At 34.3% G+C, this 72,089-nt stretch overlaps 4 protein-coding genes and 1 non-coding gene across 5 annotated transcripts; 2 read left to right on the top strand and 3 right to left on the bottom strand.

Annotated features, from left to right (window-relative positions):
- Positions 1–8,236: 8,236 nt before the first annotated feature.
- On the bottom strand, positions 8,237–11,770 carry LOC132630181 (protein SODIUM POTASSIUM ROOT DEFECTIVE 3). The gene is made up of 3 exons (XM_060345756.1): positions 10,916–11,770; positions 10,219–10,294; positions 8,237–8,904 (listed from the first exon to the last, which is right to left on the bottom strand). Exons 1-3 carry the CDS (start codon positions 11,486–11,488, stop codon positions 8,774–8,776), a joined length of 780 nt encoding a protein of 259 aa, XP_060201739.1. The 5' UTR covers positions 11,489–11,770; the 3' UTR covers positions 8,237–8,773.
- Positions 11,771–18,729: 6,959 nt separating this feature from the next.
- On the bottom strand, positions 18,730–26,345 carry LOC132630179 (UDP-glucuronic acid decarboxylase 1). The gene is made up of 7 exons (XM_060345754.1): positions 25,564–26,345; positions 25,078–25,225; positions 24,900–24,979; positions 23,379–23,462; positions 23,208–23,282; positions 20,035–20,127; positions 18,730–19,215 (listed from the first exon to the last, which is right to left on the bottom strand). Exons 1-7 carry the CDS (start codon positions 26,170–26,172, stop codon positions 19,009–19,011), a joined length of 1,296 nt encoding a protein of 431 aa, XP_060201737.1. The 5' UTR covers positions 26,173–26,345; the 3' UTR covers positions 18,730–19,008.
- A 1,731-nt stretch (positions 26,346–28,076) lies between these two features.
- Positions 28,077–31,279, top strand: LOC132630248 (uncharacterized). Its single transcript, XM_060345836.1, has 4 exons — positions 28,077–29,336; positions 29,454–29,625; positions 29,751–29,884; positions 30,173–31,279. Exons 1-4 carry the CDS (start codon positions 28,077–28,079, stop codon positions 31,277–31,279), a joined length of 2,673 nt encoding a protein of 890 aa, XP_060201819.1.
- Positions 31,280–33,929: 2,650 nt separating this feature from the next.
- On the bottom strand, positions 33,930–34,003 carry TRNAR-UCG (transfer RNA arginine (anticodon UCG)). Its single transcript has one exon. It is a non-coding gene; the product is annotated as a tRNA-Arg (tRNA).
- Positions 34,004–63,762: 29,759 nt separating this feature from the next.
- Positions 63,763–66,061, top strand: LOC132630173 (exocyst complex component EXO70H1-like). Its single transcript, XM_060345751.1, has one exon. It carries the CDS (start codon positions 63,941–63,943, stop codon positions 65,867–65,869), a length of 1,929 nt encoding a protein of 642 aa, XP_060201734.1. The 5' UTR covers positions 63,763–63,940; the 3' UTR covers positions 65,870–66,061.
- Positions 66,062–72,089: the final 6,028 nt, after the last annotated feature.

Genomic DNA, 72,089 nt, shown 5'->3' with positions numbered 1-72,089 from the left:
GCTAGAATGCCTAATATATGTTCTTTTCCAATTATTTATCTTGTTTTCTACTATCTCAAAAAAGTAACGAACAGTTACTTATACTTGTAAGTACGTATAATAGATTGTTCTAATTAGTTTTTTTGTGGGGGTGGAGTATGTATATGTGTGTGTGTATATATCACTTATTTATTGTTTTCTTCAATTTTTTACGTTATTTAACCAATTTAAAAGTATTTATTATAATTATATCATTTTATAAAATACTAAAAATTAAAGTCCCATGAGGCTTACGCCTCGTGCCTCGGGGCTTACGCCTCGCTGAGGCAGACATAAAACGCCTCGCCTTACGCCCCCGCCTTTTAAAACACTGCTCTGTATATAGAAAAATTCTTGGTAGGGAGTGCTCTACCCCGAATGGGACCCTACACGGCGCGAATCCAAATATAGTCGGACTCCAATGTGGATACCGGATACCGGGTGAAAAAAAAAAACATATGTCAGAATCACCAACAGTAAACTTGCAATCCAACAGTGAATCTATTTCACCCCAATAGTTTCAAACATAGTAAACAAAATCAAATACTCACTTCCAACAATATAATATTGCAACGATTTAGATGCACATACAAAGGAGTAACACTAACGTCCACTACACATATAATTCCAACAGACATCCAATCGCCGGTGGTGCATTAGGCGGCAATGAGGCTGCAACCACCAGCTTAGCCGGCGGACACGACGGAGGTGTACCGGGACTTGATCTACAAGATGGACCAGATGGAGGTATTGGTACACCTTTTGGTAACATGTGACCAAAATCACTTGTAGACTCAATTTGAGACTACAAATCCATTAGCTTTCTATGAGTAGTTGCATGGCTTGAAGAATAGCAAGAGTTGTCAAAAACAAAAAAAGAAGACACTTAAAAAGACTACTTTAATTTGTTTCTTCATCATATCATATATAAGAGTAATATTTAGGACTTAAAAATGGGTAGAAGAATGGTTTTTAATGGTGAAGGAACTATGTTGTTTATATAGTTCAAGAAAATGTATTTAACATTATATACTGACCTCCTTTTTTATTGGAAGATATATATCATTAAAGAATATTCATCTGGACTTGATTTCGTTCAGAGGACTTGGAAGGCGTGATTGGGGAGTTAAATTATTCCTTTTTTGACTCACAGTTGAATGATTAATTAGCTTTCTAATAAGGACGAAACGAAATAATCTTAAATTTACGACAATTTTGATGTGATGGTTGTTTTTTACTGACCACAAGTATATAGGGATGATTCTTTATTCGAGGGCGGTTGAATAGAATTGATAAGAGGATCCTTTAGGTTATTTAATAATATATATATTTTTTTAAATTTTGAAGTTCATTATGTTAGCCTTTTGAGATGTGTAAAGTTGTTAAAAAAATTATAATCAATTTCTTATAATATTTCTCTGTCATTTGACAATGTAACCAATTTATTTAATTTTTATTAGAATATATCTTAGATAAGATTTTATTAATCTATATTTTGAAAAACTTCTTTGAGATATCCTTCAACTTTCTAATGTATCCTTACCTTTCAAAGTAAAATCAACATATAATTTCAATATATAATATTCACGATCTGATTAATTAGCTTGCAGCGGGTCTACGACGATCTTGAAAGAAAAAAAATCGTGAAAACCTATAACTGTAAAAACAATTGATTCAATTAATTGGAATGAAAAGAAGTACTCCATAGCAATTAGCAACTACAAATTTAATTATCTATTTCTTTCATCATAATCACATCGACCAAGTTTACAAAAGATAACATAAAATATTGAACTATGTGATTAATAATGGGAATAATTTTTGGGACCTCTAATTTTTTGGGGCCTAAAACACATTTTTTTGTAGTTTGGGGTTAGGTCGACACTGTCTTTGTTTCATATTCGATGCCATTATATTGTTGGAGTGATGCGTTCATGCGTCTATTAATTCGTATCTTAGCACGACCCGATAATTAAATTCTTGCTGAGAATCATCAATTTTACTATATTTTAATAATTTCTCACGTTTCTAATGATCTTTTTTTGTGGTTGAGTTTGTTAAATTTGCTTATAGTATTGTCGTTTTGTATAAATCACGGAGTAGTTTATACCCACACGACCACACCCTTATTTCTTCTTTGTCGGATTAGTGTAATTAAGAGTTTATTGTAACCAAAATTTTGATGGTCAATCTTTTTGTACTTTGACCACAAAAATGTATTTTTTTAATTAATACGTATGAATGGCCTTTTGCAAGGAAAATAGTAACAATAAATAATAATTGGCTCCTATACTATTTTTTTTTTACTTGTTCATTTTAGTAAATCAAGAGAGTTTTATTACTATTTCTCTATACGGGTGGTCTTTAATATTTGCCCCTCAAATTGGAGGTCTTTTGAGGTTTGGGGTTCGAACACCGACTCAGTAAAAAAAAAAATCGCAAGGCAGAGTTTTATAGCAAACTTAGGCCTATTCGGGCCAAAGTTAAGCCTGCAGGCAAAATTCTGCCTTAAGGCAGAGTTTGAAGGCAAAATTCTGCCTTGCGAATCCAAGTTCTACCTGACGTAAATTTTTGACTGAGTTGGGGTTCGAACCCAGAACTTAGGAGTTTTAGGCGAAGGACAATAATCAGCAATTTGAGGGGCAAAAATTAAAGACCAGTGCATTTGAAGGGCACTCCGCACAAAAAAATGTCTCTATGCTAAACTTAGTATTAAATAGCTATATAAAATACTACTCCCTCCGATCCACTTTACTTGTCGTCCTTACTAAAAATTGATGGTCCAAAACAATTGTCATTTTAGAAAATCAAGAGATAATTAACTATCAGTTACCACCTTTACCCTTACTCAATAAAATGTGGAGAGAGAATAATATGGTGAAAAAGAGAGTAGTATTAAATAGAGATCAAACAATAAATAAGGATAATTTAGTCAAATTACCTTTTTACTTAATAATTTAAGTAAAAAGAAAGTATCAAATGGACCGGAGGGAGTAGTAGTCAAATTTAAAGTTCCAAAACATCATTAATAAAGTTAATTTAGTAAAATACACCCCTATTACAAAATTTCTTTAAGGGATGTGCCAAATCAAACGTGTGACCATCAAAATGAAACAGAGGGACTAATTGGATGTTAGATATGTTATGAGAGGAACTTAGAGTTTGTTAAACAAAAAAACAAAAAATAAAAATTCAAGTGTCTGTAGATTAACTTGATGTTAGGGGTGTACAAAGTAAACCGCACCAAACCGATAAATCGAGTTAAACTGAGAAAAAAATCGATGAGTGGTTTGGTTTGACTTGCTTTGGTGTTGAAAAAAAAACCCGACCATAATTGATTTGGTTTGGTTTTAGCTAAAAGAAGTCAAACTGAACCAAATCAACCCAACATTATATGTATTCAATTTTTAAAATATTTATATATAAAAATATTTATTTGTAATGTAATTTATAAATATTTTCTAAATTTATTTGTAGTTTTTTTTTTAAATCTATTATCATGTTATTCAAGCTTGAACTTAGAATCTTGAATGTTAATAAGTTTTATATCCTATGGATGTCAGTAACTCAAATAAAGTCCAAACCAAAACCAACTCAACACTAATGCTAACAAAAAAAAATTCAATTTACCACTAGGAATGACAATAATGTTGGATATCTATTTTTTAGTTTTGCGTAATTGGTTTAGAGAGTGAAAATTCATCACTTAAGTTTTTTTTCTTTGTCATGGAACTAATACTTATTAGCCGTACTTATTTTAGCATGACTTAGTATTTTTTAGATTATGGTCATTTTATTTATGGCTTATTAATTAGCAATATTTATTTTAACCGATTTTATTATCTTTTGTTGAATATTTTAATACAATGTCATCACTCTCCTCACATTTTGTGTTATTTTTTTAAGAAACACCTTAATTATATAGTTATATCTTACTAGGACTAAAAAAATATTTGAAGTAAAAGTTATATATTTTGTATCAAGACTATTCCGAAAAAAAATCCGAGAAAACCGAATAACCTGAGAAAACTCGAGGTTGAAAAACCCGAATTTTATTGGTTTGGTTTGGTGTATAAATTAAAAAACCCGATGCAATTGGTTTGATTTGGTGTTTAAAAAATCCGAATCAAATCGGTCCATGTGCACCCCTACTGGATGTTGTATATTTTCACAAGACTAACAATATCCAAATGCAAAAAAAAATAATTCATGTTTGTCATTATTCCTCAAAGATCTTGTTGCATATGAACAACGTCGGAAACGATAGGCTACATTCTAAAATATATAGAAATTCGCAACTAAAATTAAGACTAATAAAAAAAAACCTTTAAATTATCTATCAAAGGGTCCTTGAGGATCCAATTGCTTACATAACTCCATATATGTAAGATAAACAAGTCTATCTTTAGCACCCGTTCTATGATTCTTCGTATGCCTGCAAAAATATTTCAATTCATGTATCTTGCAACATCCAATTGTTTGCCCTAACAGCAAAAATAGCCAATTAATTGATCTTTTTTGTGAGATAACAGGCTTAACACAATTGCTTTGGTTGCAATATTTGCAATTAGGCAAATTAGGGTTCATCCAGATAAATGGTGCCCTATCATGCATGACACTCTTAGTTTTCGCGATGTATGTAGCGATCTCTTTGAACTTCTCTTGCAAATCGTATTGATTTTGATATTGTTGCTCGCATTTTTTGCAATGAACTTCACCCGATATAACAGTAATTTCATTCGATACGAGATAATTGAGAGTGTGCACGATGGCACGTCTCGAGGTTGCCCAAGGATATGGGGGAGTGATTGTTTCGCTCTTTCCTTTATTAAGAGATTGTGTAGACGTCCTACGAGTTCTTGCATGAGTCAAACCAACTCTCCTATGAGTACGTGGTGGTTCATTCATGTAACTGTAAATTGGGGTCACATTTGATTCTGCAATATTTTCTTCGCTGTTGACCTTACTAATTGAAGGAGGGGGTGGTGGTAGTGGTGGTACGCCTAAGTTTAAAGGCAAAGAGTTAATTGAAAGTGAAAGAGTAAGAAGTTCATCTTCATAGACATTCATTTTCTTGATTTTTGAAGAAGAAAAGCAAGAAAATTATGAGTATTAATTCTTGGGTGAAGATGATATTTAAATTATTTTCTTTCAACACATAATAACAACTTCGTAGTAAAAATAGGATCTTTAACTCTACCCAATTACTACAAAAGTCAAAAACCCTAACAGTTGGTGGGAAAAAACCCTAGTAATATTGGGTCAATTTTTTTTACAATCCCACAACGTGCGCAACTATATTCCCGCAAAATGTGCATTTATTTGCAACACGCGGTTTTTCATCTTATAATAACTAACTTGGTTTTTAATTGGTGTTCTCTTTTTGTCTAATTATTGGAATTTATAGGCAAAATATTATTGACAATTTTCTTTTTTAAAAGTGGATATTATATAGTATCATATTATTAATACGCAAAACATATAAAAAATGTACTGGTTATAATATAAATCATTTACGTTTTGGGGCAGGACTGTTGTGGCATTTATGCCCGAAAATTCATAATTCCAATTTCCAAAGTTCATAAATCCACTCTTGGTAGTTTTTTTAATTTCATGCACAACATGACTTCAAAAATTGAATAAGATTGGATATATCAAAAGAAAGCAACTCACTAATTCCTTTATTCTGAATATATGAGTATGTAATTCGCCTCTGAAGATTAATGATGCGCGATATAATAGAATGTAATATTGAACACTGTTAGAATGGGACATAGGTCATAGCTAACCTCAACGATCAGGATTGGATGTCGGCAATTATATATGCAAAGGTCCATATTAGTGCAACAATAACTATATATGTGTCAGTTCCAAATAAATTGAAGTCGACTATATGGTGTTAGTGATATTAAATAATAAAGAAAGATAATAAAATTTTGATCAACTTTGAAAAGACTTTTACGATTAATAAGGGTGAGATTTTTATGTGTAAACAATAATTGGCCATGAGAGTGTTTAATCAAAATTTTATCATCCTTCTTTTTCATTTGATGTTACTAACATCAGTCTCATGTACTTTTGCATTTTCTTGCCAGGGCAAAATCATGGAAAATGTTAACTAGGACGAGACTGGTTCAAGTTTTAGCCGGTCAAAGCTTGCTCTACTCACTCCTCTGTTGGGCTAAAACGGCCCAAAGGTGCTTTTGACATGATGTGATATCTTCTTTTTTTTTTTTTGCGTGGATTGCCCTTCATTTGGGGTGATCTTTAATTTTTGCCCTTCAAATTGGTAGTCTTTAAGTTTTGCCCTTCACCTAAAACCCCGAGGTTATCGGTTCGAACTCCAGCTCAGTAAAAAAATTAAAAAATTTGCAAGGCAGAATTTTGCAAATCTACCCATGCAAATTCTGCCTTAACGCAGAATTTCTGCCTGAAGGGCAAAATTTAAAGACCACCATTTTGAGGGGTAAAAATTAAAGACCACCCCCAACGAAAGGCAATCCTGCAAATTGTCCATGTGATATTGTTCGCTTTGGGCCCAAACCTGCATGGTTTTCCCCAAAAGGCCTCACATCATTAATTAAGAATATTCAACTCCTTATAAGTAATTCCTTTTTTTTTTTAGCTATCAATGTGGTACTTTGTTCGCACACCCAACAATCACCCCCTCGAACTAAGTTCCATGTGGCTCATTATCATACCATAGGTCAGACTGGCAAAGGCACTAAACCGGGCCCCACGCCACACTCTGCCATCTTCATACTCGTCCCGCCAAACCATTGGCTCTGATACCAGTTGTTGGGCTAAAACGGCCCAAATATACTCTTAACATGATGTGATATTGTCCGCTTTGGGCCAAGCCCGCACGGTTTTCCCCAAAAGGCCTCACATCATTAAGAGTATCCAACTTCTTATAAGTATCTCCTTTTTCTTTTCAGCTACCAATGTAGTGCTTTATTCGCATACCCAACAACAAAAAAACCCCAAATTTACATCTCTAGATGGGAAAAGAGAGTTCATAATGTTTAACATGAGTGATTTGTGTGCTAAATGTGTATATGTGATGTGGAGTCAGATTATATTTTAGATATTTCCCCCTTTTTTCTTGCATCTTTAAGGGCACGCCACTAGATAAAGTAACGCACTCTCCTCAACCTCACGTTAAAAAAACAAAGACTATTTGTCGTTACATGTCATTTCTTTGAATATCCATGAGGAGAAGTAGTGTTTTCAGTCGTGAAACTTAGATTGTGTATTTTGCCTCGCTTAATTGCGCCTTAGTGTAGGGGTCAATAAGGCGTGCACATCTCAATCTTTAAGAGAACAATACTAGACAAAATTTCACACTATCCTCATACTCAGGAAAAAAATAGAGGTGAATATTTGTCGTTACATGTCATTTCTTTGAATGATACTTTGTGTAATACATGGCGAAAAATAAGGGCGGAGGCCTCGTCAAAAAATTATACAATTCAAATAGGTTAAAAATGGTTTTTTTTTTGCATAGATATACGTTATTGAATCTCGTTGGCGTAAAGATATTTTATCTTGATCTCTTTATTTAAATTTCTAGCTCTGCTACTGACGAGAAGAACCGATCAAAAGACATTATGAAATGGCGAGATTCGGTTAAAAAGAAAAAGGGAAGCAACGACTATTCATTGTTGTAACTAACTTGGTTTAATGTTCTCTTTTTATCTAATTGTTGGAATGTATAGGTAGAGAAATTTCATCTTCAATTCATTAGTGAATTTGTTCTTGAACCGGTGAGGTCATTGTTCGAGAAATGAATTTTTTGTATAGTAAATTAGAGCTTCTCCCTATGATGATTGGCTTTACTAAATATTCAAGAACCAAATAACATCTTGAGAATACTGCATTTTATATATTGAAATGGTGAATGAATTAGATTGGTTTTTTTGCCAATTTAGAAATGGTGAACCACAAAGTATAACAATAATTATGTCTTAATCCCAAACATGTCAGAGTCTCTTATATGAATACTCACCGATCATGTTTTTTTTTTTCCCCATTTAAATTCGTCTCAAGCCAACACTATATAAAATAAAAATGACATAAATCTGTTCTTGGCAAAGATATATTCCCAAGATTGAGGGCTATTATTGAAGATCGCAAATATTTGTCGAAAGCCAAAATGCCATCATTAAACATATTTGGACTGAGGTCAACCAATGCGCCGACTTGCTAACAAACGAAGGGCAGAAACATGAAAAATATTTGCTCACCTAGGAAGCTGCAATTTAGGACATGCGTTTTCTTCTGTGGGCAGATTTAAGTCATGTTGCTTGAGAAAGACTTCAAATTTTTCGAGATTTTTCACTGTACCAAATACAGTGTCTTTTCCCAAACAACAGATGTGAGAGCACACACTGTTCAAGAATTGCATTTTTCTTCTTTGAACTTATTTTGCTATATAAAGAAACTACTAGGTATACAAGAGTTCATTACTCAAGACCAGAAGCTTACAAATACCACCTATTAAACCCCCAGATAAGAAAACAAATTGATCTCCAAGGCATACTTGAAGAGTCCGAGGAAGGGTCCACTCCAACGAAGTGTGATATAAGTAGTGTATCCTTGCACAAGCATCAATGTTGATTTCACAACTCGAACCTGTTACCCATAAGTTACACAGAGATAATTTTACAGTTGATCCAAGATTCTCCCGGTAAATTTTGAGAAGTTAGATTTTCTAAATTTCCATCAGACACTACAGGCTTCTTTGTAAAATTCGTCAACTCAGAGTGGGTGGCCAAAGTTGTGCATTTTTCACCTTAGAAATACTAGCAAGAACCTCAAGTGGTGTCACATCCCCAATAACTTCTACCTTCTTTGCAGCAAAGTCTATGTTGAAAGATGTCACCCCTGTTTATGATAATCAAAAAAATAATTTAAGTTTCATTAAGCAACAAGGAAAAAGAGCCAAATTCACCCTTCTACTTGCAAATATTGTCTACATCTAATCCCTTTGTCCTACTACCGGGACAAAATTACTGCCGTTAGCAAAGTAAATAAAAATACTCCAATTTCTAATGGTGCTCCACCGAGGCTATTAAAATCCCACATGGCTTGACATGTGATTAAGCGAGGTAGATTTTACGTGGCACGCCACCTCACTACTTTCTTCCACCTTACCCATATGTCACGCCATGTGGGATTTTGATAGCTAAGGTGGATTATTGCTAGAGAGGTTAGATGTAAACAATGTTTGAAAGTAGAAGGAAATTTGACCCTTTTCCCAATCAACAATATACTTCAAAAGATTTCCGTGTAATTTGATTGACTTTAAATTATAGGTGTTACCCATATGTCACGCCATGTGGGATTTTGATAGCTAAGGTGGATTATTGCTAGAGAGGTTAGATGTAAACAATGTTTGAAAGTAGAAGGAAATTTGACCCTTTTCCCAAGCAACAATATACTTCAAAAGATTTCCGTGTAATTTGATTGACTTTAAATTATAGGTGAGTTTAACATACATTGACCGTGTTAAGTTTTTTTTAATACTATCAAGTCACTTAAAAAAATAATTATAAGTGAACAAGTGGTACTAGTTAGTTGGAAAATGCCGCAGAGAATATGCTGCTACAACAGATTATACATTCAAACGTCTCTATAACAACTATCATCTATAACAATATTTCATTATAATAATCAATTATATTTGGAACTGACCTTAATATTATGTTAGATATAATATGTTCTCTATAACAGCATTTCACTATAAGCCTACAACAACTAAAATATATTCAGATAAACGATGTTGTTATAGAGAGGTTTGATTGTATTAGGGACAATCAATAGGAAATGTTATTTACCGCATAAAAATAAGAATTCACTATTATAAAATGAAAGAGTTTCAGAATATATCGTCTTGGTCGTCAAATTTCATCATTTCTAACAATCAAATGAACGTGAATAACCCGTCCTTCTCTTTGATAGAAGGGGCCCTCCGATTCTATCAGTTGCTTAGAAGTAGCTGTCTATTCTATATTACTATATCTCCAGAGTGAACTTATCTCGGTTCTTTAGCAAATGGTTAGTTAAATAGTATTAAGTGCAATTTACGTTAGAAAGAGACATCAAGAAATGTCAAAGGGGCATGTAAGATGGTCACGAAAAAAAAAACTACAAAGAGAAAAAGATTTATCACAAAATTAAGTGCAGAGCCATATATACCTTGCATTCTAGAGAGATGTTTCCTCATCTTCTTCTCACATCCTCTGCAGTGCAGTGAAACTCTTAGAACAACCACCTGCAACAAATTAAATTCATTAGTTTGTCAATATTATATGATCACATGTTCCCTTGGACCACTCTCTACAATTATATAATTATGTTTTATGTATCAATGGTGTAAAAATACTTATATAACCAGGTTACTTAAAATGCTATGGCATACAATTCTCTATAATAATCGATTGGAAAAGGTAACTGTCCTACTATAATATGTTGAATTGCATTAGAAGTGTATAAACTCTTTTTACAATCAGCTTACATAACTTAATTCCAAAATTATTTTCCAAAATTCAAATAAGAAAATTGCTTCACCAATTTTGCACTGCACCACTTATTTGTTCTGTTTTTTCTAACTTCTTTTGTCTTGTGTATCTAACAGTTCACTTTAACAAGCAAAGCAAAAAATTTAAAGGGTTTAACTTATATAAACTAATAATGTAGTATTAATTCCATTACCACTGTATTTAACCTGTTATATAATTGATACTCTTATCTTACTTTTCAGATTAATTGCTAATTCTACAACAATTACCTGTACGCATGTACTTATTCTTTAATTAACTTATATACTGTAAAAATTACTGAATCAATGTATAGAATCTGAATTAAATTTTAAATTAATCAATGTAAAACAAACCTGGTCCTTTGAGGGAGAAGAACTTAAAGAAGATGGTGGCTTTGGAGTAGAAGATTCATCTGCTGCTACTTTCACATCTTTACAAGACTTGGAATTAACTAACTTCAAAACTGGATCATCATAATCAGATAAAGCATCAAATAAATCTTTCTCACTTAAAAGGTACCTTGAAGAACTAGGTGGAGTAATAAATTCACCAGGCTTTGTACAACTCCAACTACTTCTCTTAATAAAATGACCTTTATGATCATTATTATTAGCCTTTTTCTTGTTGGTTTCTATTGATGCTTTTGAAGATGTAGTACTACTCTTTTTGTTATTATTCTTCTTCTTTGGTTTTGGAGAAACTGGCTGCTGAGAAGAACAAGGTGGCAGTGGCCGTTCAACACGGTCACTGCCACCGATTCTTCTAGAATCTCTAATGATAGGGTTGTGACGGTCGATTAGGCGGCTGGCAGAAATACTGCCGCCGCCTATATGGATTACAGAAGAAGAAGATGATGAGGCTTCTTCCATACTAAGACATATGGAAGTTGAAGCTTGGGATGCACAGAATATATCGATTCCTTTCATGTATATATATATATATTTTTTTTTTTAAGTAAAATGATTATTTGAAAGAATAAGGTTTTTGAACTTTGAAAGGGTATAAAGGTTTAGAGAATCTGCATTAAAACTTTTGGTGAAAGGAGTGAAGGAACTATTGTGCTAAGATGCTGTCTTTTTAAGAGTGTTATGAGATTGGGGTTGGGCAGGTGGTGATCAGATTCAGAATTTATAAGTATATACCAATTTGAGTTGAGTGTGAGTTTCAAAATATATAAATATTCAAAATTTGTGTTTTCTTGTACAGTCAGGCCTTTATATAATCATTTCTTAGTTGTTATAGTGAGTGTTTTTAGCACACTTATAATAGCGTTTGACTTTTAGATTTTTATTTTTATTTTATTTTTACTGTTATAAATGCTAAAAGTCATTTCTCTCAAAAAATTTATGTTATAAAAGAAAGATAAAATATTGAAATTTTACAAAATGTATAACAGAACATCTTACTATTACAAAATATCTTAGATATTTTAGTTTTATATTTGGTTTTATGGACCGCAATTCTAGCTAGTGCTTTAAATATGAAAATAAAGTACTAAAAACGGAGATGGAAAACTTAGTATAATCAATCAGAATTAGCATCATTATACTGAAAGGAAAAATCAACTAAATAGAGAGCTAATTTTACAAAAAGAATATCGGTAAAGAACATTGTTATAGAGAGTTAAATATAACATAAAAATTTGATTCATAATAAAAACTCTTACTGTTATTTAATGTTATATGGATATATCTAACCGTATACATAAAGAATGTTATATAGAGATATCTAACTGTATACATAAAGTGCAATCTCAAAGCATTGATTCTGTTGAACACACGAACCCATGATTGAATTTGCCACTGGTTGGTTGGTGGAGTGGGGTTTGGGGTAGAGCTAAGTATTTATTTATGGATTCTTGTAGATTGGAAATAATCAAGAAGGATGGCTGATAGCCTGATACTGTTACACACATTTAAATTCATATGCTAATTTTATATTGGATGATCCAGCCTGGAGATAGATTCTTTTCATCTTCAGAATTTAATGCTAACGACTATATTCTAATATCTCCAGCTCATTACTACCTCAATAGTTTGCTGATAGTCACAGTAAAAATTACATTAAAAAGTAGTATTAGTAAATAAATTACGATTAAAGTAGTAAAATTTTCAAATGGTCACTCAAGTCAGTGGAATAATGTAATTAAAATCACGCATCTTATTTTTACATCAATAAAATCAACAGTAAATATGTTGCAAATAAGTTTGGGTCCCAATGTACGCTATCTCTTTGTAATTTGACTAGCCAACATTCGACAAAGTTATGTGGGAGAGGCAGGGCGTCAGTTTCCTCTTCTCATCTTATCCTTATTTACTATTTATCATTCAATTTAAACCTTGTCTTGTACAACGTAACTCCAACCGAAATATTAGGTATCAGATTTTAGTCTCATATAGTATATTACTTATGCTTGTATATGTCTAAAACTATGGCTTATTATTATTATTTTATTAAAAAGAGCCAGTTTTGACACAGTTAATCACTCTGTCCAATATGCAAGTTCAGGAGGACGAATATTCTGCACAAATCAAGAATCCAAATTGAAGAATGAGTTAATGGAAGCAACACTCGTGGTCTGTGGAGTGCAAACACATCATTTTTCACTGACAGCTCCATAAGTGTGTTTGGCCTCATTTTCTACATTACTTATATAATATTTTACAGTTTTGTACTCTTAATTTAAAAGAAAAAACGATATACTACTACACCCCTAGCTCTAGTCCCAATTTATATGATGGTGTTCGAGTGCATAGAATTTTAAGAAAGAAGAGAAACTTTTAAAGTTGGTGTGTTAAAATAAGTCATACTTTTATGGCTATAAATCATCTCATTAAGGGTAAATTAGGTGTTTTAAGGATAAATTATTACTAAATATAGAAATGTATCATTCTTTTTTGACTTACTAAAAAAAAAGCGTGTCACATAAATTGCAAGGGAGGAAATATATTTTACGAGTGAAATTTTGTTCGGTATGATTTTAAAAAAAATTAACTACGTATAAAAGGTTGTTATATGTAGTACTTCTTTTTAGGGTTGTTCAAAACCGAACCATTACCGATAACCCAACCGCAAAATTGGCTTATTGGCTTATTGGTATTGGGTTATGGAGTTAACGGTTGGTGAACGGATTAAAATTTTATAGTTAACGGCTTATTGGTGTGGGGGACAGACTACTCAATTTCTTTATCGGATAAACCGTTAATCCGTTAATAATTATCATATCTACATTTTTACCCATAGATATACAAAATATGTATTGTAATTTGTGACTGGAAGTTGCGATTATCGTAACTTATTCCAAGAATGTGATGCTCTACTGAGAATATGAGGTCTTGCAGAACTAGAAGTTGTGATTTTGTTAGTTGTTCCAGTGTCTAAGTAGTCCACCTCTCAGCCTGATTTGGATGAAATTGTTTCCACGTCTTAGCCATCTGTTTCATTTGTCCTTATTAATTAATTGTTGTGTTCCCTTAATATAGTTTAGAATTTTAGATAAATATGCTAATTGGTTAGTTGATAATTGCTACACCCTGGAATTTGAATCTGTTACATAAGGAATTTGAAGAACTCAAAATCACTGTGGAAGTTCGATTACATGTGAGTTTAATTTACTTTCTCTTAGATTTAGTCGATACATCGCCCGATAACCGTCCGATAATTGCTAACCCGATATCGAACCAATCAATATCTTATCGGTTGACTACCGGATTAGTACAATTAAAAGTCAATAACCGATAAGCCGAATCGTTAAGCGTAATTATCTGTCCGATCCGCCCAATAAGCAACCCTACTTCTTTTAATAGTAGTTTTATATACATAAAACTTTAAGGTAATCAATGCATGTTTGAATTGATATGCATGTTTGAATTGATAGTTACTATCAGTTATACTAGGTCTCGGGTTCAAGCTTTAAGAGTGAAAATCGTAATATTAACAACTTTTCTATGATGAAAATCCAAAGCATTTCTTTTTTATTAGCATGTTCAGAATCATAAATGAGGTGAAGAATTTATTCTAAAAAGTATAGAAAAAAAAATCTGCTTTCTGAAGACCAGAAGGACGGTTCTAGACTAGTTCGAGGATTGATCGTTAATTTAAATAGGGGAGAATGTAACAACCGTATCCTTCATTTTGAGCAAATGTGTTCTAATTCATGTTTGAACTGCCAGAATTTTTTCCTAATATGTGGTCATCTGTCGCGATCGAGACCCATTAAACATGGATTAGTAACCTGAAAAATATAGCATTTAACATGTTGGAACCAGTCAAATTGTGCTACTCCTACATGTAAAGAATTTTTTACATAATTAATTAATAAACTTAAATATTAAAAATAATTACTACTATTATATATCCCTGTAGTATTGGACACGAATATGACGATTTCCAAAACAAGAAAGCTACAACATCGGGAGATCAGAGCAAAATGTAGTCAATCAAAATTGTTGTCTTAATATTTTTTCGGTAAAATAACATCAAAACACCCCTAAACTATACCCAAAATGTCGATATCACACCTAAACTATACGAGCGACCTATTACACACTTTATGTATCTAAAACTGATATTTTTTACTCCCTGAGAACTAAAAACCAGTTTCAGGTGTGGGAGTGTTCCACACGCGCGCGACACGTCAGCGACACGTGATTGCTAATCTTAGAAATACAATAAATTTATATCTTATTTATTCTTTCACAATTTTTCTTTTTTTATTTATATACAGGTTTTTTTTTCTTTTTGTTATTGTCTAACCACCGTCAGCCACCACCTAATGCCACCACCATCACTGTAATTTCACATATCAAAAACCCAGTATCATTAGAAATAGTTTGACGGAAAATCACAAATCGACAGAAAATACAAGCTCATCTATGTGAAATAATAAGCATAATAGCAACATGAAATAAAGTGACCCAGTTTGCCGGAGAAGATGAGACGGAGCATTGGTGATGCTACGTTGCTTCAATGGTGCCCACAAAAAAATTAATTCTTTTGAACTAAAACCTAGATTAGTACTAAATCTCATCAAACTCCATTGGATTGATGGATCTATGAGTTAAAATAGGCTCTTCAATAGCAAAAACAGATTTTAGCCATCAAAGCTTCGACCACGTCACCCCTGCCCCGACGCCCCACACCATTCTTCTTCTTCAACAATAATTTCCAACAGACCATCTTATTTCAATTTTGCTTCTAGTTCTCATTCAAATCACCAATTTAAGGAAACCCACAAATACCCGTTTGCTTCATCTTTTTCTTCTAGACAATCCAGACTTGACAAATTTATCCAAAATTCCACCAAAAGGTTTTCATGGAGTAATAATGGTGGAGGTGCTCAGAGAATTAAAAGGTGTCCTAAAATTTTGATTTATGTCTTTGCTATGGAGGAGGGAAGGAAGATGGAGATGGAAGAAAAAATGAAGATGAATTTGGTGGGTGGGGAAAATGAGGGGTGTGGTGGGGGTTTAAAAAAATGAATTTTACAATTAAAAAAAAGGAAAAAAAATAATATATAATTAAAACGCGCCTCTTTTTTTTAAAAATATTGTGCCACATCAGCTCTCAGGGAGTAAAAAATATCAGTTTTAGATACATAAGGTGTGTAATAGGTCGCTCGTATAGTTTAGGTGTGATATCGACATTTTGGGTATAGTTTAGGGATGTTTTGATGTATTTTGCCAACTGAATAAATAAACTAATGTGGAATGTAAGATTATTTTAGCCTGTCTTGCTTTTCAAACGAAAATAAGTTTAAGATTTTTTTATTTTTATTTTAATTTTAATTTTAATCTTTGATGAGATAAGCAAGGAGGTTAACCTCTTCCAATATACAATTCGGATTCTGGTAATGTAATTGGATTATCATGTGGATCTAAATGAGTCATCCTTTTCATGGATGTGAGTCCCATTCAATCGATTCCTAATTTAATTTAATAGGGGACTCAAACTTGAACCTCCGAAATATCTAACAAGTCGAGTCTTATGTCGGTCATATAGAACACCGACACATAAAAAACAGGCTGAAGAAACCAGTTCATGACTTGACATTTGTAGAATATTGTGTAACAACCTAACAGCTAATGATTTTGTCAACTTTATGTCTAGCCTCGATAGTTTTAAAACCATTGGCGGATCTAGAATTTTCATTCAGGAGTGCGGAAAAAAAAAAAGTCTTTTGCTTTTATTCAGGGTGTTCAAAAGTTAATATATGCACATAAACACATAAAATTTACCCTATATATAAACTGTAATTTTTTGCCGAGGGTGTTCGCCCTCTTTAAATCTGCCTGTGTAAAACACGTCACTGTAATTTAAGGTTTGCTTCGTCATATATCTAGCATCTCTAGCGTGTTTTGTCACTATCATTCGATCAGAGCATTACACACTTCCTTTAAGAATATATTCAGCATCTTAGCAAATTTGTCCCAATATCACACAGAGTTTTATATCATATGGAAGAGTCTAATCGATTAATGATGCTCTTTCTGTCTCGCAATAAAAATTTAAAATGCATCACTAAGGTCTAAGTTTTATTTATAAAATTCATCTTCTTGCACGACAAAATGCAACATAGTGATTTTTAACCAATAAACGACAGGAATGTTATGTTTGTCCAATTGAGTAATTAATATTCCAGTGGTCCGAATTTGGCCTACATAATAAAAGTGGTAGTCAAATTTATTATTAAGGGACACTTCAAACACCTAAAACGGTCAGAACTTTTTGGGCTCACACACGTTGCAATATTGTTTTTCAAGTAGTTAATTAACTTCTCTATGTTGTGCCTCCATTTACACCACAAATATTTAATTTCGGAAAAATTAGAAAAGGGACGGAAGAAGCTAGTCATGACTTGACATCAGTAGAATGATACCTTTAGTTTCCACAGTGTAAATTATAAGATTAAATGGAGCGGCATGATCCGTAAGAATTCATATAGCCGAGTTGCCGATCCCAATTTACTTTGAATTGAGACCTAGTTATTGTATTCCTTAAACAACTTCTCTAAGCTTGATAAATGTGATGGTAGAAAAATGAATACTTTTTGTTTTTAGAATAAGAATATTATAAGAATCATATTCTTATTCTAAAAGAATAAATGCCAATAGTTATGCAAATAGCGTTTGGAATTTTTCCTTCATGTTTTAATGAATGAGACACAAAGCTACTTACTTTTCTTCAATAATGCTCGCCAGAATCAGATGCCTATAGAAAAATAACCTCTTTTTTCCATTCCTCTTCTGTTGTTTTCTTCTTTTCCTTTACCACACAACCAAACACATTACTCTTCAACGCTTAAATTAAATGAGTCCTCACGTAGCCAGATGAAAAGAGGCAATACATGAAAACATGGTTGTGGGAGAGCTATACAAGTGTCGTGCTACTAGGTGAAGCAGCCAAAATGCTGCACCCTGAATGGTGAAAATCTAGTAGCCTAAAGTATCACTAGTTAACCCAAGTAGCATTGGGCACACGACTATTTGGATTACTCCCGTGTAAATCAACAATGATTAGGACAGATAATTTCTCAGGCTTAAACTGAAATAATAAAAACATAGGCATTATTCAAAAAGGGGCTGCACAGAGTCATGCAGAGAGGAAGCAATTTAAAATTTACATTAAAAAAATTAAAAGAACTTTTCCTGTCACATAATAACCATTAATAAAAAGTAGGACCGGTAACGTAGAAAATAAGGTAAGTTAAAATACACTAACAATGCAAAAGAAAATTTGATATTGTCAGTGCATATCTAAGTTAAATCCTAATTGATAGTATTAACTAAAGATAAAAGTTTGAAAACCTCTCAACGCAAGATCTGCAAATATCGTGGTCTTTTGTTGGAGTTCCAAAGAAAAAGTAGGTTAACGGGTTGAGTTATTATATAAAAGAAAAGTAAGATAAAGGATAAAATAGGATTATTAAATAAAAATAAGGGCAAGATGAGAAGAAAAAAAAAAGATAATGATGCAATCACACCAAATTGGTTATTATAAAAATTAATACTTTTCATCGTTATGTAACAACAAATTTAACAATACGATACAATAAAATCCGCATCAATCAAACTATTGTACTTAAAGTAACATTACATCCAAACAAGTTGTAAGACAACCACATGAGTATTCAGAGAAAAAAATAGGGAGAGTTGGAGAATATCCACTATTGATCATCATAACAAACACTTTCTTTAAAACGTCACAGGGAGTTGCCCAAATTGAAACAACATTGTTGGAATTACAGGAAGTGGAATGGGAAAAAGAAAATCAAATGGAAAAGAAAACATATGAGGCTATAGATGTAGCTTATCGCTCAGCGATCCATCTGCTATTACAATGGAAATACAAAAAATGACGGGAAAAGGAATGCATATCAACTTCGAGTATAATAAACAATAAAATAAGTCTCACGCTATACATACTATTTTTTTGATAGGTATCCTTGTTAGTTCCCTTTGCCTTCATCTTCATTCAAGATGCGATTGCGGAAATCATTAACCATGAGGGGAAGCCCTTCTCGCAATGATACTTTTGGTTCCCAGTTTAGTAGCTCCTTTGCTTTGCTAATATCTGGTTTCCTCTTGTGAGGATCATCCGCGGTGTTGGCTCTGAACTCAATCTTGGCACTAGGATCAATCACTTCTTTGACTACCTGTTTCATAAAGTATGTTAGTACTCAAAACTAGATATATATAAGTAGATTTGATGCTCTGAGATAACTATATGAAATACAACATATTAACAATTTGATTATATTTCTTTAGCAAGTAGAAAACAACTTGAATTTTGACATTAGACATTCCATCAACTATAATTTCATTTGAAGAGTCGTCTATTCGCTCATTTAGTTAATATATGACTTCCAGAAGACATCCTTTTTTTAGTCACTGTGGTGTCTGGGCAAGTTTGTGCACACCTCGACTATTTCACCGAGTACCTTCTATCTCCCACCGGCATGAATACATGGTAACTCGGCCTACGATAGCTTAGGCAAATTGGAAGAAATCGCTTAGTGCTTTTTGACTCTCCTAAGATTTGAAAGTCATCAAGCTTCGCACCCACTTCATTGACCATTATGCCACTCTGCCACTCTTGGGTGCCATAAGCATCCATATGTAGTACACTTCACGAATGTATATATAAATAATTGCAAGAGAAAAGAAAATTACATTAAATAGTGCAAATTTAATACTTCAAAACTTAGAACAAAAAAAGATACAAGATTCACTCATCTAAATAAGATTTTCAGCTTACTGTTGAACAATAACTATGAAAATAAGTATGAGAATTGAACAGGTCAAAACTGTTTATGAATGATGCGAATGACACGGAGATATTCTTCTTAAAACTGCATGTAGGAGAGAGCAAACTTTTTATTTCTCAATGAGCAATATTTACCAAAAATTGACTGGTCTGGACTCTGGAACATATTTGTAGACATGTATACATACATAAAATAACCATGACTTACCCCAGCAAGCTCCAACATAGTGAATTCTCCTGGATTTCCCAAGTTGAAAGGGCCAATATGCTCACCCTCCATGAGGGCCACCAATCCATCAACCTTTCATCAAAACAAAGTTAATTTTCTTAAATATATGCAAAACTCAATACAAAGACGCCCTATCTTATGAGTATCTACACTTTCTATAAGCATTAATCAAGTTTATACTTGTCAACATTTTCAATAATACATCAGCAATCAATTAACCTAGTCGCCCATTCTGCTCTATTTAGGTGAATTTTATTCTACTACTAAATAATTTGTCTTTTAAGAAAATCTATGGGTCTTCTAAACTAGAAGTTCTTTAAGCCTCCATTTACCATATACGCACATACAACTCCCCAATCAGAACAAAAAAGAAAAAGAAAAAAGCTTTTGACAAACATTAGAGCTAATGTAAGTGTAAGAATGAACTGATCAAAACCTAAGTTACTCGGACTCTTTGAAAGTGTTGCCGCACCCGTGTCGGATCCTCCAAAAATACACTACTTTTGAAGGATCCGACACGCACCCGACGACATTGTAGGAAAGTTCAAGTAACATAGATCAAAACTACTTGGAGTCACCTATATGAATGATTTTGTTCCAAATTATTTTTGACTTACGACTTAGCAGATCAACACTAATTTTGATCGATCATAAGCCTTTTTGAGATAAGTTCCTATCGATGTGATTTTTAGGTTTATCTCGTTCCCTTTTTGTTACATCCAGTCATATAGTTGTATCTACTGACCGAGCATATGGAGGTGTACACATGATATTAACCAAATCGTTTCGGGGCGACCTTCTCTCTCATTTTATATCACCATCTTTCGAATGTTATCATCTTTAATCTCATCCAACTTTGCAATTGCATTTCTATCTTAGATATGCTGGGATTTAGATGTCCAAAATTCACTCTCATAGCATTGCTGGCCTTTCACTTTGTTAAGTTTCTTCAGATGGCATAGTACTTCTGTAGCACTCCTCTATATACCAGTCATCTTATTTTAATTATAACAACAACTACGCCTCAGTCCCAAACAAGTTGGGGTCGGCTACATGAATCCTCATCTTTTCATTTAAGCTCATACCATATCATCATCACAATAAATAAAATAAAAGTGATAAGTACGTTATAATAATAATAATAATAATAATAATAATAAAAGTTTCATTCGAGTCTAAAACTTATCCTCAACTAGCTATCACCCTTATGGATCTTACGCGGGAAGCAACGCTGAGAAGGTTCGGGCATGTGAAGAGGAGATGCGCGGATGCCCTAGTGTGGAGGTGTGAGAGGTTGGCTATGAAGGCTTAAGGATAGGTAGAGGTAGGCCGAAGCAGCATTGGGGAGAGGTGATAAGACAGGACAGACAAAGTTGCAGCTTACCGAGGACATGGCCTTACATAGAAGGTTGTGGAGGACACCGATTAGGGTAGAAGGTTAGTAGGTAGCAGAGCGTTGTCTCGTTCATCCTTCCTTACCAGTAATCGTATTATTTCTCATGTAATTTCCTGCCCTTCGATTTCTGTTGTTATTTACCATCTCTTGTTCTTCACTTGACATACTGTTTTGTTGTAGCTACTGCTCTTTTTTCCTATGTGACCTGCTTTGTTATTGCTTTTTCTGAGCCGAGGGTCTATCGAAAACAATCTCTCTACCTCCAAGGTAGGGGTAAGGTCTGCGTACACTCTATCCACCCTAGACCCTACTTGTGGGATTTCACTGGGTATGTTGATGTTTCTTCCAGTGTCCTATCTTTATCTAAGTATGTGTTGATACCAAGCATTTGCAGGTCTTTTGACAACTTCCTTCGTGTAATTTTGGGTCTACCCCGTCCCCTTTTAACACCTTCACTCACCGTAGTTTCCCACCTACGGACGGGTGCATTTATAGGTGGATGCAAAACATGCCCAAACCATCCCAAGCGACCTTCTCGCATTTTAACTATGTGTTACATTTTTCTACTGAATGACTGAGCCTAAATGCTCAAAAGCACCAAAATCTCCTATAGTACCGCTTCACCTTTGTTTTTCTAGGAGACTAAACTTGCATTTATTTTGCCTTACTTAAATAATTTCTAGAGTGCTTCGTTATACTTCTAGCTTTTGGTTGACTCTTTCAACAAGAATACATTTTCCATTTCCTCGAAACCATGAGAAGTGGCAATAAAGGACCACAACCAATGTAAACTATTTATACTCACAAAATCCCACGCTATGCCAGCTCAGCCAGACCAACAAACTTCAGCATACATAGTTAAACAAGTCCAATTGTTAATGGAAGGCCAACAGGGTTCAAAACGTGATGTGTGCCTAATCCACACATCACATGGTGAGCTCTCACCACTAGACCAACCTCTGAGGGCTATAAGGTCAATTATATATTTATCACAAGAAAAAAAATTAGAAGGCCGCCATATAATTCCAGTCAAAGGATACTCTGTCTCATAACAACCCCTTTATATTCAGTAAGCATCATGTCATATCCGAAGCCCCCTTTTTTTTTCTTTTTTTTTTTTTTGGAGGAAGACGAAGAACATCATTAGCATCTTTCCAGACATATTTAGGACTTGGACTAATATTTCCCAAACATATGAATGCAGGCCGTAGATAATATCAGCATAGCATCAATGCCTTCTTCCAGATAAATGGAATCTTTCAGTGAATAGATCATCTCTACAACTCCACAAAGACAATAATCATATGCAATTGACAATTTACCAAAGAAACTTTTAGTTGGGTAACTGTCAAACTTAGTTAGACGAGCAGGAGATAATCCTCTTCATTTTAACTAGCAAAGTGTGTGAACAGAGCATTCAGTAAGACCACATAGCCGCTGTCCAAAAGTGTAGAATTTGTGAAAGAAGAAAAGGCTTCTTTGTATTTCAGTATGTCATTGTAGAAAGCTTTCCCTACAAAGTTCGAAATATAGGCAACATATATTTACATCTCTAAGAAATCAATTCAAGTGTCACCAGCATCCCTATACCATTAATCAAATTCATTTGAAGTGGCAAACACCATCTGCTACCCTTGACCACCTTCAACTAACATCACATCTACTGCAACCTCATGTCCTTATAAACATAAGATAAAGAAAACATGCTGAGGCAGAAACAGGGAATGAGGAAGAGAAGTCATTAAAGATGACTTACCAGATCAGAAACATATTGAAAGCTTCGTGTTTGCTTTCCATCACCATAGACTGTCATTGGTTGATTGCGAATGGCCTGCAAACATAGTTTTAGTATAACAAGAAATACAAACGGACTGTAAAAGGCAAGCTCAGGTTAAACTACATGATATTACAAGCTGAGATAACAAACCTGGGCAACGAAGTTGCTGACAACACGTCCATCATCTAGACACATACGAGGTCCATATGTATTGAAAATCCGAGCAATACGCACCTGCAAACAAAGATTCTGAGCTGTAAAATTCTAGGTAATCCATGTTGTACATGTAGAACAAGCAAGTTTCTAGTATTACCACTTAACTTAGAATCCAATATGACTTTTGCAAGTAGAAAGAGGGACAGCAAAATGTAGAATTTAAATTCAGACTGAATCTTATTGAAAATAAGGAAATGACTTGCTATTTTGTTGCTCATATTCTATGCTCTCTCATCATCATAATATTCTGGAGTTTGTAGTTTTATATTAAAACATGTAAAATGTAGGAGGCAAGACTCAAACCTTCGACTTGCACAGAGTTTGTTCAACTTCTCAAATCAAGAACTAGCAACAGAATAAGTTTCAAGTTGAACTTTCCAATTTTTCCTAGAGAAACAATAAAAGGGTAAAAAAAACAATTCACCAGTTTACATGTCTTTTCAAATAAAAAAGGATAAAAATAACAATTAATTTTGCTGGATGGACACATTGATTTTATATCATAAATGCTCCAGCAAGCAATATCACATGTTAACATACAATTCTGAACGGCGTGTAGGCAGCTTCCTAGTTTTAGAATAAGTCATTTTACCGGTACATATTACTGCCCTCCAACTTAAATTATTCATTTGAGAAGTACCATTCATCATTTACACCGTATATTTATCTTTTTCCACTTGCCATTATCTTCTCTTTTTCAAGAATGTTTCTGCTCCATCTCAAGCAGGGAATAAAATGACTCCCCTTGCTCCCCAAGTTGTAAGTACAACCTTTTCTGACATAATAAACGGGTCACTGAATCTCCTCATTATAGGTATACATAACCTCTAGTATCCAAAACCTGGTCGTCATTATGCTTTGTGGTATAAAAGCATAAAGAATAGAGGTGAAGAGGAGATAAAAACATGCATTCTACTATTCTAGTCTAGACCACCAAAATTTTCACCCTACTCTAGGGCATATTAATCGGCATAAGAAGATGATACATCAGTAACAAGTTCTCCAAAAGACACAAAAGCACTCCATTGATCTTCCCAGATCAAAGACGAAAAGTACAGTAATTCATAGTGCATTTTCTTTGTTCTCTCTCTCTTTTTTTTTTTTTTTTTTGATAACCGAGGTGTCCGGGCCAGCTTGTGCGCACCTCGACTAATTCCACGAAGTACCTGAGACCTCCCACCAGCAACTGGTACCAAGTACCTCTGTCCACTAAGGTTAGGATAGATGGTAGAAATCACGTAGTGTTTTAGTCTCTGCTGGGATTTGAACCTGACACCTCATGGTTCTCCTCCCAGTTCATTGACCACTAGTCCAGGTGCAATTCATAGTGCATTTTCACTCAGCACTCCAGCCAAAAGATGCTGCATTTAGTTTTTAAAGCACCCAAGATAATTTTGCATAGATAAGCTCCATCAGATGTTACATGTATTTTCTAAAAAGGCAAATCTTCAATACCTCGACTCCTGCACCGCGATGGTAATCCATAGTCAAGGTTTCTGCAGTCCGTTTCCCCTCGTCGTAGCAACTCCTAACACCTAGGTGTTTGAAGACGCTCAATAATCATTAAAAATAACTTTTATTATTTCAAAAAAGGAAAAAAGAAAAACAACAGGATTTGTTAGTTGTTGCACACCTATTGGATTCACATGACCCCAATACGTTTCCTTTTGAGGATGCTCAAGTGGATCACCATAAACCTCACTTGTACTGGTAAGCAAGAACCTCGCACCGATTCTCTTAGCGAGGCCCAACAGGTTAAGGGTGCCCATCACATTTGTCTTGTAATCACAGTTAAGGATCTCAAATGTATCAAAAATTCAACAAACTAATCAAAGAACTCTCATTTCCATAACATTGAACTAATTATCAAGTTAGCACAAACAAGCACAAAATAAAGTGGTATTTATTCATAAAACCAATGAATTTAAAAACAATAAGCCAAGACATGATCTACAAATTGATATAACAGTTCTGACAGGATTATACAAATTCAATAACCAAATCAAAGAACACTCATTCCATTAACATTAAACTAAGTATCATATAGACACACACATAAACAAAAACTAAAAGATATGTTTATACATAAATCTGATGAAATAATATATCAAAAGGATATAATAGTTTTGACAGGATTATACTTGTAATGAACAGGAGAAGCAGGACAAGCCAAATGATAAATCATATCCACTTCCAACAAAATAGGTTCAACAACATCATGTCTAATTAACTCAAATCTTGGATTCCCAAAATGATGTTTCACATTTTCTTTCCTTCCAGTAAAAAAATTATCAATAACAATAACATCATCACCTCTTTTAATTAACTTATCAACTAAATGAGACCCCACAAATCCAGCACCACCAGTTACAACAATTCTCATTCTTTTCCTCATAATACCAGCTGGGATCCTCCCAGTATTACCAAAGTTGAAAACTTTATTATCATTATAATTAGATATTGTTGATAAAGATTCATGATTTAGTGAATTATATGATCTTGGTATTGATGAATTGTGTGAAAGAGTTGGTTGGATTATGAAAAAAGTGGAACCAATTAAAATGCCAATGAGAATGAATAAAAGTCTTTGTTCTTTAAGGAGATAATTGATGGATCTTGGTAGAGATCTTGTTGTGTGTTTGAGTGTCTTTGGTGAGTATGGTGTGTTCATTTGGTGAGAATTTGGTGTTTCTTCATCTCTTCTACTTGACTGTTTGTGCAATTTCATTGCTTTTTTTTTTTTTTCAAATCAAGAATGATAAAAAATGGAGATTTGGGATTTGTAACTGAAGTTTTTTTTTTTTTTTTTTTGTGTGTGTGTGTGTGATTTTTTGGGAGAGTTTTTAAGGTGAAAGAATTTTTTGGTTATTTTTATTAATATAAGAAGATGGAAATGATGTTGAAGTAAGAAGTGTACCTGGTGTTCAGTGTACCATTCATGGGAGACTGAGAGAGATGAATGATTAAATGGGCTGGGCTCCAACATGGGTTAAGTGTAGGCCCAATTGGGTAGATTAGTTATGTTGATTTTGACTCAGTACCTTCTTTGGGCCCAACTAACTTGGAGTCTGGATCGAAAAATCCTACTTTGATAAAGCGCTTCCTAACAAAGAGGACTTCATTTTCATGGCTCGAACCTGAAAATTTTGATTAAGAATGGAGGGGGGACTTATCACCCTACCATAATCTAATTAATTTTACGCAAATGTCCCTTTTTTAGGCCACTATAAGAGTTTTTGTTTTTAAAAATAGTGCAAATGTAGCCTAACGAAGAATTGCATGGTTTTCCCTTCAAACTCTAGGCATAACTTGTGTAATATTATGATACCAAAATATAAACTTATGCCCGCAAAAAAATCCTTAGGGCTCAACTAATCCAGAGTCGTGTCAAAACTCTTAATTTTGGAGTAAAGCGCTTCCTACAAAAGGCACATGGTTCTCGCTATAATTTGGTTGATTTATGCAAATGTCCCTCTTTTAGGTCACCATTTAGATTTTGTCACTATTTTTAAAATTAGTGCAAATGTAGCCCTTTAAAAATTACTCTTCTGGACAACTATTTGTTCATATATTCCTCAACTTTAAAGACAAAACATTATATTTTCATCTAACTTTTGTAATAATTCTGAAAATTTTATATTATAATTTAACATTTTTTCTTGAGATTTTTAGTTTAAAAATAAAATAAAATTAGACTACAATCTAAAAAGTTCATAAGCTGCAGCATAAAAGGAAGTATAACCGACGAAAATTTCACCCATAATCTTCGGTGGCAGATGATGTTAGAAATAGAGATGGGCCTCAGAAGCCTCCTTAGGTCATTTGGGTTGTTTTGATTATTTGGACCAGCTGGCACCAGCTGTAACCCGGCCCACTTGTGTTTATTGTTGATATACATATTATATATACTCAATGTATTTGTACAGAGAACACTTTTGTCAATTTCAATACAGAAATAAAATCTCTTTTCTCTCTCTAGAACATTCTTATGAACTAGGGTTTCAATCTCAGTTTATTTCAAATTCTTCCGCATTTCTTTAAGTTTTCATGGTATCAGAGCATAGATCCTAAGTGATCTTTTCATTCTCTATCGAGCGGTGTTACCCTCGATCTGTTCTTTTGGAAATATATTTTTTTTACTCGATTTGTATCGTGTTTTTTTTTTTTTTACGATTCAAGCACAGATCTTGAAAGATCTCGTCATTTCTAGTTGAGCTGTGTTAACCCTGATCTATTTCGTTGAAGTTTGATTTCTGTCCTGATTTGTTGAAATTTGGGGACTGTTTTGGTTTGATTTGTTCGAATTATAGTGGGTATTGTTGGGATTTGAATTGCTCGTTGACGTTTGTACCGGTTTGGTTGAGTTTTGGTGAACTTCGGTTTGTTCGTTTCATTCGAGTTATGGTGTATTTGTTTGAGTGGTACTGTAAAGTGTTTCCTCAATTCAGCTCGTTTTCTAGATGAAAAGACTCTGCTTCTTCGAGTTTTAAAGAATGACGGTAAACTCTACTGTATCTTGAAATTAGGATTTCTGTTTAGTTGATTCATTGCTTGGAAATCATGGGTTCAAACGCCCAAACTCAAATTACTAATACTCATCCACTATACCTCCATCCTTCTGACTACCCGGGAATGACTCTTGTAACTACTCCATTCAATGGGACTGGTTATGGGAGTTGGAGGAGAGGAATGTTAATTTCCTTATCTACTAAAAGAAAGTTAGGTTTTATAAATGAAAAAGTAGTTAAACCTGTTGAGACTGACCCTACTTATGATAATTGGGTGATGTGTAATGACATGGTAATTGCATGGATTCTTAATAGTCTAGATAAAGAAATTGCTGAAACTGTGATTCACACTGAGACTGCTGGAGGTATATGGAAAGAAATTGAAAAGAGGTATGGTCAGGCTAGTGGAACTAAAGTGTTTCAATTACTTAAAGATATATCTTCTATCTCTCAAGTATCATCTAGCATAGCCTCTTATTTTAACAGAAATAAGAAAATGTGGGATGAGTTGACTATCTCTATTATATATCCACCTTGCACCTGTGACTGCAAGGAAGAATGGGTTAAGCTAGAAGAAGAGCAAAGAGTTCATCAGTTCCTTGCTGGGTTGAATGAGTCTTACGGTGGTATTAGGATAAATATTTTGATGATAAAGCCACTTTCTGATTTAGATAGTGTGTACTCCATGCTCATCCATGATGAACAACAGTCTGAACTTCAGGCTTCCTTACCTTCCTTTGCTTCTGAGTCTGCTTCTTTCTCTGTTAGGGCCCAAAGATACCCCCAAAAGGTTAACTTTGATAAACGACCAAACTTTCCCACAAACAACATGTCCAACAATAATTCTGCTTTGTTATGTAAATATTGCAAGAAATCAGGACACCTTATTGGAAAATGTTTCAAACTCCATGGTTATCCACCTGATTATCAATTCTCCAAAGGCAAGAAGGGTTCTGCTGCTTGTGTTCAAGGCATAGAATCCTCCTCTCCTGTTAGTTCCTCTAGTTCTAGTCAAAATATGCCTACTCCAAAGTCAGAGGATCTTTTCCATGGGTTCAGCAAGGAGCAACATGAACACCTTATCACTCTTTTGCATCAGCATAAGTTGCAGGACACTGGTCTCTGTGCCTCTGCTAACTTTGCAGGTGTGACTCCTATAACTACTCCTGCTGCTTATAATATTTGTTGCTTCTTTGCATGTCATCTTTCTCAAATGTATGATAACCCTTGGATTTTAGACTCTGGAGCAACCAATCATATGACTCCTCACAAAAATCTTCTTATCAACATCAAACCCCTTACTATGCCTTATCTCATTTCCTTACCTAATGGATACAAAGTAAAGGTTACATGTACAAGATCATTGCCTTTATATTTAGATATGGTACTTCATCATGTTCTTTTAGTTCCTAGTTTCCAATATAATCTCATATCCTTACACAAATTACTTCTCCAATTTGATTGCACTGCTTACATCAGTGCTACTTCTTGTGTTTTGCAGGGCCATTCTCTGAAGAGGCCACTGGAAGTTGATAAACTTTCCAATGGACTCTATGTCCTTCAATTGAATGGTTCTTCCTCATGCAATGCTACTATCATCTCTAGTTCTGATAATTCTCCTGTTTTTATTGCAAATGATTCTGTTGATCCTGTTGTTTCTATTCCTGCTCCTTGTAATATAGCATGTCCTTTAGTTGATTCTTCTGTCCCTTGAAATGTAGCCAATATTTCTTCAGCTTCTTCCAATGTTTCAGTGTTGTTTCCCCTGTACTTGTTGTTGATAATAAGACTGTTTCAGATTCTGATTGTTTGCATGTATTTGCTGATGCTCCTCTGTCTCCTTTCATTACTTTTGATGGGCCAATTAGTGCTGATTTAGCTTGGCATCAGAGACTTGGCCATATGCCATTTTCCAAAATGAAATCCATACCAGTACTTAAATTTATCCTACTTTCTAAACAATCTTTCCACTGTAATGTTTGTCCTTTAGCTAAGTAACAGAGGCTACCCTTCTCTGATAGTACTATCCACTCTACAACACCTTTCCAACTTATACATATTGATCTTTGGGGACCCTATCACACCCAAACATATAATGGGTTTAAATATTTTCTAACCATTGTAGATGACTACACTAGATGTACTTGGACCTACTTATTATCCACTAAATCCAATGCTTTCACTCTTATTCAGACCTTTTTTTTCTTTGTTCAAACTCAGCTTCATGTGTTTATCCAAGCTGTAAGATCTGATAATGCCTTTGAATTAAGATCCAGTAATGAGGCCATTCAATTTTTCTCCACTCATGGCATTTTTCATCAGACTTCCTGCCCCCACACTCCTCAACAAAATGGAGTGGTGGAAAGGAAGCACAAACACTTACTTGAAACTTCAAGGGCACTTCTTTTCCAGTCTAAACTACCAGTTAAATATTGGGGTGAATGTGTCCTAGCTGCTACTTATCTTATTAATAGGTTCCCCTCCCCACTTCTTCATCATAAAACTCCTTTTGAACTATTGTATGGTTCTGTTCCTGCTTATAACCACCTTAAGAGTTTTGGTTGTCTCTGTTTTGCCACTGTTCCAATCACACAAAGAGACAAATTTAAATCTAGATCCTTGACTTGTGTTTTCATTGGATATTGTCTTGGGAAAAAAGGCTACAAACTCCTCTCCTTATCAAATCATAAATTTCTCTTTTCAAGAGATGTTGTTTTTAATGAATATGTGTTCCTCTATGCCACTCCTCGCTCTGTTCCTCTTTTATCTTCTACTTCACCCCTACACACTTCTGATTCTTCTTTTGATCCACCTCCTATCAACTCCTCTGATCCACCTCCTAGAAGATCTTCTAGGGCTATTGCTTCACCCACATATCTCCATGATTATGTTTGCTTCTTTGTCTCTCCTCTTAAGGCTGGTTCTACATCTGCTGAAGTGGCCCTGCTAGAACCTCAATACTACCAACAAGCTTTTGGTCACCCTGCTTGGCAGGCTGCTATGTTAAAAGAATTCCAAGCCCTTGAGTCCAATCACACTTGGGACATTGTCCCTTTACCTTCTGGAAAAAGAGTCATTCCATCTAAATGGGTGTATAAGATTAAACAAAGGGTTGATGGTTCTATAGAAAGGTATAAAGCTAGGTTGGTAATTCGTGGGGACAGCCAACAGGAGGGGGTGGATTATAATGAAACCTTTTCTCTTGTTGTCAAGATGACTACAATTAAGTGTTTGTTGGTTGTTGCTGTTAAGAAGAATTGGAAAGTTTTTCAACTTGATGTCAATAATCCTTCCTCCATGGTGATCTCCTGGAGGAAGTATACATGAAAATCCCCCAAGGTCTGGTTGTTCCTTCATCTGATTCTAGCCCCCTTGTGTGCAAATTAAGAAAATCCCTCTATGGTCTCAAACAGGCCTCTAGACAGTGGTATGCTAAATTGTCTGAAGCACTGATTTCTAGAGGCTTCAATCCTAGCTTGAATGATTACTCACTATTCAGGAAAGTTTCTGGTTCTTCCATCACCATTGTAGTTGTGTATGTTGATGATATCTTATTAGTTGGTGATAATACTTCAGAAATGTCCTCTCTCAAACAGTTCTTTGATGATGCTTTCAAAATCAAGGATTTGGGTGAAGCTCATTACTTCTTTGGCCTTGAGATCATTAAACAGTCTAAAGGCTTCCTTGTCATTCAACGAAAGTTCACATCTGACCTGCTCTCTGAATTCGACTGCTCAAATGTCACTCCAGTTATCAGTCCTTTGGAATTAAATGCCAAGTTATCATCAGATTCTGGAGAGCTTTGTCCTGATCCCAGTTTATATAGAAAACTTGTGGGGAAACTTAATTTTCTTCAACATACTAGGCCGGATATTTCATTTGCTGTCCAACATCTCAGCCAATTTTTGCATTCCCCTCGACTAACTCATTTAGAGGTTGGTGTGCATGTGCTTCGATACTTAGCAGGTTCTCTTGGCCTTGGTATATTCCTCAATGATTCCGCATATTTTTCCTTGTATGGTTTTTGTGATTCAGACTAGGCAGGTTGTCCTCAGAATCGTCGATCTATCACTGGGTTTTATTTGCTGTTGGGAGGTTCTCCTGTTTCATGGAAGTGCAAGAAGCAACCTACAATTGCTCTCTCTTCAGCTGAAGCTGAGTATAGGGCACTTAGAAAAATAGTGGCAGAAATTTCTTAGTTGGGTCGATTACTTGCTGAATTTGGTTTGACTGACTTGTCTCCTGTTGAAGTGTTTTGTGATAATTAGGCTGCGTTGCACATTGCCAAGAATCCCGTGTTCCACGAGCGTACAAAACACATTGAAATCGACTGCTATTTTATCCGGGAAAAGCTTCATGAGGGTCTGATATCCTTGCAATATGTTCCCACAACCCTTCAATTGGCAGATGTATTAACCAAACCACTGACTGGTGTGCAACACAAGACTTTATTGTCCAAGCTGGGACTTGGGTCCAGCTTAAGGGGGGATGTTAGAAATAGAGATGGGCCTCAGAAGCCTCCTTAGGTCATTTGAGCTGTTTTGATTATTTGGACCAGCTGGCACCAGCTGTAACCTGACCCACTTGTGTTTATTGTTGATGTACATATTATATATACTCAATGTATTTGTAGAGAGAACACTTTTGCCAATTTCAATACAGAAATAAAATCTCTTTTCGCTCTCTAGAACATTCTTATGAACTAGGGTTTTTTTCTTATGAACTAGGGTTTCAATCTCAGTTTATTTCAAATTCTTCTGCATTTCTTTAAGTTTTCAGATGAGTTGCTACATCTTTATCTATTTAATCAACATTAAGCATCGATCAACTCAATTGTACTGTAATAGTTGAGCTAGTTAATTTTGTTTTAAGTAATTACTTGCACCAAGAGTAAGATAACTTTTCGGAAAGTACTATTCTTAACACTACTTTAAATATAAACTGTCCAACGTTCTACATGGATTTATAATTTGTTTGGCCAATTTTTTCAGACTTACTGTTTAACAATATTCATTTATCGATGATTGTATTTAACATTAGCTAGCAATTTATAAATACCAGGAAGTGGAAACCATCAAACCTCCTTTGCTTCTTCCTAAAGACAAAATAATAAAACAAAAATCAATGTGAAAAAAGCCTTAGAGCTCGTTTATATTGGCTTATAAGTTGGTCAAACTAGCTTATAAGCCATTTTAAACTTATTTGAGTGTTTGGCAAAAATAGAAAACGGCTTAAATTAAGTTAAAAAGTGCTTAAAATAAGCCAAAACCAAGAAGTTGCTCAACCACCCCCCCCCCCCCCCCCCCCCCCCTTTTTTTTTTTTTGGTTTTGCTTAAAAGTCATTTTGATTTGACCAACAACTTTATCCTTTTATCTCTTATATTTTCTGTTAATTCCAACAACTTTATCCTTTTATCTCTTATATTTTCTGTTAATTCCAATACTATCATTACTTCTAAAAACCCTTTAAACACTTTTATCCAAACACATAACTGCTTAATTATAAAATAACTTTCAGTACTTAAAAGTACTTTAAACACTTATGCTTAAAAGCCACTTTTTTTTAGCTAATCCAAACGGGTTCTTACTTGCATATTAAGCTTAGAGCTTTAATAATGATTATAGTGAACTGATTTTGGCCTTTGCCTTTAACCATTGGAAAGGATTATTTAGAGCCCGTTTGGATTGGCTTATAAGTTGCTTATAAGCTGTTTTCAGCTTTTTTGAGTGTTTGGCTGGCCAGCTTAAAGTCATTTTGTGCTTAAAATAAGCTCAAAAAAATAATTGAGCTCATTTGACTTAGCTTATCTAAAGCAGCTTATAAGCTAAAAAAAAAAGTTAGACTACCCAACTTATTTTTTTTAGCTTATAAGCATAAAAGCCCATCCAAAAAGGCTCTTAATTTAGAGCCTAGTTTGAATAGTATTATTTACAAATATTGAAAGAAAAGGAGATAATAAAGTTTAAAAAAAAGCAACGACCACAGTGGGAGTCGAACCCACGACCTTCTGATCCGAAGTCAGACGCGCTAATCCACTGCGCTATGCGGTCCTTCGTGTTATTGTCCTACCTTGTATCTCACTTAAAGTAAATCTGATGAAAAAAGGTGAAAATAGTCCCTAATGTTTTTATATTAGCGGTTCGGTTGATCGGTTATTAGTTTGGAAACATGCAAAACCAATAAGTAAACCAATAAGATAATTGTTTTCGATTAATTGGTAAGCGATTCTTAACGGTTCGATTTTCGATTTAACTGATAAGAAAATGCTGCTCTCATTTTTTCTCTCTCTTGTTTTCATTTGTTCTTAATATAAAATTGATACATTCACTGAATTCTAAGTGCAGGGTCCTACTTGAATTGATAATAGCAAGATTTTTTTTTTTTTAAAAAAAATCATATAGTTTCCAGGACTTGATAGACATTTCTTCTCACCAAACCCAAAAATAAAAGACTCAGATTCTTAAAAATGTCATGATCTATCAGAATTTCAAAAATATGAGGCCAAGGTTCAAATTGAGAGTCTTATCTTCCCTTTCAATATTTGCTCAAGAAGGAAAAAATAAAGCCACTATTATATAATTAAGGATAAAAAGGTAAGTTTAATATGATTTTATTGGGTTATCAGTTTAACCATTAACTAAAATCTAAAAATTAGAAATTGTACAAATAGTCCAATATAAAGTTTTACTAAATTGTTAAAAAGTTGTTAACCCAATAACCTGATACTGATGAACCAATCGCATTTTTTCGATTCGATTTATCGGTTAAACTGATTTTTGCACAACCCCTAATAAGTGGTAGGTAGACTTTTAGTCCTGGTGGATGAAATATGTTAACAACATAACCGGAGGGAATAAAAGGCCTCAAACCTGATATCTGAGGTGAGGCACAGGGTGGTCTTGTCACTTTATGTTTCGGAGTCAATTGATCTCTCGATCAAGTTCAAACTAGAAATATCTTAAGAGAAGAAGAAAAATCCCTTGGATTCGAGGCGAAACCCCTCTCCACAGTCAAGTGGCTTTCCAATTCAAGTCATCTCTAAGCCGTCGTCCAGAGGGGATTCTTCTTTATTTGCTCTTTCTTTATGGTGCAAGCACATACCCGGATCAACATGCTTCTTCCCAGCCCCCGACTGGGGCCTCGGCAAGCGGTGTCATCCGACACCACTTCGTCGGAAAGTTTTATTAAATAGACATAATAAAAATATGAAAAATAAAAATAAGTAAATATAACATAAAATGACATAGCTTCAGGCTAATCATCAAGTGCTTCATTTACCTAATTTAGGTTTGAGGATTCCAACCTCAATATCTAGTTTTGAAATTCTTTTTGAACTTTAACTGTTAAAAAGAAAGAAAAAAAAATATAGATATTTGTAAAGCTTTGATTCAGTAACCTATGGAGTATACATCGTCTTAATCACTATATCAAAGTTCGTAAAATAGAAACTATTATGCATGAACATTAACAAATAAAAGTTAGATGAGGCGACTTATAGTAAATATTCGTGAATTGTGTTTTATGAATATGATCTGAATAGCAATTTTTTTTCTCAAATATAATGTCGTTACAATGATTTTTTCACTTGTTCACTTCTTTTAAAATTTACATTGCTCGCTAAAAACCCTGTATATATCATTGAACTTAACATGACCCATATTTTGGGAGACAACCTTTTCAGAAATAAAAATGAACAATCCAATACGGTTAACATTCCACACATACCATACTCTCTCTTAACCTATACAGTTCTTTTTTTTTTTTTTTGGCAAAACAAATTTTCAAATTACTATCTCTGGTTTAGTTTGTTTCCTGATCCAGTGTTTATCTTATGTGTTTAAGAGGTCGCCTTATTAAATCAAAAGGCGAAAGAAATATAAAAAGGAGTTCAATAATAATTTTCGTAGATAATAAGCAAAGAGTCGTTGAGTTTATTCCAAGAAAAGTTACTCATGATGAAATTCCGTTTATAAACCTCCTATCCCCGATAACGATGTTTTACTGGTAACACCTCTTGATTAAGACAACTAATTAATTAAACAGACTTATTATGCTTACCAATATTTGCATTATTTGTTAATGTTCATAAGTAATCATAACATACAGTTTAATATATAATAATTCGCTTTCCAACAGATTTGAGATATACGTCGGTTTATTTGATTGGACTTCCTAACAACTAAAAGAGGTGGCATGTAATGAGGAGAAAAATTCAAATCGATAGACGATCGAGTGAGCTCTCATCTCATGTAAAAGTCCACCAGTTAAATTAATTTTTCAAACCACCATCCACTAGTGAATTGGCTAATATGTGTTGACATGTCTAGAAGAAGAAAAAGACGAAAATTAGAGTTATAGTCTCAAGTTGATTGGAGACCTTATAATTAGGCAATATTTACGTCATCAGCTAGAGCCTGTTTGGATGGGCTTATGCCTATAAGCTGCAAACAGCTTATAAGCTAAAAAAATAAGTTGGGTAGTCTAACTTATTTTTTTTGGCTTATAAGCTGTTTTCAGCTTATAAGCTGCTTTAGATAAGTTAAGTCAAATGGGCCTAATTATTTTTTTGAGCTTATTTTAAGCACAAAATGACTTTAAGCTGGTCAGCCAAACACTCAAAAAAGCTGAAAACAGCTTATAAGCAACTTTTAAGCAACTTATAAGTCAATCCAAACGGGCTCCTAGTTGCTAAGTTTTGGGATTCATTTTTAGACCCAAAATTTATCTTTTTCACGTGTATCAGAAATAGACTTATTAATATTATTGTTGTTTGCCTACAGGGCCGGCCCAAGGCCAAAGCCACTAACTAAGGCAATGGCTTTGGGCCCCCATTTTTTTTATTAAGTTTCATGCTAATTTATTTAAAAAATTATTGTGACTTATGGTACTTTTATGTAACTTCTAACTATGTAAATTATTTTTTAAAAAACTTAAAGATTGTATGTCTGAATTCACGATAAAATAAAGAAATTAGACTATTGAAATTCAAATCGTGTCACAAAAATTGAGACAAGAGGGAGTGCAAAATATCTATAAAAGAAAAAAAGAGAAGAAATTTTTTTAGTCGCGTGATTGATTAGCTATATTGTCAGTTCAATATTTTTCGAATTAATTAATTTGATTTTTTTTAGCAACTTTGCATTGTGCTTGACGATTATAAAACAATAATTAATGACTTCGCATCTTAAAAAACTAGAAAAGTAGACTTTAAATAAAAATATATATGTCGATCTTTCTCTTTAAAAATAAAATAAAATAAAATTAGGGTCTCCTTCTAAAGTTTGGCTTTAGGCCCCCAATCTTGTTGAGACGACCCTGTTTGCCTAGTGTTAAGCCCTTATCTTATATTGTACGGAAATCTGCCGGATATTCAATATTGGGCGTTAGATAGGTGTTATAGTCTCATATCGGTTAAGATTATAGTTATTATTTTCTTATATGTTATCTTGCAATTTTCACCTAACGAGCCACGAGCAAATTTCAAAGTTGAAATAGATCCAAAGTTCATCTTTTTGGACAGTTAAAACTGGGAGTATGAACGCTAATGGGAAAAGACAGAAAGAAAAAGAAGAATATAAATGTATTTTCAAGAAAACGAAAGATGTAGCACATTGATCCGGAAATCTCTGTTGTTATAATTAACCACATACAGACAATGATATATATTGTACTTTGATGTTTGAACATATTGTAACCAGTAAATAATTCTACAATGGTCCAATGTTTTCTTAAATTTTAACCAGTCATTTTCTATATTTTTGTGGTTTATATTTCGTGTATCACTTGGTTTCTCCTTGCTTATTTTCAAGAGTTTTGAAAATCTAGCTAAGCTGTAAAATTTTCCAAAGTAGCTGTTCAATAGCGGAACTTACGTTCCCATGGATTCTTATATATTTTAATAAGGAAATCAAACACAATAATTTTCTGCAAGAAATTAAAGATCAAAATGTATCCAAAAATTGAGTGCATTCTTGGAGGTTTCTTGGGGAGGGGTTGAAATATGGCATCACTAAAATAATTAAAAGAGAAAATATTAAAAATAGTTATAGGACCCAGAATCTAATTTCTTAGTGGAAAAGGTGAAATCTACTCGCACATGATATTTACACTAAATAATTACGATTAAGTGATCTAGTAATGAAAACATATGATTAAGTGGAAGAAGTCTATGAAAAAATACATGTCATGTAACGATTAATTTAATATAAGCACTGAGTGCGAGTAAATTTTCACCGTTTGCTTATGATCGTGTAACACCCCGTAAACTTGAACTAGGTGTGAATATGTAATAATAGGCTTAATACCCAGATGGACCCTTAAACTTGACATGTTTTGTAAGATAGGCATATAAACTTATAAGGTGACCAGATAGACACTTAAACTTACTCAAAGTGTATTTTTCAAGTTTTTCAGTTGTTTTGAAAACAAAAACTATATTTTTCAAACACTCACAATTTTCATGGCCAAACAAGCCCTAAATATATCACAAAATATTTTTTTTAAAATGCAAAAATAAGGCAAATGCATATACATGAGACTATAAATGTGCACTTAAACCAATAAATACTCGCTAATCGCAATTTTGCAGCTTTCAATTAACTCGGATTTTTTTTTACACTTGAATAATTAAAAAATAATAACTTTAACCAATAAAAATCCTTAAAAAAAGAAATTTCAAATTAAGAAATTTCTTTTTTTTAAGGATTTTCTTCTCGGCTTTACAATTTTCTTAATTTGAAATTTCTTTTACACTTGAAATACTGAACTTAGAAATTTCTTAATTTGAAATTTCTTTTTTTAAGGATTTTTATTGGTTAAAGTTATTGTTTTTTAATTATTCAAGTGTAAAAAAAAATCCAAGTTAATTGAAAGCTGCAAAATTGCGATTAGCGAGTATTTATTGGTTTAAGTGCACATTTATAGTCTCATGTATATGCGTTTGCCTTATTTTTGCATTTTAAAAAAAATATTTTGTGATATATTTAGGGCTTGTTTGGCCATGAAAATTGTGAGTGTTTGAAAAATATAGTTTTTGTTTTCAAAACAACTGAAAAACTTGAAAAATACACTTTGAGTAAGTTTAAGTGTCTATCTGGTCACCTTATAAGTTTATATGCCTATCTTACAAAACATGCCAAGTTTAAGGGTCCATCTAGGTATTAAGCCATATTTTATCTATATGAATCCATTCTTGATGAATTCGGGTGGAAGATGGTCGTTTTGAAGTCAAACCAACTAGTGAAGTTCTTAAGGGCTCTTAAATTCGCCTAAGTTTTGATAGTTCTGTCTTCTGGGCGATTTTCATGAAACTGTGTTGCGAATTTGGAAAAACTTCCTTGATGAAAGTTGTAGATCTTTGAAATATCTTTCCAACGGTAGGTCGCCCAGCCCAAACAAAGCTGCGTACAAAGAGTTATGCCCGTTTTACTGAAGCCTGTCTTCGTTGGAAATTCTGCCTGTGTTACGGTGAGACGTTACGGACCGTAACACGTGTTACGGGCCGTAACATGAACCGTAACGTCTCAAAAATTTCCAGAAACTCTCTGGAAATTTCCACTAAGGGACGGTCCAAAGGACGGTCCGTAACACGAAGGACGGTCCGTCCTTCAGAGGCGTCCTTTGGCCCATTTTCACCAGAAAAATATAAATAGGACACTTGTTTTGTTTATTCCTCCACTTCCTAAACAACCCTAAGGACGAAAATCATTACCCCAAGTCTTCAAATCAAAGGTAAGGGCATCCTTAACATTACTAATTCATTCTAACATCGAACCCATGATTCTTAACATGAATTTTGTGACCAAAACCTAGGGTTTGCAACATAATTCTTCCCAAAGTGATTCAAGCTAGGGTTTGGGTGTTCTTCATTAGAAAAGTGATTCGTTAAACCTTGTTTAACAAATTAAGGTATGTCTCTTTTGAAAATCTTATTTTGGAATGCATGACTTCTTTTCTTGAAAGTTCTTTATTGAATAAAAAGGGTGAACTTCTCATACAAAACCCTAATGTATGGCTCTTTAAAAATAAAATCCTTTTTGAATATAAAGGTGATTTGTATGTCTATATTTCAAAATTCATCTTTTCAACTATGTCTACTTGTGAAGTACGTTTAAATTGTGAAAGCATGAATTGTACTTGAGAATCCTTCCTTGATTGTTTGTATAAGTTATAACTCTTGTTTGGTGGAACTTATTCTGGAATTAAAGATGATTTCTTTTAGACAAGGTCATGCGTGTGTAGGTTCAAGCCCGCATCGAACCTTATACAAACCATACTACTTTGTGAAACTCGCTTTTTCCATTATTGGATGATTGAACTTATTCGGTTGGACCTTAAACTTGTTTTGTTATTGAATGGGTTTCTTGAACTTGAAATTGAATAAGAGATTTGAGTAAGATTCTAAATCAGTTATGACTTGAAATGCCTCAATTTTGAGATGATGACGTGAGAAGTGAGATTCGGCTCTAAGCCATGATTGATAATTTGGTAATATGACATGATTTGTATTTTGTTTGTGTTTGGGCCTGTATGGGCGAGCTGTGTCAGTCCAGAGGACGATTGACCTCCGTTGCTTCCTAGCGCGGAGTATCTATTGCTGTGTTAGTCCAGAGGACGATTAGCCTCCGTATCTTCCTAGCCCGGAGTATTTATGGCTGTGCTAGTCCAGAGGACGATTAGCCTCTGTTGCTTCCTAGCCCGGAGTATCTATTGCTGTGCTAGTACAGAGGACGATTAGCCTTCGTATCTTCCTAGACCGGAGTATCTATGGCTGTGCTAGTCCAGATGACGATTAGCCTCCGTTGCTTCCTAGCCCGGAGTATCTATTGCTGTGCTAGTCCAGAGGACGATTAGCCTCCGTGGTGTCCTATCCCGGAGTATCGATTGATTGATTAGTTTGCCTATGAGTGGCTTGTTTCGTATCTGTTGCCTGTGAGTGGCTTGTGGTGATATTGAATTCGTAAGTGAAATGCTTGACATGGTAAATGGTAAGAAGTTAAGTTAATATGTCTTTCGTTGTTGGATTCTTTCATGACTCTTTAATGTTGCTGACTTACATTATTCCTGGGTTTGAATCGTGATTTTCATTAATATCATTTTATTAATTTTATTCATCATATCTTGTTTATAACTATTGCCCCTTAGACACTCACTGAGTACGAAGTACTCAGGCATACCATTGTTGTTATTGATGGTATGTTAGGTAACGGAGAAGAGCAGGTTCTTAACACTTCAGGCGCATAGAAAGGACTTACTGTTGCTGCTGATTTGGTGAGCCCACACGTTCATTCGTGGGACACCCTATTTATTTGTTTGTTCATTATTAGTTTTCCGGGCTGCGTCCCAATGAGTCAAACTACTATTCCTTTATCTTAGGAGCTCCATAGTATACGTTCTTGTGGGTAGTTGTTGAGTTATTGATTAACTCTCGGGCACGTTATTACGTTTGACTAAGTATTGGATGAATAAAGACTTCCGCTGATTTAATTCATATATTCATGATTTGTTATACTTATTTTATAAACTGTTGGAGGCGAATATTGAACCTGGCGGGTTCAAGTGTCATTATTGCACGGATTAGGTTCTTCCAATGTTGTTCATGACGTCGGATGCCGGTCACATCTAGGGTGGGGTTTTGGGGCGTGACAGATCTCGATAAAGCTACTCAGATCCCAGACAGCTCCTCTCGCCGTAGAAGAGTAGATAATGATTGTTTATACCAAAATAAACCATTATCTTGGTTCATTAAAAATTGGACATGTAAGAAATTTTGTTGTTGAGCTACCTACTTACTTAATTGCGAACTACTAAACCCAAGTTTCAAGAAATTAATATCGTTTACCAAGAAAGAAAAAATAGTACTTTTGAAAGTAGCTATTTAGAAATAAATGGAATGTTTTATACTTCAGGAACAAGCATAAAGGCTTGCAAGAAATGTTGTTGTTTATATATTATAGGCGTTTTTACACAAATAGCCGGCTGAATTTAGAGTTTACTTTTTCTAACTAATATACATAAATTACACATTAAATATACAAAATTATAAACATATTATATATTCATTAGCTAATTAGATTAATTTTTCTTCTAATTGATAAGGCGTCCCAGTCTAATATAGTTATATATATAGTACTTCTTATGGTCATCAATCGCATATGCCGCAACGGATTCTTTTATTTTTACCGCAAGTTCACTTAAAATATTCCCCGTAGAGGGGCATTGGACATTATTTCCCATTTCCAAAAGTATAAGGTACCACTTAGTAGATTGGATTATTATATATGGTATTGAGACATCAACGAAAATGATACAAAGTCAATTTGTAAGAATTATATATGGTCTATATTTGTCAAATCTTGGAGTAGATTGGATTGTTATGTAATGCATGTTTCTCTTTTATCAAGCAAGATGAAATTTGATCAGACATTTTATAACGTAAACTTTCACCATTTTGAAATAAGAGAACTTGCAATTCACGTAGATACACATGTTACATTACACGTGTCACAATCCAAGCCCATGACACCTATTGTCTACTTTGCTTTAGGCCCGCATTGATTTGTATTTCAGTCTACGGTACATTGAGCCCCAAAAGTGCGTACCATGTGAACTTGAGTTTTGCCTTATAAAACTCTTCGCTTTCCTCCCTCATTTCGATATGGAATTCACCTAAGGTGTCATGTGTACCTTATAATCTTTATAAGCTTACCAGCCTAGTCCTTCTTGACCCACGCCCTCCTTCAGGCGCGTCACAACAATACAACATGCATGTTTAGATTCTAGAAAAGATATTGAGATTAACGAAAGACAACTTTTAAGTTATGTGTATACAGAGGATTTGTTATTTATGTCTCGAATAGAACTTTTTTAGAAGTTAGAACATAAATTAAACTGTTGTTCATGTGAACTGAGCTTTTTATGGAATTTACGTTTGTAATCATTTCGACAATATTCCACTTTTAGAGTTTGGAAAAGAAGAAGAGTCTACGTACACCTCGTATGTGTGTTCATTTCAAGTCTTAAATTAAGTCCATGGCCTATTTTGGGTGCTCAAATATATATAATTGCGTGCTGTATTTTCCTCTCTCTATTAAGTATGTTTTAAGCAACATATGAATCAAATTTATCTAAGTCTACAAATGCATGCATTTAATTATCCGATTCCTCAAATGCAGCGCATGTTCACATTATAATAATTTGCATTAGTGTGTACTCCCTCCGTCTCAAAATATTTTTCGCATTTTTCATTTACACCCCCATTAAGAATTAAAGCATTTATAAGGATGACATTTTGACTATTTTACCCTCTTAACATATTTCATCATGTTCTCTCTCCTGAATAAATATTTACTCCATTAATGATGAAACATCATAAGTGTTGGTATGTGAACTCACAAAATCAGCTCATTAATGTAATTAATACAAGGGTAAAATGGAAAAAAGCTACTTGGTTTTGTCTTGGTGAAATAAACGACAAATATTTTTAATAAGGACGACAAATATTTTGAGACGGAGGGAGTACAATTTAGGATTTAAGGGTAAGTGATCTGCTTCAGAATGTCCAAAAGATATATGGTCGACTTACTAAAAGCAACCATAAAGTAACATATATATTCAGAAGTTTCGTATTAAGTAGGTGTTTGGACAAAAAAAAAAGTAATACTTGAAAAAAAATTGTATTTGGAATTGTTTTGAAAAAGGCTATTGAAAAGTTGAAGTTGTTTTGGACATGCATTTAACTTGAAAAAAGGTAATGTGAGTGGGGAAAATTTCACTTGAAAAGCTGGTGAATTTTTTATTTTTTTTTAAACTTGAAACTCATCTTCAATTTCTTTTTTAAAAATAATCCAATAATATAACCAAACGTTTCATTGATATGTAAATGATTTAATTCAAGAGTTAGTGTGAAAAGCCTCAGAAGGTACGAACTTGGATTATGATATACAGATTCAAGAGGGTAAATGTTTCATTGATATGTAAATGATTTATGCAAAAGGTTAAAGACTTAGGCCTCATTTGTTTTCATTAAGATTAAGACGTCTGAATCTGAATGCACATCTGAAAAATTAAAATGTTGTCTCTAGGTCTGAACACTGAATGATTAAGACTGTTTGTTTTTCAATATCTGAATGTGCATAATGTATTTGTTTAAACATAATAAATATACAATTCAAATTAAAAAGTAACTAAATAGTAGAAAATAAATACAAATTTAATAAAAAAATATTATTTGATAAAAAAAATGAAACATTTATGTTCACTAGTGATGGTGGAGATACTTTGTAGTCATGGTGGGTGGTGAGTGGGGGTGGAGGGGTGAGTGGGTGGTGGGTAGTGGGGGTGGGGTTGGTGGGGAGCGAGGGTAAGGTTGGTGGTGGGAGGTGGGGGTAGTGAGGAGTGGGGGTGGGTGGTGTGGGGTATGGGTTGGTAAGGAGTGGGGGTGGGATTGGTGGTGGGGGTAGTGGGAAGTGGGGGTGGGGTTGGTGGTGTGGGTAGTAGGGAGTAGGGGTGGGTGGTGTGGGGTAGGGGTTGGTGGTAGGGAGTGGGTGGGATTAGGGTTGGTGGTGGGGTGCGGGGTTAGAGTGGAGAATGGGTGGGTGGTGGGGTGGGGTTGAGGTGGATGAGTGGGGTTGGAGTAGAGAGTGGGTGGGAGTGGGGTGGAGGGTTAGGGTTGGGGTTGAAGCTAGTGAAAAAAAATTCCATACAAAAATACCTCTTAATGATATTAAGACTTGGTTCAAGATCTTAATGATTAAGACCTATTCAGACCCAATAAGTGCTTAGATCTTAATGCAAACAAATGCACTTAATGACTTAAGGTCTGAACCATTCAGATTCAGACCTCGAATAAGTGCAAACAAATGAGGCCTTAATCTACACTTTTGTCAAATCAGCTTTCGGATTTGTTTGACTTATTGGTACGTTATATCAAAGTAACAACTTAAGTCTATGGTACATAATGTCCGCTGTCGATGTTCGTACGGAATTGTTTTTCGGGCTGTGTCACATGGAGTCTTAAAAGCGTGTTTACCATGTAAATTTGATGTATGTCTTATGAAATTCTTTACTTTCCTCTCCCATTCCGATTAATGTATGAGATCCGTCTAAGGTATCATGCACACCTTATTTTAGCAGCTTGCCAGCCTAGAAGTCTGCTAGTCCTACAGGAAGAGATAGGATATTGAGATCATTCAAATTCTCTTTGTCAAAAAATTATATTATATACGTAAAATCAGAATTATATATATAATGATGAATTCTCTTGACTTCTATGTATATTTACTTATTTATATTTCGAATCCCTTAGTGAAAGTCCTGCTTGGCCCACCCTCCGCCGGAGGCGTCACAAATCACAATCAGACTTCCCAAGTTTCCAATGAGTTGTGGCGAGGGCCAACCTTAGTACTTGGGAGTCTAAACAAAAAAGAAAGGTTTTATGTGAACAAGTATTTTGACTTTACATTGATAGTAAATTATGTCCACAATCCACTTTTAGGGAATCAAAGAAAAATAGACGAGTCTACATACTCCTTTAATCATTTGCAAGTCTTGCAAGTCCATGGTCGGTAGTTGGGTGCTCAAATATAACTGTTTTGTAATCTTTTCATCTCCGACGTTCCTTTTTAAAAAAATAAAATAATATAAGAGACACATATAGGCATATATAGTCGACAAAAGCTAATTTCGGATTGAGTGTAATCAAATGACTTTTTCAATTTTCATATATATATGAGCTGAGTTTGAACTACAACTTGGACCAAGTTTTCTAGGTCTTAATGCATGAAGTGGTATGATTCCACAAAGACTGCATGTTCACATTATCCTTATCTATGAGGAATTAGGATTAAAGGGGTGATATCTGCTTATTCAGAATGTTAAAAGTATATATACAATATGCTCAACTTGCTCCATTTTAAGTTACAAGTAGCATTAAAATAACATAAATCTTCATAATTAAGGTATATAACTTATCCTTTAATTTATGGAGATGACTCACATCTCTTTTCTATTGCTATATATAAAATCAGCCAGCTTTTCTGGAATGAAGATCAGAAAAACACGGCTTCAAAGACACTGAAAAGAAATGGAGGACAGAATAAAGTAATAAAAGAACAAAGATTTAAGAAGGGGACAAATTAAATAAACAAAGAGAACACGAGAACAGATATATTCTATGAAAAAAGTTACGAGAATATATAAATAGTTTCATCTACGGAAAACTATTCTTATCATAGATTTTAATGTTCTCAACGTCATAGAACGGCAAAATACCCGGAATTTCATTTAATACATATATATATTCTCTTAGATTTTTTTTGCAATACTCAATATCTTGCTTTGATTTAGAGTTGTTTCACTAATTCTACAATTGAAAGTTGAACATGACTAATTGCCTCTTAAGAATAAGATTATATAAAGAATAGAACAATCAAAATTTTATCATCTATATTTATTTGGTTTGATTGTTAAGTTTCTAATTGTTAACTTTTTTGGGCAATTCGCAGGAATGCTCTTATTTTGGGGTGGTCTTTAATTTCTGCCTTTCGTTAGAACTCCTTGGTTTCGGGTTTGAACCCCCGCTCAGTTAAAAATTTTAAAAAATTTCGCAAGGCAGAATTTGGATTCGCAAGACATGCAAAACTCTACCTTAAGGCAGAATTCTGCCTCTCCAATATATTTTGGATGGAACAAGAGGAGATCACACTTTAATTTGTATCGCTCCTAGCTTGCCTGCAGAAGCCAATGTTGTAGTTCAGCTTAAATCCACATTAACCCATAGTACAAACTTCCCCACTGCTTAAGATTTATAATGATCAGTGGCTAATGATCAAATTGATATCTTACAACTTCTAATTAAATTGACATTCATGAGCGCTCTGCCTTAAGACAGAGTTTTGAAGGCAAAATTCTGCCTTGCGAATCCAAAACTCTGCCTTGCGAATCCAAAATTCTGCCTTGCGAAATTCCTTTCTTTTTTTACTGAGCTGGGGTTTGAATCCAGAACAGACGAAGGACAAAAATTAAAGACCACCAATTTGAGGGACAGAAATTAAAGACCACCGCAAAAGAAGGCCAATCCGCGCAAAAAAATGACTTTCTTTCGCCAATGAATTCTTGAAGGTGACATAATAGAAAATGCCTTAAATAGTCAATTAAAAAGGTAAAAAATAGTATGATAAGATTATCAACCCACGACATGTTGGGTGTGCGAACAAAGTACCACATTGGTAGCTGCAAAGAAAAAGGAGCTACTTATAAGGAGTTGGATACTCTTAATGATGTGAGGCCTTTTGGGGAAAACCGTGCGGGCTTGGCCCAAAGCGAAAAATATCACATCATGTTAAGAGTATCTTTGAGCCGTTTTATCCCAACAACTGGTATCAGAGCCAATGGTTTGGCGGGACGAGCATGAAGATGGGGGAGTGTGGCGTGGGCTCCGGATTATTGCCTTTGCCTGTCTATGGGCCGGTTTACAACCGTTACCCGTAGCTTTGAAGACGCATACACAGCCTTTGGGCTTCGTGATCGTAAATACTCTGACAGTGTGGGTGGCACACATACATGTTTTATCTCTGATCCGTGGTATGGTAATGAGCCACGTGAAACTTAGTTCGAGGGGGAGATTGTTGGGTGTGTAAACAAAGTACCACATTGGTAGCTGCAAAGAAAAAGGAGCTATTTATAAGGAGTTGAATACTCTTAATGATGTGAGACCTTTTGAGGAAAACCGTGCGGGCTTGGCCCAAAGCGGACAATATCACATCATGTTAAGAGTATCTTTGAGCCGTTTTAGCCCAACGCAACAAACCAAAAAGACCCTTAAGGACAAAGGTTAGTTTTCTTTTCTCCCACTCCTAACATATAAAAACTATTGAAAGAAAAAATAAACTAAAATAAAATAAAATAATTACGTAATAAAGCGAAACAACTGAGAAAACTTCAGTAAATACTAACTAATATGGTGGCTGATAAGCAAGGCGCTGGTAAAAAAGATGAGATTAGCGATTTTATATGAATTTTGTGCTTTCACTTTCCACATGACATCAAGCTTTTGGGTCCTATTTCTTGAACAGTACTCTCTCCGGATCAAAAAAGCGTGTCCACCTAGCCTTTTTTTTTGGGTCAAAAAGCGTGTCCACTTATCAAATCCAGAAAGAATTAATCTTATTTTTCTAGATTTGTCCCTATTAAGTGTTATGTGATCAAATCTCAATACATATTTAATTAGGGGCAGTTTAGTCAAATTACCTATTTTTGTCTAGGAGTTAATATTTTCTTAAGGAGCGTGCAAATGGGTAAGTGGACATTTTTTTTAATCCGGAGGGAGTACAATATTATACACTTAGCTTAGGAAAGTCAAGTAATAATGATGATATATTGAAAATTCTTACACAATTTTGGTTTCTTAATCCTTCATGCTCGCTGGTTTAATTGTTAAGAGTCTGTCGTCTAATGGATTCTTGAAAAAGACATGTTTGGACTATCGAGCTAGGTATAATAATTTTTGCGACGGAAAATGCATTAGTAATCGACCAGAGAAGTAGAAAGTAATACGATGACATCAACCTAAAATTATAGGATTTGACCCGTGGAAACGGAGAACTCATGGTAGCGCGTTTTCCCAATTTGTTGAAAATAGTTTTTGGATCGGGTTCACTAATAAGAGGTGCTAATTAGACCATTAGCGTATTAGCTTGTCCTCCTCCTAAATCCTAGCTATTAAATAACGTACGGCTAGGCTTGCAAAAAATGTTCTAGACCGTGGAAAAAGGTAATTCATGCACTTAGTGAGGATTTCCGATGACCGGTGAAGAGTTTTGATTGTTGTAGATCCGCTTCGCTATGAAGAAACTCGATAGTAAGTTGCCTAACTAGTATTTACAAGCTTAAATACTACACTCTTTTATGAATTTCACGCGATGCAAATCTAAATTAATCGTACAAATGGATTTCATATATCAAATAGTTATACTAAAAAAACCTTCCCAAACCTAAAAACCCTTAAAGATATGTTAGTTCGCTTTCGTCCCACACTACCACTGCAAATTAAAGGCTGCAAAGTTAAATTGAAAAAATTAAATTAAATAGCGAAATGAAACCACAGAGAAAATGTCTGGAAATTATTAACTAGAACTAGAATGGGTAAGGTTAAATTAGATGAGATATGTAAGTGATTTCATGTGAATCTTGTGCTTACACTTTCCATGACACACCAATGCTCAGGGTCCACAAGTACATACAAGCCAGATCGAATAATCTTGTACCAATACTTTCCCAAAAAAGATTTCAAGTCTTTTTTTAAAGAGAAAAATATTATAGATAATTAATATGCATCATATATTACAATAGTCATTAACCCTTTGTTTTGATGGTTGTTTCCCGTGGTTCATTAATGTACAGTATGGTATCGTAAAATATTATGTTGTATTGTATTGTACTGTATTAATGAACACAATGTTTGGATAGACTGTATGGTTTTTTGTGGTTTAATAATATTTGAATTGTTTGGTTTAACTGTATGATACTGTATAATAACTTGTAAGTTTACTAAAATAACCTTAACTCTTAATTAGAAATAAATTTATATATATTAATAAAACTCAGGTAAAGAATAAAATAGCACTACAAGAAAAACTATATTTGGCAACGATTTTTTTTGTTTGTTGCCATAGATTGATTATTGTTGCAAAAAGTACTTTTGACAAAAAAAAATAATATTTTGTTGCATGAACTTTTCCCAACGGCTGTTATTGCAACAACGTGCAACATTTTTTTTTTGTTGCCAAAAGTACTTTTTGCAACAATAATCAATACTATGACGACAAAATTAAATTCTTTGGCAACAAAAAATCATTTGCCAACAATAAAACTAAGTTGTTGCCAAATATAAAAAAATTTGTTGCGATTTCTATACTTTCTTGTAGTTGTTATACCCCGTATATTTATTCGTCGGATTATTCGCAAGCAAACCTACTCAAGGTAAAGCCAGAATTGTTTTTCGGACAAGAAATAGAAACCTTTAATTTTCAAGTTTAATTATTACATAAATTGTTTATAAATTTTACTTAGTGTATAAATATTAATGGAGATTAGGGATTAATTAACCATGATTAGATTATTAAGTAGGGATTAAGAATTAATTATTCACTAAATATTACACTAGTGGTCGTGTGGGCCACACCCATGACATGGCAAAATTTGATTGGCTCTAGCCTTGAGTGGGACACTTGTCATTCCCTAAGGCATCATATAAATATCAAAGTGGATGACTAATGAATTCATTTCATCATCTTCACAATATAGAAAACTTAGAGATAGAGAGAGGAGCTCTCAAACCTAAAGAGAGAGAGAAGGTCACGACTGCACTGTTCACGCCGCACTGTTCACGCCGCCACTGTTCACGGCCAGCCTTGTTAAAAAAAAATTGATTAAATCTCCAAGGTGATTTAAATGTCCCAAGGAAGCAACAAGTTAGGATTTAAATTGAAGAAAGAAGAGGCGGTGCAATTGGTGCAAGCGAATGTAGAATTTGCTCCGATTAAATTAAGGTAAAATCTTCTCACTTTATGGTATAGTTGGATTAATGGTGTGGTAATGGAAAGATTAAAATTGTATGAAGTGGAATTGGAAGTAAGAAAATTGCATGATTAAGTGTTGGTGTTGAAATGGACAGAATTGAAGTTGTTTAAGTTAGAAATTGGTTTGATTGTGGTTGTTGTTATTATTGTTGTGAATTATGTGTTAAAAGTAAAAGGTTATGTATGTTGATGTTGAATTATAAATTGAGCCGTGTAAGGGGGGTGTTTTGAGTAAGAATGATGAATTGATTTTAGTAGCATTATAGAGGAATTAAATGGTTAGATTTAAAGTTGTGTTGTTTTATGGACATGTTGTTATCCTTGCTGAATTGAAAGGATTGAGGGTATGATTATGTTCATATGATTATTGTTGTTGTTATCATGGATTATGTGATGAGAATGAAGGAATTTAATAGTTAGAGTTGGAGTTAAATTTGTTGTGGGTTGTTGTAGGGATTATAATGATAATAATGTGGTTTACTTGCATATGGATAGATGATGTAGTTGTGGTGTAGCTGCTGTAGTATTTCATTAAATTTGCTGAAAAGATTGCATGAAATAATGTATAAGTAGTGTATGTGGGCTGTTTGGTGTATTGTAGGTGTTCGGTAGAATTTCGGGCATCTTTATGTTATAGTTGGGGGCTGTTTTGATATGTTGTTGTTCTTGTTGAATTAAAAAGAATTGAAGATATGGTTGTGCATATATATTGTTGTTGGTATTTCTGTGTCAACAGGAGAGTAATTGGAAATTCGGGATAGGCGAATATATAGGGGAGGTGCTGCCCGAATTTCGTCAAGTCTTTAGATAATAGAAAGCCTTAAAACGAAAATATGTGAACTAACGGATAAGTTCTATAAGGAATGGGCTATGGAATTGTGAACCAGAAAATGTAGTTACTAACGACAACGTTACTTTATATAAATAGGCTAAAAGAGCGATGAGGCGAAAAGGATTCGTGAATAAGCGCTAAAGGTATGTTAAGGCTATTCCTTCTTTCATTTTGGCATGATCCTTGTTGTTATTCATTCTATAAGTACTCCATATGATTCCATTCTTAGACGAGTAAGGTCTAAATGTTTCTTGTGATGGTTTATTGATATTGTACTCCTATTCTGTTCCGAAGGGAACACCCATAAGGTGCCAGTTGAGATGTGTATAAGGTTTTACTAATGATTTCGAGGAAATTAGTTTTATACTAAAGGAAACATAAAGTTAGATTTTCAAAACCACTCCGAAGGGGGTGCGATATTTTACTATTTAGATTTTCAAAACCACTCCAAAGGGGGTGCGAGATTTTACGATTTCATTTCATTTACGACTTATGTTTACATTCCACGCCATTATTATTATTGAGCCGGAAGCGGCTGCCCGAAGGGGCCATTATTATTATTGAGCCGGAAGCGGCTGCCCGAAGGGGCCATCATTATTATTAAGCCGGAAGCGGCTGCCCGAAGGGGCTATCATTACTATGCCGGAAGCGGCCGTCCGAAGGGACTATTTTGATACTAGCCGGAAGCGGCTGTCCAAAGGGACCATTTTATTAATATGTCGGAAGCGGCATGTGTGTTAGATTGCATTAATTACTTAAAGAATGTGTGCTAGATTGCATTATTTACTTAAAGATTGTTTTGGAGACTTCGTGTATATGTTTATGTTTCTTCCAGCGAAGGCTGCAGGTATTGAGTTAGATTGTGATTTCTTCTCTCCTAAATCAAATTATGATTATGATTTGTTACCACCTTACATACTTAGTACATTGTCCGTGCTGACGTCCTTTTGCCTGGGGACGCTGCGTTCATGCCCGCAGCCCCAGATTGTTTGGCAGGTTAAGTATATAGCTAGGATGCTTGGACGTCAGCTGGGATTGGCAAGTTCCACCTCATTCGGGAGCTGTGCTGAGTCATGTATAGATACGTATGATTACGGGTATGTCAGGGCCCTGTCCTGACTCATAGTGTTCAGTTTACTCCTTAGAGACTTCTGCAGACAGTGTCCTGTGGTATGTTTGTCGAGATGTCGACAAAGTGATATCAGTTGAGTCATTTATGGATTTTAAAAGAGTATGTATTTTTGATGATTTAGATTGGTCTAAAGTACTTATTGATTGAAGTTTTTCATAATCTGTATAAAGGTAATGACCTCTATTTGGAAGAGTTTCATGTTTTTAAAAGTTTTTGAAATGACAGGTTTTAATAGAGCGAATGTCTAAGGGTTCGCTCGACTCTGATGAGAGTCGGGTGCCCGTCATGCCCTATCAAGATGAGGGTGTGACAGTAGTGTAGGAACTTTAAAAAATAAGTAGGTAGTGGGTTGGGGGGGGGGGGGGGGGTGGAGGGATGCGTGGTGTGAGGTGGGTGGTTGTGGGATGAGGGTGGAGGTAGTGGGTGGTAGGGTGGGGGTGAGTGGTTATGGGGGTGGGGTTGTGGTTGGGGTTAGTGGAGGGGTGGGTGGTGTGAGGTGGGTGGTTGTGGGATGAGGGTGGGGGTGAGTTGTTGTAGGGTGGGGTTGGGCGGTGGTGAGGCGTAGTGGGTGGTGGTTGGGGTGGTGGGGGTGGGTGGCAGAGGAGTGGGGTAGTTGGGGGCGGGGGTGGGTGGTAGGGCAAGAGTGGGGTGGGGGTGAGTGGTACGTAGGGGTGGGGTGGGGTGGATGGTGGAGGGTGGGGTATAATAGAGAAATGAAATACGTAACCACGGAAAAACCATCAAATCCGTGGTTACAAAAATTAGGACTTTTCATGGTTATATAACCATGGAATAAACCACCGGTTTACAACACCATACCATATAATTTTAAGAACAATGAAAACAAACATAATTTCATAGAAAACCATACATTAATGAACCATGGGAAACCACTGTCCAAACAGGGGGTAAGTGCTACTAATTTTGTTTGCATTCTAATAAACGTATTTATCGTACTTCAAACTGCCTTAAATAGCTAGGTAAATATTTGTTACGGTCCAAACTCATAACACGTATTGTCCGCTTTGGCCTAATAAGCCTCATATAAATTTGAGCAAACTTACTCAAATGACTACCTTATTGTAGCTTTTTACCATTTGTAGCTATCCTTTTAAATATTACCATTTGTAGCTATCCTTTTAAATATTACCATTTGTAGCTACATTTTGACAAAATAGTATATGTTTTCGCGAGTATTTGTTGCCAACAAATATATGAGAACACGGTAAAAAAAAAGGATCCTTGATTTTAGCCTTTAACGGTGGAGCTATTAAATTAGATATTAATATACTTTTTTTGATGTATTTTAGTGATTGTTTTTTGCTATAATGTATTTTCGTGTCTTTTTTTTTAAAATATATTTCAGTGGTTTTTTTTTGATGTATTTTACTGTTTTTTTTTTGTTTTTTGTTTTTGATGTACTTCAGTGACTTTTTTTGATGTATTTCAAATACATTGTGTACATTCGAACTACATATGAAGCCAAATATATTCAAATTTGCGTGTATTTTAATGGATTTCAACAAATACATTCAGATACAAGATAAAAAAATTCAAATACATGACAAATACATTAAAAAACAGTGTGTTTGGCTATTAACAAAATGCACTAAAAAATACAAAGACAAATACATTCTAAAACAGTGTATTTGTGAGATGTAGATTTTGAATGTATTTGTATTTGGCTTTTAAAAATACACACCGCCAGATCTGAGACACTACCACCACCAAAAACCCTAATCTCTCCACTACTACCAAAAACCCTAATCTTTCCACCACCAACAAAACCCTAATCTCTCCACCTCCACGTTATCTTCTCCGCCGCCATCTCAAAATCAGTGCCATTGCTGCCACCACCACCAATACACACGGCCAGATCTGTGCCATCGCCTCACCGGATAGAGTGAAAAGAGAGTGAGTGAGAGAGAGAGAGAGAGAGAGAGAGAGAGAGAGAGAGGTGAGCACAGAGGGAGAGGAAGAAGAGAGAGAGAGTGGGGCAGCGCGACCATGGTAAGCCATTCAAGTGGGCCGGGCTAGCCCGAACCCGGCCCGGCCCAGACCCACTAAAAGGTGTAAGGGCCTGGGCTAGGTGGGATTTATTAGGGGGCTGGGCCGGACAAGGTGGACAGCCTATTAGCCTGGCCCACCAGTAGCCCTGGTGATGGCCCACCGGGGCACCGGCCCGACCCACTTCAAAAAAAAAAAAAAAGAGATAAGTACTACATTTATTACTAATAATAAGTATTTTAAAAACATTGTATCCCAATAAATTAGGAGTCTCTTTTTACGGAGCATTTTAGTTTTCTTTAAAATTGTATTTTAAAGCTAGACAATTTTGTTTTCTCAACAAATATACCTTTGATACATTTCAGTATATAGTATATATTAGATTGTGATAGTTTTATATAAAAGTAAAATTTCATTAGCATGTCATATATACTGTGAATATGTAGATTATATCAAATATAATACTCCCTCCGTTTCAATTTACGTGAACCTATTTCTTTATTAGTCAGTGATAAAAAGAATGACCCCTTTCTATATTTGGAAACAATTTACCTTTATGCAATGATTTATAGCCACACAAAATATATGTGACTCATTGAGCACCACAAGTTTCAAAGTCTTCTCTTCTTTCTTAAATTTTGTGTCCAGTCAAATAGACATATCAACATCTACATAAATAATTTAAAATAAAACTTAAAACTTAAATTGATAACGTTGCAAATTCAAAACATACAAACTTGAATGGCGAAATATTGCAAATCAAAAGTTCAAAACATATAAATAAACCCCTCACCCCCCCTAATAGGCTAGTACCCGACGCTCCGGACTTGTGGAGATATATGTCACCACAATATTGACATTTAACATGTTCCTCATTTACTCGCTCAAAATGCATCCACACCGCACTTGAGGTTGATCTTCGAACTCGAGGAGAAGGTGAAGGTGAAGTAATGTACACTAGTTGAATAGCAAATTTAGATAAAGAGAGAATTGTGGAAGAATAGTGTGAAAATGAAGAAGAATGGAAGGGTATATATAGTTTGAAAATATGACCAAAGTGCAGTTATTCATAAATTTAGGGGTTCAAATAAAATTAGTAACGACTAATTTTTTAAATTTACAACGGCTAGCTTTTTGAATTTGACGACGAGTAAACTTTTTTTTAATTTAGCAATTTTATCATTAGTTGTAAATGTTAATTTTATTATTAGTAGTAAATGTAAATGTCTATTTTTGTATTAGAACTTTAAAAAAAAAAAAGGCCCGACCCACTAACTATAACCCAGCCCGCCCTGGTTAGCCTGAGGTGTAGGCCCTATCCGGGGTTGGGCCGGACACCCTTTTCCCTCTCCAAGCCCGGCCCGGCCCCTTGTGGCCCACGTTTAAATGGCCCGGCCCGGTCCGGCCCACTTGACAGCCCTAGGCCACGGTGGTGGTGGTTGAAAGAAGGGGAGAGAGATTTTTTAGGGTTTTGAGAAATGAAAAATCTGAAATGGGTAGTGATTGAGAAAAAAGAAAGATATATGTGTTTGGGTATGTATTTTTGATATAGCTACCATTTGTAATTTAGAAAAGTTAATTAGCTACTAAATATAATTAAATAAAAGGGTAGTTAATATTAATAATTAGGTCTTAAAAGAAGCTACAATGAGTAAAAATTTCATAAATTTATCCTTTAGGCTACACCATTATCGAGCTCAAAAGCATGTAAACTCGTATCATGCTTGATGAAACTCTTCACTTTCCTCTTTCATTACAATAGTCGAATTTGCCTAAGGTATCATATGCACCCGATCTTCTTCAGAAGTTTGCCAGCCTGACAAATTGTTAGTCCTTCTCAGTGACCTCAGCCAACCCTCCATCACCCCTGTTTGCTGGATGAAACCACCACTAATGATTTTCAAACTTAATACCGACGGCAGCTCAATGAGCAGAGCCAACAAAGCAGGTGGAGGGGGCATTCTCAGAGATCATCATGGGAACCTGATTATGGCCTTCACTGTCTCTATGAATTTCTGCTCTAACAACATGGCTGAAACTCAAGCAGCTAATTGTGGGCTGAAATGGTGTCAACAGAACAATATTCAACCTCTTATTCTTGAGATGGACTCCAAGATAGTGGTGGATATGATTAATGGTACAAGCAAACCAACCTGGAAGCTTCAACATTGGATTGCCGAGATTCAGGATAAAGCAAAGGCTCTTAAAGCTAAGGTGATCCACTGCTATAGAGAGGCCAACTTAGCCACATCAGATTCCTTGGTTAAGTTTGGGGCCATCCTTCTTAACTCCCTACCTCCGCTAGGGGAAATTACTCCATGGAGAAAGCTGGACTGGTTAACTTCAGGATCAGGACTAATAAGAAAGGAATTGGCTAAGGTTTTTGAGCTTCTAAGGATTCTGCTTGAGGAATCCTTTGTTGGTCAGATGACCTTTTTTGCGAGCGGATTAGAGGAGGGAAACCCCCTCCATGCTTCTATCATGTATAGCACATAATTTACAGGAGGTATTGGCATTAAGTCCTCCTCTGTGTATGTTTTATGAATAAATATATGATAGATGGACTTATTTAAAAAAAAAAATGCACGACACATAAGTATGTTAGAGTGCTTCAGAATCCATGCAAACTAACCACGCTAAAGGGTATGACAAGATAGATGATAGGTCTTAAATTCGAACGTTCTTAATGATTTTTTTTATTTTATTAGAGAGCGCTTCTCCCTTAATAAACTTCACGCAATGCGAATTGGTTATCTGAACGCTTTTGCCTACCATAAGAAAAGAACAACAAAGTATACTAATCATTCTCTCTCTCTCCTCCTTCCAATCTTCCCTACCCAATTTGCATTTCTTTATACTAAAACTACGGACAAAAGAGAAGAGAAGAATCACATAAAAATGATATTTTACTCAAAAATTTCCAAGTTGGTAGTCAAAAAAGATGTGTTCTCCTAACATCTGGTATAACGAATTTTGCTACTATTCATAAGATAAGCATCTTTTCTTAATGCCTAATTATTTGTAACTTTTGTTTTTCTTAGATGTCGGCTTACGTCGGAACAGAAACTGCTACGACTTTTTAATATTAAAAAACAAATATATAAGACTGAAGAAAATTCGTTGTAATTCTACGCCCCAAGCTCCCAACACCATGATAAGTAATCATTTTTCTTTTTGTGGTTTTCAATAATTAGCCTTGTTTATAGTATCAACTTTGTTCACCTTTTTCATATTTTATCATATTTTATCTTTATTCCAATTTATTTGGCACGTCATGCTTCTGACTTGACCAATTTTCTTATAAGCGAAATAAGGCTAGGCTACATTAATTTAGTTACTAAATAAAATTTAGAAATTCAGAACCTACGAAAAAATGGAAAAAAGAATACATTTAAAGATGGTAAATACTTACATGCACCAAGTATTTACATTAAATTATGTGAATTTACTATAGTTAAGTTAAGTGATTAAATGAGGTGAGACTAATGCATCTTCATTAATCATGGTTAATAAGTGCCAAAAGATTCTGTGCAAATATTTACGTACTCCCTCCATTCCATAATAAGTGATTTTCAAGGATGGTTATCATCTTTCTTTTGTAATAGAGGTTAGGCACTAAGTCCACCTTTTTATGCCTTGGCTTGGTGGAATAAAAGCACACCCAACCTTCGTGGGTGACTATATTTAAAAAAAAAAAATAGAAATTTACTTCAGATGGACCAATTTCGGATTGAGTGTATATTAATTGAATTATTCTTTCAGTTTTCATTGTTTATGACGTGTTTGAAGCAGAACTCGAGCCAAGTTTTCTAAGTCTATATTTGCATGAAGTGATTTGATTCCTCAAATGCAGAGTATATGTTCACATTACTTATCCTTATCTCTGAGGAATATTTATTATGATCTGCTTATTCGGAATGTTCAAAGAAATGCTCAACTTGCTCTTTTCAATTTGTTAATTAGCTAAAGTAACATAAAAATTCAGCGTTTCAGATTAAGATAATGGAAGTTACCCATTAGGGCGCTAGCCAAAAATATTTACATCCATTAGCTAATATTTTGCCGGCTATTTGTTGTGAGCGGCTATTTAAGTTAATTTCCCTTAAGATAATTTATATATTAATTTCTGGAGATTTCACTGGGTATGTTGTTGTTGTTGTTGTTGTAATTTCTGGAGATTATAGCGCATACTCCCAGCGTCTCAATTTAAGTATCTTACTTTTCTTTTTGGTCTGTTCTAGAAAGAGTACTTTTTTTATATTTAGTAAGTTGACAATTCAAACATGGTACATGACAAGTTTAAAAACCACAAGATCAAAAGATATTTTAGTACATTTTACACATCTTTAATTTAATTTAGAACCACAAGATTCAAAAATCTCTTTTTATTACTTAAACTTTGTGTCCAGTCAAACTAATTAAGACACTTAAATTGGAATGGAGGGAGTATCTTTTTTCTTACGCAATAAACTGCTTAAGTAGAACATATAAAACAGCCAAATTTTCAGTCCAGAAGAACACGGTTTCGAAGACAATGAAAAGAAAGGGCCGAATAAAGCAATAAACTAAAAAGGATGGAGGACTAGGTTGGTTGGTAATGAGACCTACAAAGGACATTTTCTCTGGCCAAATAAAGAAAAAAAAACTTATGAGAATAGTTAAATCAACAAAACATTATTTTTACGTAATAGTATTAGAGTATCATTGATAACAAGAATCTCTACAATGTAGAACGGCAAAACACTTAGAATTTTATTCGATAAAGAAATTATGTTGTAATTAAATCAAGATTACTAATTCAATGTTATTTAGGATTTAATATTTGGTATTTCTTTAATTTATATCTAGTTAGAATTTGTTTGTCTAGTTCATATTGGAATGAGTTTTCTAGTCCTAGTCTATGCTGGTTTTCTAGTATTATAATAGGGATGCTCTGTCACATATTTTCATTGTAGTGAGATTCAAGAGTTTTGAGTTATTAAGTAAATTCTCCTACCTTCTTTCTCTAGTTTGATAAATTTCTTTTATATAGCCATTATTGAGTCTTTCACTTGTGCTTATATTGTTCCTTTGAGTATTTTTATTTTCTTCAAATTGGTATCAGAGTATGTGTGAGATCTGATCAAAACCTCGTGTGAGATCCGGCACAAATAAAAAAAAATATGGATATTCCATATTTAGCAAATTGTCCCGTTTTTGTGTTTGATGGCAAAAATAATTTTGGGAGATGGTATCAACAGATGAAGAATTTATTCAATGTTGTTGGACTATGGTCCATTATTGATACAGGGTTCATGGAAACCTCAGAAGGCACAATATTGACTGGTGAAGAAGCTAAAGAATTGGAGAAAAATAGACAATTGGATTATAAGGCACGTTTCTACCTTGACATTAAGGTCGAATTGCATGTATACAATAAGTTTTTACATGCAAAGGAGGCTTGAAAGTTTTTGGTGAATTCACATCGAGGTTCCGCAGACGTAAGGAAAGTCAAATTGCAAGAGCTTAGAAGACAGTACGAGTTGGCCCAAGGGAAACCAACAGAGTCTGCCAAAGAATTCTTTACAAGAGTTATTAATATTGTCAATGATATGACGACTAATGGAAAAGCATTAGACCAAGTTAAAGTTGCTAAAACAATATTGTGGTCCTTGAGTAGAAAATTTCACACTAAGAAGACGGACCTTAAGGCCACCAAAGATCTTAGCACTTTGGCACTTGATGATTTAGAAGGTGAATTGGTGACGTATGAGATGTTCCCGAATCAACAAACAACTGAAACAGTTGACGAGGAGTTGCGAGCAAAGGTGAATCAACCTAAAAAAAAAAAAAAGAAACATCAAATCTGGCTGAAACATCAAAGAGGTCCCACTTTCAGAGGTAGACGACGGGGTGGTAGCGATGATTATCGAGGCCATGGTAGAGGTAATTTTTCCTATCAACAGAGAAATGATAATAATTTCACGAGGGAATAACAGAGTGATTAAAATTTTCAAAGACATGATAAATCAAATGTTCAGTGTTATAACTGTGAAAAATATGGACATTATCAATGTGATTGTTGGTACAATGAATCTGAAAATAGGGAAGATCATGCAAAGATGGCTAGAAATTATGCAGATAAACAAGAGACATTATTGTTTTCTAGCTCAGTGACTGAAGAAAATAAAGGGAATGAATGGTTTATTGATTTTGGTTATGGAAATCATATGTCTGGAAATAAGGAATCATTTGTTGATCTGGATGAACCACTTAAAGCTACAATAAGACTTCTCAATAATGCAAAGGTGCCTGTTGTTGGAAGGGGAAAAATTCCAATTACTTCGAACAATGGATCTTCTCATTTTATATCTGAGGTATATTATGTTCCGAGTCTTCATCACAATTTATTGAGTTTGGGGCAACTAACAGAAAAAGGTTATGATTTGCGTTTTTGTGTACTGAATGGGAACTATCAGTGATGATAAAATAGGACTCATTGCAATAATAAAGATGAATAATAGTCGATTATGGCCTCTTTATCTAAATAGTGGTGATTTACATTGCTTTAGTTCTGCGAATTGTGATGATACTTGGTTGTGTCATCTACGCTTTGGGCATCTGAATTTTGGGAGTTTGAATTTTCTTGCAAGAAAGAATTTGATTGATGGTTTACCTTTTATTGATTTTCCTAACATTTTTTATGAAGTTGGATTAATTAGCAGATTTATGGAGTCGCCTCGTCAATCACACTTGCAAGCAACTAAGAGAATTTTGAGATATGTTCAAGGTACATACTCTGATGGCATATTTTAATCAAAGACTAATGATATTAATCTTGTTGGATTTACAGACAGTGATTGAGCTGGTGATATGATGCAAAGAAAAAGTATTTATGAATATGCATTTTATTTGGGGTATGGTGTGTTTTTATGGTCTTAAAAAAAGCAACAAGTTGTTGTTTTGTCAACGGCTGAAGCAGACATGGCCGCAACAAATAGTGCTACACAAACATTATGGTTGAGAAGGATACTTGCATTTCTTCAACCTAAGTAAGATAATTTTACAAAAATAATTTGTGATAACAAGTCTGCGATTTAGTTAACAAAGAATCCAGTTTTTCATGGCCACTTCAAACACATTGATATTAATATCACTTCATTTGTGATTTGGTTCAAGATAAGGAAATATTGTTGATTATTACAAGACTGAAGAACAAGTTGCTTATGTTGTCATAAGCCACTAAAACTGGAGTTACTCATAAAGTTGAAAAGATGCTATGCATGATTATGGATATTGAAGACGCAATCAATTTTGAGCGATTATTCGAGATTGCATATTTTGAGAAGCATGGAAAATTATTTGTTGATGATACTGCTCTACCACCTATTGAAAGGTCAACTAGAGTTGCATGACCACACAAGACCAAGTAAAAAATCAATTGAAGAAGCAGATGATTTTAAATCAAGACTAGTTATTGAAGGATACAAGAAGAAGAAGAAGAAGAAGAAGAAGAAGAAGAAGAAGAAATATATTCATGATATTTTGAAGATGGAGAAAGTCAGATTAACTTTGAATCATGTTGAAGAGAAACTGAAGATGACCAAAGATGACATTTGCAATTTTGTCGAAGCCACATATTTCAGAAAATTGTTCGGGAGTCTAAGGTGGTTGATTTCTACAAAATACGATATTGTTCATGACACACTCAAGTTTGAAGATCTTGGTTTAAGGGAGGCTATGTTGGAATTAAACGAAGATTGCTAATTCAAAGTTATTTAGGATTTGATATTTGATATTTATTTAATTCATATATAGTTAGGATTTATTTGTCTAGTTCATATTTGAATGGGTTTTCTAATCCTAGTATATGTTGGTTATCTAGTATTACAAACTAAAAGTAGGAACCGCAAAATAGTACGCGCTGAGTAATACTTGGACAAGAAGTACGAGCAAATTTCCCTACAGCATTTGCATTTCTTGTACTAAGAATAAGAATATATAGAAATGAGATTTTCATTTTACTAGTAAACAATTAATCTTTATTAGCAAAAAAGACACACGTTGTAGTCAAAACAGTTGTGTTTTCCTAATGTCCAGCTGGCATAACGGACTTCATTAGTTGAATGCTTTTGTATATATATATATATATATATATATATATATATATATATATATATATCCTTTTGACCTTTTGTAACACTATGATATAATAACCATGTTTACGTCATGCCTTATTTGTTACTTTTGTTTTTACTTAGATATCGGGTTACATCGAAAACGAACTGCTAGACTTTTTCATTAAAAAGACAAATATAAGACAAAAAAAAAAAAAAATTGTACTTCAACGCCCCGACATCATGATCAGTTATCATTTGTTTGTAATTTTCAAGTAATTATTCCTGTTTATTAGTATGTGTCAACGTTGTTCACTTTTTCCTTATTTTATCTTTTATTCTTAGCTAAGTAATATGACTAAAATATACAAAAAACTTCTTCGTTAAAAGGAGTTGCAGTAAGAGCTGCACAAAATATGTCGGGACTTAAATTAAGTATTATTCATCTCCAATTTGTTTGGCACATAATGCTTATCAGACGGCCAACTTGACCAATATTTTGAGTGAAATAAGACCTATGTATATTAATTCACTTTACTATATAAATTTTGTAGAAATTTAGAAACTATAGAAAAAATAGTCTTAGAGCAACTCTTCTCATATAAAAAAATGGGAAAACAAAATACTTAAAAATGTTAGTTTGTGTGTCATGGGAAGCAACAAAAAAAAAAAAAAAAAGAGAGAGAGAAAATAATTTTTGAACGAATATATGTAAGGATAGTTATTTTATATCTCACGAAGTGTAAAAACTAAAAACCATATTTTAATGCATTAACATCATGAAAAATATACAATTGAATATCAAATCATATTTCTTTGACTTCTAAGGTATTTACTTAAGTTTTAATTTGATCATGTGACAAAATCAATATTCTAACAAAGTGACGTGTATGTACGTATATCTCAATAAGATTTTTCAACGTATATATATATCACATAAATGACTAGAAAATATAAAGTCAAACACACCAAGTAATTCAAAATTCAAAAAACGTGAAAAAAAAAACTCATGTCTTCTGACTTGCAACTTGAAGCTGTTTTTTGTTTGTTTTTGTTTTTGTTTTAATATATATTCCAAGTTGAGGTAATTTCTAGATCGTTTCACCCCCTGCGTACATTTCTGACTCCCTAATGTCCAATACAATTTGCTCCTTTTTCCCTCTATATATATCCCCTCTAACTGCCATGAAAATCCAAACACAAAGCTTCAAAATCATAAACACTCTACTCTTCCTTCTTCATCAAAAAATCATAAACCAAATACCCAAATTTTGATAGTTTCATTTCACTCTCGTGTTTGAAACAAATAAGCTCGATACAGATAGATACCAAATAATAAAAATATGCCGAGAAAAGGGATGAGAACTCTTAATTGGTTTTCACCTAAACATTCATTAACAAGTGATGCTAATACTCCGTCTACTTCACAACTCTCTTCTCCATCACGTTTCGCGTTTTCACCGTCGCGTCCGAGTTTCTCGGAGGCGGTGATCGATCGGACGGTTGAGATTGCGGAGCCGATCATCACGAAGTGGGATCCAAACACCACTACGTTCGCGAAAGTGACTTCTCTCTTCTACGAAAACAGAAAAGAAGCCAAGGATTTCATCAAATGTGTGAATAATTTACATAAAGCGATGCACTTTCACGCCAGTGAGAATTCGAGATCGGATAAACTTATTCGTGCTCAATCATTAATGCAAATCGCGATGAAGCGATTAGAAAAGGAGTTTTACCAGATTCTATCAATAAATAGAGCACATTTGGATCCTGAATCTATATCCACTGTGTCTTCTCGTACTTCATTAAGTACTCGTTCGAGCACGTCTGAATTCGATGTTGATCAGGATGATGATGATCGTGTTGTGATTGCCGGTGAATCTATTTCTGAACTTGAGGATTTTTCTAGTGTTATAATGACGGATTTGAGATTGATAGCAGAGTGTATGATCTCTTCCGGATATACGAAAGAGTGCTTGAAGATTTACAAAGCTATACGTAAATCGATCATCGATGAAACCATTTATAGACTCGCTGTTGAGAAATTGAGTTCTTCACAAGTTCATAAAATGCACTGGGAAGTTGTGGACTTGAAAATCAAGGATTGGCTTCACGCTTTGGGTATAGCTATGAAAACATTGTTCAACGGAGAGAGAATTCTCTGCGATCACGTCTTTGCATCTAACGATGCAATAAGAGGGATGTGTTTTACTGAAATATCAAAAGATGCAGCTATGATTCTGTTTACTTTCCCGGAAATTGTAGCGACAAACAGCAAAAAGTCACCTGAAAAAGTGTTCCGTTTGCTCGATATGTACACTTCCATCGCCGAGCACTGGCAGGAGATTGAACTTATATTTTCCTTTGATTCGGAATCTGTTATCCGATCTCAAGCGTTGATATCACTCGTCAAGCTCGGCGAGTCTATAAGGACGGGGTTAACTGAGTTCGAAACAGCTCTACAAAAGGACTCGTCAAAAACTACAGTTGCAGGAGGTGGAATACATCATCTCACAGTCGAAGCAATGAATTACATCACTTTATTTGCTGATTACAGCAACGTACTCTCCGATATCCTCGTCGAGTCTCCTCCTCCGAGTAGAAATTCGTTGCCAGAATCATACTTCGGTATCGCCGATTCTGATGAGTCTCCGGCACCGGCGATCTCACTCCGATTCGCTTGGTTGATTCTCATTCTTTTTTGCAAACTCGATGGCAAAGCGAAGCACTACAAGGACGCTTCCCTTGCGTATCTCTTCTTAGCCAACAATCTCCGCTATGTCGTCTTAAAAGTTCGTTTGTCGAATCTCAAGTACTTGCTAGGTGAAAATTGGATATCAAAACAAGAGGGAAAAATCAAAAAGTTCGCGTTGAATTATGAACGGCTAGGATGGAGCAACGTCATTGAATCTCTCCCGCGTGAACCAAATGCTACAATGGCTCCACAACAAGTGAAGGAGATTTTCAAGAGATTTAATTTGTCGTTCGAGCAAGCTCACCGGAAGCAATCTGTGTGCGTCGTACCTAATAGTAAGCTCCGCGACGATTTGAAAGTGTCAATCGCGAGGAAAATACTTCCCGTGTACAGAGAGTTTTACAATAAACATAGAGATGTAATAGTAAAAGAGAGACATTCTAGTCATGTGATCAGATTTTCTCCCGAGGATTTAGGACATTGTTTGTCCGATTTATTTTTTGGACCGGTTGAATCGGGAAGTTCATCGTCAGTTCAGTCATCTCCATCACGTACAACTCCATCACGATTGCGGTGAAGAAAAACAGTTATAAATATGTGTAGTACATGAAATATGATCGTATTGAAAGGTGTATAAATTGCACAAATTTTTTGGTTGTATCTAAAATGGTTGATGAGAATATTTTGATAAATTGATTATTTTGTAACTCCATGCATACACCAGCAAGTTTTTGGAATTCAAAAGTTTAGTTATTGCTTACTATTTTAGATGGAGAGGTACTACTTACTAGTGAGTTCTGGGTGGTGTTATGATTGTTCAAATACTAATATCAAATACTAATAAACAGTAAAATAGTTAAAATCTCTCTTAATTAATGATTATTAAGAAGCGTGTAAAAAAGAATTACGATAGATAATTTGAAACAGAAAGTAATGTGTTTTAACCATACTGCAATATGAAATATGTAATAACGTAAATATATTCTATGCTTTAAGAAACAAAACCATGTTTGCAAGAATGTGAAGATTCATTAGTTACATTAAGCTTCCTTATTGGTATATGGCTATGCCGGTTATATTGCTATCACTGCTAAAAAAGATGAATTTTCGACGGAAAGTTCGTTGGAAATATGTTGACAAGCTAGTTTCCGAATTCACATTTCTGAGTAGTGTGACACTAGTCATCGTTGCAGATCTGAATGTCTATTCTTAATTTTCTATTGGTTTACATAATTTAATTTAATTTTTCTTTAATAATATTTAGTCATGGAAGCAATACTTATTAACAGTACTTATTTTAGAATTTAGAATATTTGAAGCACAAGTTATATGTTTTGTATGAAAACTTTATCGGAAAAAAATCAAAAAAATCGAGAAAATCAAAAAACTGGAGAAAACTGAAAATTTTGAGAAAACCCGAGGTTGAAAAACCTGACTTTTATTAGTTTGGTTTGTAGATTTAAAATCCCGGCACAATTGTTATGGTTTGGTATTTGAAAAACCCGAACCAACCCGGTTCATGTACACCCCGGCCCTAACTATGAGGATGGAGTTGGTGGGGCGGTTGGGGTGGGGGTGGGCTAGGGATTGTAGGGTGGCAGTGTGGGAGTTTTGGGGGTGTGGTCAGGGCCGGCTCTACCATAATGCCACTAAAGTAATGACTTTTGGCCCCAAATCTTTAAGGACCCCATTTTTTTTGAAAAAAAAGTTTATCATATATGTTACTAATTTTCTTTTGTATGTATTGTTAAATTCTAATTCCCCACTCTTACTATTCTTATTATCTTATTATTAAATATTCTAATTCCAAAAAAAGAGAAAGTAAAAAACGTAAAAAAAAATAAAAATTGAAGAAACAATTAAATCCCAAAAGGAGCCCTTGATGGCTATATTATCAATTGAAAATGATTTGTTAGAAGAAATCGATTATAAAACAGTAATTAATGACTTCGCATCTAAAAAAGTTAGAAAAATAGTCTATATGACGATCTTTTTTTTTTTTTTAAAATAATAAATAAATAAATAGGATCTCTTTGTAAAGTTTGGCTTTAAGGCTCCAATCTTATTGAGTCGGCTGTAGTTACGAGTAGGGTAGAAGGATGCGTGCTAGGTGGTGGCGGGGGATGGGGTAGGTGGAGTGTTGGGGTGAGAGGGAGACATTCAATATGACAGGTCATTTTTGAAACTTGTTTTCTCTATTTTTACTAAGGAAGTATCTTTTTGATTTTTAAGAAACTTATTTTTCAAAAAAATATTTTTCAAAACACTTTGACCAATCAAACACCAAAAAAATTGGACAACATTTCTTGAAAAAAAATTGCTCCATATCAAACACACATGACTTCATCTATGCGACAGAGAAAAAATTCATTAAATATACATAAATATATAATTGCAAACTCAATAATTAACACGAGCTATGAGTTCAAAATTATAAATTTCAAGCCATGCATGGCTCCGCCTATTAGAAAACGAAACAAGTGAGGAAATTTCAGCAATTAACTAGAATTGTGACTAATAAGCAAGCTGGTAAAACAGATTAGGTAAGCTATTTCATGTGAATTTTAAGCCTAGACTTTTCATGACATCTAACTGTTGGGATCGACAAGCCAAATATATTAGGGTAGGGTCCTATTTCTTAAAATAGTAAATAATATCGTACTCGTTATAAAAGTCAAATGTTCTAATGACCAGAAATATTTATTGGGGTGGATTGAAATAGTAGGTGCCAAAGCGAACATTATTACACAAGTTTGGTTTTATAATCTTCGTTTTATCAATCAGCTAATAGGAGACGTAGTTAAATTGAAGCTTAAATAAGGAAGGGTTGAAAGCGTGTAAATGAACGAGGAAGTGCCTTACATGTATTCTCTTTCAAACTAATCGGGCCAAATTATAGTTCAGACGATAACACAAACACCCAATAATTTAAATATGAATCTCACAAAATTGTATATAATTTCGGTGAGTTTTTGGCCATTAACTTAAAAAATGTTAATGTTTAAGTTAAACAAGGTATGAGATTTTATGTCTCAAACTAGAAGGAATCTTAGTACTTTTGAGAAGCGTAAACTGAAAGAGGTTTCATGGGAACAAATGTCATGGTTTTACATTGGAAAATAGACGAGTCTACATACCTTTAGTCATTTCCTTGTCTTTCAAGTCCATGGTCCATTTTTGGGTGCTCAAAGATAGCTGTTTTGTATTAATTCTTTACATCTTTTATCTCTCCTTTTTTTTTCTTTTTTAAAATATATAGGAATTGATTTATATACGTTGGATCGGACCTGAACATAGTTAAATGTTTACATAGGAGACTCATATAATTGTCGATCTTTTTAATTTAAAATGTTCATTGTTTAATAATGAGTTCCTAACCTGGTGTTTTTATTCAATAAGTAGCACTTGAACCAAATTTTCTCTGTCTATAAAGTATACTAGTTACACGAGGGCCGTGCTAAGCTCGGGCCCAAACTCAAGATATAAAAGTAGTAATATTTTAATTAAAAAGGTTTAATTTATATCATATTTTTTTATTGCATAATTAATATAATTCAGTGGCATGTTAAATATGTATTGTTGATAAGTCTTCTTAAGTATTAAAGTTACTTAGTCACTTAATTAGATAATTTTTAAACAAAAAATTATTTATGAAGAAGGAAGTTTGGTAGGAGAATTATGAAATATCAAAGAGATGCAAGTGACTCGACATTTTGTAAAGTAACATGATCTAATTTTTATTAAATAATTACGACTCGGTGAAAATCATAAATTGATTTTTTTTTTGACATTTTTATGAATTTATGAGTATATGATTTCCTTATTTATAGACAGAAATAGATTTTTTTTCTTATTTATTAAGTTTTAGTTTCACTCGTGATATTTCATGCTGCCAGAGTTTATGTTAGTTAAATGTGGTGATTTAAACTTAATTTTAAACTAAGTTTAAGAAAAAACTAAATTTGTTAAATGAATCTCAAAAATGAATTTAATTCTTCATATGAATTAAAGAGCGTAAGGAGCTAAAACAAATTGACAAAATACTGCAGGGTCCACGTCAAATGGGCCGAAAAAAACAATTGAATGTTAAAACTTAAAAGTGGGACAGGCTCCTACCAAAAAAAGAAAAGAAAGTGGGACACAAGGAAAAGGCAGCAACAGCATGTGTAAGTAGCAACCAATCAAAAGTTTTGTTTTACAATGTGAGGACGACAAAAGATTGGGATTAGCTCTTATATAATATCTAAAAATGCATGATGTGATTTCATTCCTCAAATGAAGCACATATGTTCACATTATCCTTATCTTTGAGGAATTAGGATAAAAGGGATGATAGCTGCTTATTCAGAATGTTCAAAGATATATATATGCTCAACAAAGGTGTCAAGTGGGCCGGGCTAGCCCGGACCCAGCCCGGTAAACTCGGCCCACCACCGGCCCAGCCCAAGCCCACTAAGAGGTGTAAGGGGCTGGGCTAGGTGAGTTTTATTAGGGGGCTGGGCCGGACAAGGTGGACAGCCCACCAGTCCGGCCCACTTCAAATTAAAAAAAAAAGATAAGTACTACATTTATTGCTAATAATAAGTATTTTAAAAACATTGTATCCCAATAAAATGGCGGTAGTTATAATTGTGGGATTCTTAAAATTTTTGAAGCAAATATATGAAATATTTATTAATTATTCAAACCATAGTTAGAATCCTACTTTAGTTAATTAAAACTTAACCATTAATTTTAACTCATGTAATTTGTCTCTTATACAAGTAAGAACTTGGGGAAAATGGAGACAATGAAAATGGAGAGGAGTCGGATCCGTTAATATTTAATTGCTACTAAATGAAAACTAATTAGCTCTCCTTTTAAAAAATAAATAAATTAGTGGTCGAGTAAGATCCATCGGTACAAACATCTCCAATGTATGGAGATGTCGATTATGAAAATTTTGAGCCAATTCCTCCTAATGTTAATATGGAAGAATTGAATAAAATGGTGGAAAATATGTAGATTTGAATTTGAAGAGTTGTCAAATTGAATTTTCTTTTTCTAGTTTAAGTTTACGAAATCAAAGAAAAGTAAATGGTGGAAAATAGTGTAAGTTTGTAAGCTTTAAAGTTTAAATTCGACTTTGCAATTATTGATTAATAAAACTAAAGGCTCACTGAGCCTTTGAATTTCTTTTCAAATTTGTGTTATAATTTTATTTACAAGAATAATAATCTGTACGCAGTCAAAATAGAACTATAAATGTAATTGTGTAAAACTAATCCTACACAAGCAGCAACTCCAAGATAAATTTCTGCAAGGAGGGATAAACATTGATCAGTGCCCAAAAGCAACAAGACATTATAAGAGGCTGACAAAATCAGTGAAATGACAAGCCTTTGAAATTGCTGATGCGTGAAATAAATCAAATACCCCTTTTAAGTTACTATCTTGCCATTGGCTTACACAAGTTCAAAAATATTTCAATAGGTTATACAGTATATAATAATATAAACTATTAGTTATATATATATATATATATATATATATTAATAAAATCTTATTAGTTTCAAATATTTTATATATAATAATAATTAAATATTTTTTAGCGTATTGAAATGTCTCCGCCGATGATGGAGGTGTGACAATCTGCACATGACATTAGGACTTAGGATTAGATGAGATAATTAAATTAAGAACTTTGGTTTAGTATCAAAACTCATGTGCATTGTTCCCATTTAGATGAGTAGGAATTTAGAGAAAGAAGAGAGTAGGGAATTGTGAGATAATATGGAGAGGAATGAATGGTATTTATAGATTGAAAATACGGCCAAAGTATAATTTAAGGAACTTGATGGTTAAAATAAAGTTGACAACAACTAGATTTTAAAGTATCAAACTTAGTAAATTTTAGTATTAGAATTTTTTTTTAAAATAATTAAAATCCGGCTCGGCCCACTAACTAAAACCCGACCCGACCCACTAACAAAAACCCGGCCCGGCCCACTAACGAGCCCCGTTAGCCCGAGGTGTAGCCCCTATCCGAGGTGGGCTGAGTCGGACACTCTTTCCCTCTCCAAGCCCAGCCCCGACCCAATCCCTTGTGGCCCCGTTAAAATGGCCCAGCCCGGCCCGCTCCGCTTGACACCCATAGCTCAACTTGCTCCTTTTTATTTAATAATTACAAGTAGCATTAAAGAAAACATAAATATTCAACTTTTCAGATTAAGATAACGTGTATCCAATAATGACCTGGAGATAATTTCACATCTCTTTTTTCTTGTGCTATAAACTAAATTGGAACATACAATATCAACCAACTTTTCTATCGAGAAGAGCACGGTTTAAAGTAAATGAAAGAAAGGAACGGCCGAATAAAGCAATAAACTAACAAGGATAGAATGAAGGATTAGGTTGGTTGCTAATGAGACCTTCTCCACATTTTCTCAAGGGAAAATAGTCAAATTACCCTCCAAGTATGGTTTATAGTTTAAATTTGTCCTCCGTCAAAGTTTGGGATCAAATTTGCCCTCCCCGTTAGGATACTTGTTATATTTGCCCTTTTTTGGATGGAAATATGACTTGACTAAAAAATTAGCCATGTAGGCTCCACATAAACTACACGTAGACTCCCAAACCCAATTATTTTAACCCAATTTGAGTTTCAAACTTCGGTTCTTAGGGACACTAGTTGCCAGCAGACAAAATGTTCTTGTCAACACCATGCGGCATGAGAATATACAGTGGTCTGGATCTATACTGAAGGTAGTCCAACAATTAAACAAAAGAAAATGTGTGGACAGTCATGTGTTAGA

Source organism: Lycium barbarum, chromosome 3 (genome assembly GCF_019175385.1).
Source record: "Lycium barbarum isolate Lr01 chromosome 3, ASM1917538v2, whole genome shotgun sequence".
Taxonomy (NCBI): domain Eukaryota; kingdom Viridiplantae; phylum Streptophyta; class Magnoliopsida; order Solanales; family Solanaceae; genus Lycium; species Lycium barbarum.
The sequence above is the reverse complement of the archived record's forward strand: the minus strand, read 5'-3'. Positions and strand labels throughout refer to the sequence as shown.

Bases quoted from the DNA above. Each gene is read 5' to 3' on its own strand.
- LOC132630173 (XM_060345751.1), top strand. From the start codon at position 63,941: ATGCCGAGAAAAGGGATGAGAACTCTTAATTGGTTTTCACCTAAACAT.
- LOC132630248 (XM_060345836.1), top strand. From the start codon at position 28,077: ATGACTCTTGTAACTACTCCATTCAATGGGACTGGTTATGGGAGTTGG. The intron at 29,337-29,453 runs GTACTTCATCAT...TGTGTTTTGCAG, and splicing joins TGCCTTTATATTTAGATATG to GGCCATTCTCTGAAGAGGCC. The intron at 29,885-30,172 runs GTACTTAAATTT...GTTCAAACTCAG, and splicing joins CCAAAATGAAATCCATACCA to CTTCATGTGTTTATCCAAGC.
- LOC132630179 (XM_060345754.1), bottom strand. From the start codon at position 26,172: ATGAAATTGCACAAACAGTCAAGTAGAAGAGATGAAGAAACACCAAAT. The intron at 25,226-25,563 runs ATATCCTTTTGA...AACTGTGATTAC, and splicing joins ATAATCCTGTCAAAACTATT to AAGACAAATGTGATGGGCAC. The intron at 24,980-25,077 runs GTGTGCAACAAC...TCAAACACCTAG, and splicing joins GGGTCATGTGAATCCAATAG to GTGTTAGGAGTTGCTACGAC.
- LOC132630181 (XM_060345756.1), bottom strand. From the start codon at position 11,488: ATGAAAGGAATCGATATATTCTGTGCATCCCAAGCTTCAACTTCCATA. The intron at 10,295-10,915 runs GTTTGTTTTACA...AATTTGTTGCAG, and splicing joins CTTCTCCCTCAAAGGACCAG to GTGGTTGTTCTAAGAGTTTC. The intron at 8,905-10,218 runs GTATATATGGCT...TATCATAAACAG, and splicing joins ACATCTCTCTAGAATGCAAG to GGGTGACATCTTTCAACATA.